At 40.1% G+C, this 71,182-nt stretch overlaps 4 protein-coding genes across 24 annotated transcripts; 2 read left to right on the plus strand and 2 right to left on the minus strand.

Annotated features, from left to right (window-relative positions):
• Positions 1–10,272: 10,272 nt before the first annotated feature.
• Positions 10,273–16,466, plus strand: LOC115681892 (vacuolar protein sorting 38). 3 transcript variants are annotated; one of them, XM_030605996.2, is made up of 6 exons: positions 10,273–10,693; positions 11,123–11,329; positions 12,339–12,516; positions 14,885–15,039; positions 15,303–15,530; positions 16,062–16,466. In XM_030605996.2, exons 1-6 carry the CDS (start codon positions 10,502–10,504, stop codon positions 16,176–16,178), a joined length of 1,077 nt encoding a protein of 358 aa, XP_030461856.1. In that variant the 5' UTR covers positions 10,273–10,501; the 3' UTR covers positions 16,179–16,466. The 3 variants fall into 3 exon arrangements, with proteins under 3 accessions (XP_030461856.1, XP_030461865.1, XP_030461872.1); XM_030606005.2 differs by having other exon boundaries at positions 14,891–15,039; XM_030606012.2 differs by having other exon boundaries at positions 10,554–10,693; positions 11,101–11,329.
• Positions 16,467–20,674: 4,208 nt separating this feature from the next.
• Positions 20,675–25,688, plus strand: LOC115678678 (purple acid phosphatase 15-like). Of its 2 annotated transcripts, none has more exons than XM_030602089.2 (7): positions 20,675–21,307; positions 21,938–22,129; positions 22,746–23,076; positions 23,510–23,727; positions 23,810–24,000; positions 24,343–24,627; positions 25,325–25,688. In XM_030602089.2, exons 1-7 carry the CDS (start codon positions 21,028–21,030, stop codon positions 25,451–25,453), a joined length of 1,626 nt encoding a protein of 541 aa, XP_030457949.1. In that variant the 5' UTR covers positions 20,675–21,027; the 3' UTR covers positions 25,454–25,688. The 2 variants fall into 2 exon arrangements, with proteins under 2 accessions (XP_030457949.1, XP_056171988.1); XM_056316013.1 differs by lacking the exon at positions 20,675–21,307 and adding an exon at positions 21,341–21,831.
• A 121-nt stretch (positions 25,689–25,809) lies between these two features.
• LOC115678689 (ubiquitin carboxyl-terminal hydrolase 2) lies at positions 25,810–58,014 on the minus strand. 5 transcript variants are annotated; one of them, XM_056315993.1, is made up of 4 exons: positions 57,854–58,014; positions 30,714–33,661; positions 26,442–26,539; positions 25,810–26,056 (listed from the first exon to the last, which is right to left on the minus strand). In XM_056315993.1, exons 2-4 carry the CDS (start codon positions 33,602–33,604, stop codon positions 25,995–25,997), a joined length of 3,051 nt encoding a protein of 1,016 aa, XP_056171968.1. In that variant the 5' UTR covers positions 33,605–33,661; positions 57,854–58,014; the 3' UTR covers positions 25,810–25,994. The 5 variants fall into 5 exon arrangements, with proteins under 5 accessions (XP_056171968.1, XP_056171951.1, XP_056171962.1 ...); XM_056315976.1 differs by having other exon boundaries at positions 26,349–26,539; positions 57,854–58,011; XM_056315987.1 differs by lacking the exon at positions 25,810–26,056 and adding an exon at positions 26,069–26,259 and having other exon boundaries at positions 26,349–26,539; positions 57,854–58,009.
• LOC130139302 (uncharacterized) lies at positions 47,089–52,647 on the minus strand. 14 transcript variants are annotated; one of them, XR_008817551.1, is made up of 6 exons: positions 52,275–52,469; positions 52,036–52,072; positions 51,853–51,950; positions 47,967–48,054; positions 47,652–47,873; positions 47,089–47,460 (listed from the first exon to the last, which is right to left on the minus strand). XR_008817551.1 is itself a non-coding variant. In XM_056316037.1 (4 exons), the coding sequence occupies exons 2-4, from the start codon at positions 52,058–52,060 to the stop codon at positions 47,293–47,295; spliced, it is 291 nt and encodes a 96-aa protein (XP_056172012.1). In that variant the 5' UTR covers positions 52,061–52,159; positions 52,275–52,638; the 3' UTR covers positions 47,089–47,292. The 14 variants fall into 14 exon arrangements, 7 of the variants coding, with proteins under 7 accessions (XP_056172012.1, XP_056172001.1, XP_056171999.1 ...); XR_008817549.1 differs by lacking the exon at positions 52,036–52,072 and having other exon boundaries at positions 52,279–52,456; XR_008817555.1 differs by lacking the exons at positions 47,652–47,873; positions 47,967–48,054 and having other exon boundaries at positions 51,853–51,945; positions 52,036–52,159; positions 52,279–52,647.
• Positions 58,015–71,182: the final 13,168 nt, after the last annotated feature.

Raw genomic sequence — 71,182 nt, forward strand, 5'->3', positions numbered from 1 at the left:
CTCATGGAGAGGAGAGCACACTCTTTCTTCTCGCACGCGGAGTGCCCATAGAGAACAACAACACCAAGCACACCGTGACTCCGGTAGGAGAACACCATAGAAGGAATTGGTGATTGAAGATCACAATAGTAGGTTAGCTCCAACTTGAACTCATTAAGAGTTACACCACTTGATTCAGATGTTGGCGCTTCATTCTTCTAGTCGTCATATTAAGAACGCAGACAGAACCTACAAAACAGAAGAATAGAGAGAACTTACTTGAGTGAAAAGTGCCTTCGGCAATAAAAGAGATTGGGACTAGGGGTGAGCAATTCCAGGTTCTATATAGGTTTCTCATTTTTTGGAACTTGGAACCTACCCGGAACTTACCCTGCATACTTTGAAACCTATAACCTATCCTGTCACAAGTTCTGGGGTCGGTTCCAGAGTCTATCCAGAATCTACCTGTATTATTAATTGAAAAATTGCAGTAAATCATCATCTTTAATGATCACCGTTTGTTACTACAATCCATTGACCACAACTTATATTTAGACACACGAAAAATATAAAACGTTAAGAAAGTAAAAGTATTGGTCACAAAATGAAAGATCAAACTAGTGGTTCCAGATTATATACTCATCATCGGATGCCTTGGAATACCACATGATCGTGCGAAGACATAGACCAAGAAAAATATAAAACTTATTTCAGGTTGTAGGTGTCAGGTTTCATCTACCTAAAACCTAAAACTTACTTGTTAAAACAGGTTCTCTAATTTTTAGAACCTAGAGCCTATCCTGCATACCTTGGAATCTGTAACCTGGAATCGACAGGTTCTCACCAGTTCGGTTCTCAAGTTTGAATTTCTACCTTGAAACCATGCTCATCCTAATTGGGACTATCTCCAAGCCTGCAAAGCTTGTTGATTGTGTATGCTTATGAACTTATCTCATTTCTTTATCTACACCTTATAGGTACCTAATAGAAGAATATTAGTATTATGATTATTTCATAAAAACCCTAATATAAGTATATCACTAGTATCTTTAAACAGATTGTCAAGTGAAACATATTGTCGAGTGAAGCAATATATACAAATAGAGAACAAATAGAAGCACCAGATGTACATAAATTGGCCTAGATCCAGTCCATATGCACTGGATGAACAGAAAAACATTAGTTACTTTACATTGCTTAGCAATGAGAACAAAAGAAGTATATGCCACATTACTTTTAAGACAAGTTAGGCATCGTTTATCAGCAACAAAACAACCCAATTCATCTCCGCAGAAGTTTGCAGAAGTTAATATTGTGAATGAAGAATACATTTCCAAGCTTTATAGGTTTATTTTTTCTGCGCGCATGAATAAGAACATGGAGATCAAACTGCTTAGATGTCACTAAAAACCATTAAACAGACAATGATAACCTCCTCGCTGGAGAAAAACAAGATGCTATTTAAGCTGCAAAATGGATATTTACTTGCGAAACTAAGATGTTACACGCATGAGCAACCAAGAGTAAGATCTGATCACGTTAATCTCCTAAACAGTTGGTTCAAAAATCAGCATGAAAAAACCGAGAGCTTTCCTCTCCTAGTTCTCATTGCTAGTCAAGGACAAAATAATGATGCACATACCACAATTGGAATAGCCATTAAACTTCGTAGTGGCATTCCTAGATCATGGAGACGCAAACAACTTTGTAAATCACGGACAGGTGATCAAAACCTTTACAACCAGAGTAGACTCCGCTTTTGACCCCCCAAAAAAAAGAATAGACTCCACTAAAGACCATCTAATTCGACCAAATGTTGCTTGCAAGTTACATGTGCCAGCATTTTGCACAGCTAACTTGATTTTAAATAGTTTTCTCGAGGAACATTATGCTTAAAAATGACATCCATTTGCAACCATTAATTGAGCAGTAACGCAGGGATCTTAGGGCTCTCCACCACCAGAAATGCCTCGTATGAAAGACCTAACCCACAAGTGGGAACAGAAAGTTTACCCTGTAATCCGGTTTGACAACTTTAGAGGACATTAAGATCTCCATAGACTCCAAATTAGGGCATGAGAACGCAATGCAAGCCAGCATCGTTGCATCTACATCACTGCAAAAACCAACCAACAAAACAAGAACCGAATCAGGGTCATCAACCAATATAAGTTTGATAAAGCTCAAGCACATGATCTCAAGCTGGAGTTAATTGTCAAATCCCATCAGGATGCTCACAACTGATGCAAAAGTTGTAGTTTATCCTTAAAGGGTCAATGCACGAATCCTGAAACTCCCCAATTCACGAAAGTTCGTCCCCGAATGCTGATCAAGCAGTATTTCCACCACTTGCAGCATACATTTCTTTTTGTTAATTTTTAACTTCAATTTGATTGACCAAACAGTTCACTTGCCGTTATTAGCTCGTCTATCAACTTTGGTCCTTATTGATAACGCCCAGATGAATCCTGTCTCTATCATTTTTAAGATCAGACACATAAGGAGGAAAAAAATGATGCTCTAGTTCTCAGGATAAGCATGAAACAAAAAGCAGGGAAAACTAAGCAAGACTCTCGAATAGTTCCATTACTTTGTCATCCTTGATTTTCATTCATTCAACTCTTCAGGCAGCCTATCAACATCGACACTGTGATCACTAGGTTCCCTCAGACTATAAGGTACGATGCCCACCGAAGCCATCTGATCCCCAGGCATTAACACCTAAGTTCACAGCTTCTCCAAGTTGACAAGGTCAATCATTTACCTGCGAAATCAAATCGCGCTCAAAGGTGGGACTTGATATACATGAACAGAATACTCATCTACAGCCAATTACAGCATGAGAATCGGAAGGCACACCAAAACAAACGTTTCAATCTCCTATCTCTTAGTAATCTCAACAAACATCTTCAACCAAACCCAGTAAGCAAAGGGGGAGAAAGTACATCGCACATCCACAAACAGCTAACAATGGCTCTAATCTTAATGCTATGCATCCTAAAGGCAAAACATATCTGACTTGACAGGTCAGCAGAGCTAAGCTACATACATCCCATCTTTGAAAAGACAGAACCCACTCTGTTGCCTTCTAGAAACCCACAAATCAAGTAAACATAAAAAAGATACTCATAATTCTCAGGGACAACAGCACAACAAGCGACACCAAATTGTGACTTTACTTCCTTTTCTCTGTGTAAGAAGCAGAAATATATTTTCTAAAAGCCATCCATGCCTCTAAATATCCACAACAAAATGTAATAGAAAGATATAAACGGGAAAGTCAAGGGATACGTGAACCTAAAGAATTTTTTGCACACAATTAGGAAAAAGAGTATTCCTCAACAATTGACTTCTGGAAAACAGCAGTGAACCCATAGAGAAAAATTGAGCAAAAAATTCATGCAGCAAAAAAATATAGCAGAAGAATGTAATCGAAACAAAAACATACTTGAGGGAGAAGGATGCGACTTCCGTTAAGTTAGACCATTTATAAGCCTTGTTTTCACGAGAGGCTTATGATCATAAAACCGACAATATACAGCATAACCCTATATTTTTTGCATTTCTTCCTTCTTTTTCGCATTTCCTCCTCTTTTCTTTCCCCTTTTCTTTCTCTGTTTTTCTCCATTTCTTCCTCTGGCATTTTACTCTTTTCGTCTGTTTTTTACCTTTCCTTTGTCTCTTTTTTCACTTTTCGTCCTTTTTCTTCCTTTTCTTCCTCCTGAACATTTCCGATGTACCAGCGTTTTTTTTTTCTCTGAGGAACGCTAACTCTCTTGGAACCATCAGCCAGACGTTTATAGGGCAAATGGCTTTCCATGGGATAAGAATCAGTGTTGAACAACAAGTAGATGCCGTACAAATGTTAATGATTTTCTCAAAGCATTGAGTGTTTGAGATTAAAAAATTCATCTGATAAGCAAATAAATCTGAAGTTACTCAAAGAAGGGCAAAGAAAAGGGGGGAAAAGTGCACAGTATAACGTATTATATATAGGATTCTCAAGACAAGGGTCTCAACAAGAAAGTGAGACATACAGACTTCATGCTAGATCAAATTTAGCGCCAATAGAATATCACATCAAGTTTCAGCAAGGTTAACATTGTCGGTGAGGTACGTTTCTTCAGCAAATTCAAGTTTTGAAGCGCTTGATGATGTAGTCAATATCCCAAGCTCATAAAGGTTAGAGAAGCATATTGACAAGTAGCACAAATTGATGTTAATGATATATCCTGATTAAATTCGGACATACCAGGTTCTGAATAACCTCTATTAACAATTCTTGACAACCAACTAAATACCACACCTAGTTTGACAATCTCCTCCAACTGGTCAACTCCATTCTCACCAGGAAAGAGAGGCTGAAATAAAATACTACGCATTTCAGATTGCAATACACCAAAACATTAGTACCATGCAGAGGATTCGCTACAGCAGGCCATGCATTTGTAGTTCATCAGGCCTTTGAACCAACTACAATTTAATTATTTAATATATTTTAGTTGCAAAAGAGTTATTTTAGTTTAGAAATTCATTAGTTATTTTACGTAAGGTGACAGGAGCAAAGCCATATAAGCTAGTTCCGTTTTTTCCAATATATTTTCTACACCTTATAGATATTAAATTTAATAGAAAATGAACATTTTACTCATACCTGTTTATAATTTGCAAAGTATATCTGAATCTTTGCATTTTATTATATTTATCATTCATTTACATTTAAATTAATGCTAAAAACAATTACATGCACAGTAACATTCTTCTCGAACGTTAAACTAAATTTAATTTATGCATTTGACGATTGGACATTGACCAAAATAAAAAGAAGAATCATAATAATATAACGTATATGTTGTATGAATAAAATGACTCCATCTGAAATTCACTCAAACGAAAATGACTCCATCTGAGCTGGACCACGAAATCAGGCATCTTGCAGGCCATTGATATCCCCTCAAAAAAATTCACTGCCATTAAAGCTCTGAATTCTCAGCAAGCTGTTGTCATTTATTCTAAAAATCAGACAAAATCTCGAGCAAAAAGCATTGTTGCTACAAATGAGAAAACTAGTTGACCATTTGGACAAAGATCCAGCATCATGCAAGCCATTGGCATCCAAACCTTGAGAATGATTCACCCCCTCTGTCTAAATAAAGCTCTCAACATCAGTAGGATTTTCTTCATTATTATCAGATAAATCATTAAATAGTATGAGCACACGCTTCAAAAAAGAGTTTTACTTCTAGGGGGGTATACAGATTCAAGGTTCGTATATTTTTATTTCCCTTTGCTGTGGCAAATCTTACTTCTTAACTTTCACCGCACCCATGAAACCATCATAACTCAAAGAAAATTTCCCAAACTTGGAAGGCTCATTCATGAAAGCAACTAGTCATTTACTTAATGCGTGGCCGCTTGATCCTGATTAACACCGCTCGTGATGAAAAAATCCATCTTCACAGACAATGCACAAAGTGACATCTCAGACTGGCATAACTTCACTCGCTAGTAACATCCGGCGTGTCAGCCTTCTGTCATGGTATAGTTCTCTCGATTAACCCGATTTAATCGATCTAATTCAGTTCCAAATAAATTCTTAATTCAAGATCAAGATGCAAGTGTTGGACTTGACGAGGTCCAACCATTTACGTGGCTTATCAGGTATATTATTTAACATTTGACACAAACCCAATTTAATTAAATATATTATAGGTCATACATTTGCGACATCCAATTAGGCATATCTTAAACCTTGATTGACGATTGAGATTTGGCAGCGTTAGGGTTGGTCCCATCACTCCCTCTATATAAGGTCTATTTTTGGTGGAGAATGAATGCATCTAATTATCACGCTTCCGCTATTTTCCACAAAAATTGTTGAGAGAAAAATACACACCCATCACAATCGTTATAGAGGAGAGTGGTAAAGATTCATACCCACGGAGACAGCTTCTTTCTCATTGGATCAATAATGGTTTCCTTTGATTCAGGTATGCTATATTTATCAATTTAATCTCATGTTTATGTGATTGAAAAATCCTATTAATCTAACATGAGGTATCAGAGCTATGATTTATTCAATGCATGAACATGGTTATAAGGTTTTTTGAGTTTGTATTAACAAAACGTCTGAGATCGATAAATACTATCGTAAATTCTGATTATCGTTCTGTGATCTGTTAATTGGATGACCTAATTCTGCGTTATCCCTTCTCTTTTATTCGGCACACATGCATTTGGAAAGCGAGTATTGTTAATGGCGTGAATGTGTTGGCATCGTATGTGATTATTTTCTCAAAAAAGTTGCTTATATTCATTTAACGATTGTATTATGTTAAACCTTCCAAGGACGACTCCATGATGTCGAATAAATTTCATTTCTTTATTTATTATTGCGGTTCTAAACTATTTATGTAGTAATCGGCCCAACCAAAGATTATTGTTTTAAATAGATTTAGATTATGATAAAAACCGTCTCATGTTATGCTCATGATTAAATTCGTAACTGGCCCAACGGAAAGTTAAGATATTTAATTTTGAGTATAATGGTAATCTGATAAGCAAATAAATTGTTGATACGTGAATAGAATTAATTCTGCCCAATGGTGATTTAATTTGATTTATTCTTGCCTTATGAAATTTGCTGGTAAATTATGAAAGAATCCTTTTAAAGTGTTTATAGTAAGCCAAACGGAAGGTTATAGACGATTCTTTGATTTCTTTTGGTAAGGTTTTGTGTATTTTACCTTTTCATGTAAATGAACTGTTTATTTTTCAGTTTATTGTGATGATGAATTAAATCATTTTATTTATTTTTGTGGATTTCCTAAATGTAGTAATGTGCATGAATTTAATTTTTCTGATCTAACATACAATCCTACTATTATTACGAGTTATCTTTACTCTATTGAACAACTGAGTGGTACAAATTTTAAGAAATGGAAAGAGTAAATAAGTCTCATTCTTGGGGTCATGCATTTGAACTATGCATTATGGGTCGACGCTCCCACTGAACTCACGGCTGAAAGCTCAAATGAGCAGAAAGGACCAATCAATCTTCAATAAACAGATCGACTCATCACACAATCCCAAACTCATCAAAGCCTTCTCCACCTCCTCCGGAATGCTCAAAGGCGAAAGAAAACAGAACAAAGAAAAATCGCATATGACGACAAGAGCCATCGAACTCAATCTAAACGCAGCCAATTAATTTAGATTTACCGAATTTCAGTCGAGGGAGTCGTCTCAAAGCCAATCCAAAATTCTCCAAGCAAAAACAAACGAACAAGCTTCAAGCAGACCGGATCTCAGAGATTCAATTCCCTAGTAAAAAAACGACCCGAAACTCTAAACCCGTCGAAGCTCACCTAAATGAAACCGATGACCACGTTGAAGCTTGGCCCACAACCGATCCCCATCGTCGCCCTTGACGACCTCGAGGCAAATGGAGCACGACCCGCCTCCGCCGTGGCCATCGTGGACAGTCACGGCATCTTCGCCCTTCAACCCCATAATCTTGAGGAAAAACCAATCAATCTCCCGGAACAATTCAAGCGAAAGTAGACCCTCCCCGGCCTGCGATTTCGCGCAAGCGATAGTCGGATCGAACGAGGGCGAGAGGAGGAGGAGGATGCCGATGATGAATCGATTCGAGTACAGAGAAGCGGAAGAACATGGAAGACTGAAGGAGGAAGCAGGTTGTCTGAATTCGAATATGTTACCGTTGTCCCGTCCGGGACAGGTGGACGGCTGCGATTGCTTGATTGTTGGCCCGGTCTCTCTCTTCTTCTTCTTCTTCTTCTTCTTCTTCTTCTTTTCTTTTTTTCCTATTTATAGTATTTGTGCTTATTTAAGCAATCCATTCCAAAATAATTTATGTATTTTGACGCCCCGAACATAATCGAAATTTAAGAAACTAAATTAATTGTCCGAAAAAAGTTATTAACGTAATTCAAGAACAGTGATAAGGGCAAATTTTCATGCCGCGCATGTAAGGCGAGATGAGGATGGATGTGATCAGCATCGTCGAACAACCCGACTCTGCCTCGCAATATTTTATTTTGTAGATTTCTAGTCCTAATTCTTTTATATGAAGTATGGTGTAAGTCATTGCTAGAATTCCTTTTTAGGATGAAGAGTCATATCTTTTCAAAAGTAATTGCTCCGTTCGTTTGACGGAAAATGTGGCATTTTTGGAAAATGTTTTCCGGGACTTCATTTTCCGATGTTCGGCTAAAATCTAAAAAAGTCTTGGAAAATATTTTCCGTTGTTCGATATAGAAATGATTTTCCTTCTTGCAATACTTTTAATATTTTTAATTTTTTCTTTTTTTTTTTCGTTTTCTTTTGCTTCTTCCCCGGCAGGTCGCCGGCGACGACTGCGGCCGGCGGCCGGCGACCGGCCGGAGGCGAGCTCGAGCATCGCCCCAGGCCGGCGAGGCTTGAGCTCGCCAAATTCCGGCAAGGTCGAGCCTCGCCGGCCTGTGGCGACGCTCCGCCTCCGACCTCGCCAGATCCGGCGAGGCCGGCGAGTCCGACCTCGCCAGATCCGGCTACCTGGGCGAGGCTCAAGCCTCGCCGATGTCTGGCGACCTCGGGCAAGGCTCGAGGTCGCCGGATCTAGCGAGGCCCAAGTCGCCGCTGGCGATCAAGCAGCCCGAGGAGCCTCGCCCACGAACAAGAAGAAGAAGAACCCACGAACAGCAACACCAGAATACGAAGAAGAAGAAGAACCCACGATTCCCCCCTCTCTCTCTCTCTCCCCCACGAACAGCAACACCAGAAAACAAAAGAATCAAAGCATCAGTGGATCCGGCGACCTCGAGCCTCGCCCAGGTCGCCGGATTTGGTGAGGTTGGAGCTCGCCGACCTCGGGCGAGGCTCGAGACTCGCTCGACGTCACCAGACGGCGGCGAGGCCTAGGTCGCCTGAGGCCGGCGAGCTCGGGCCTCGCCACTGGCCGGTCGCCGGCCACAGCGCTGAGGAAAGAGACGAACGAAAAAAAAGAAAAAAAAATAGTGAAGAAGAAGAAGAAGTTCCGGAAAATGACTTCCGCTTTTGAGAAGCGGAAGTCATTTTCCACAGACTTAGGCTATTTTGTGAGAGGGGGAAGAAAAATGTTTTCCCAAGGAAAACCGCCCCACGAACACCGGAAAATCCGGAAAATATTTTCCCGGGCACGAACAGAGCCTAAGAGTCACATTTTTTCATAACCAAGAGTTGCATATTCTCTTAACCAAAAGCCACTAACAAAATTCACGTCTGAAACTAAACGCTTCCATCCCTAGCCCCTTGAGTAGACGGGGAATTGAACTCCCCACCTCCTCCTTCGCCAAGTGCACTTTTAGTGGAAATGGTTAATTAACATCTTTCCTTTAACTTTACCATTTTATCCTTTTTCGTTGGTCATTTTACATTTATTTTCCTCTTTAAAGTTAAAATGTACTACAATATTAAAGTAATATGTATATGATGGCAAAATGGGTAATAAAAAAAAGTGAGATACAAAGGTGTTTTGGCATATATATATATATATACATACTTAAATGTCCTAGGCTTTACAAAAATCAACAGAAAACCCTAAATATTTTCCAAATGTTCCTCACCTCTGTCTTTGCCTCAACCGTGTATCATCAACCTCGTTCTCATTCTTGCATCTCGCTCATTCCCTGCCCACCGTCGGCCGACTACGTACTCCTTGGCAATCGGCGCAGCCATCCTCAGGTCACTGTCCATCTCTCATGGTCGCTCATCTCAAATGATATTCTATGTTGCATGAGGTTGATGACCTCGGATTCCAAGTGACGACCTCGAATTGGGAGGCTGTAGCCTTAAATGCACACCCGAGATTTAGGGGAAAGCATTGGCAGAGGGGAAGAAAAGTTCGATTTTGTTAACGAGTATTCGACGAGACAGTCCACTGAAATTTTCTTCATGGCTTTCAGCCTTTCCATAGAGTAATCTCTATTGCATTAAGGTTCTATTATTTCTCAAAAAAACGAATGATTTGAAAAGTAATTTTCTTTTAAAAATATTACTCATATCCCTTAATACAATTAATTAATAGAAAATATTTTAATTATCAATAACAATTTACATTAAAATACATTTTGTGAAATGAAAAAAAATATTATTTATTTATTTTTGTAAGCAATATAATTTCTCATCGTTTTTTTTAAGAAAAACTTATTCTGAATTATTAATTTTTGCGGAAATAAATAGATTGCGAAAAGTAAACCATTGAAAGTCAAACCTCCCCACCCGTCGTTCTTCCTTTCGCTTTTTGGCCCCCCAACGAACAGCAGCTCCGAGCGACGACCCCTCTCAACTTTTTCTTTTCCTGCGCGAGAAACCAAGCAGCAACTTTCCCGAGAAAATCACACACTCGTCCTAGAAAATGGACCGGACGTCCTGACGCTCGAGCCCTAATCCCCGCCGGCCGCCCGGAGGACGATGAGGTCGACCCATGACGTGTCCTCGAAACGCCGCATCCAATCTCGATCTCTAGCCGCCGCCGCCGCCGATGGAAACGAGACCGACCGCCGCTCGGGAGCCCAGGGAGACCGATCCGCCATCGCCGCCCACCGGGGCGGCGTTGATCGAGTGGGAAGATTTCGAGCCGGAGCTCGCCCGGCTCGTGAGCCTCTCCTGCGCCCTCGAAGAAGCTAAGGAGAAGAAGCGGGTGCTTCAGCGGAAGCTCGAGTCGCTGATTCAGGTATGGCTTTGACGGCGATGTCGAAGATTGAATGGCTTGCCGTCGAGCTTTTGAGTGATCGGATTTGCTTTCTTGACGATACGACCTCTGGTTATGGCGAATTTAGTTCAGTTTTGGTCTTTGCATCGGACGAGATTCGATCGTCTCAGCTTCGCTAGCGAAATTTCGATTCTTTGTGTCGCGTGAACGGGGATGCGATTATTATGTTGGCTAAGAGGTTAAGAATCTCCGAGAGAGCTTACCGCTCAGGTCCTTGGATGGGAAAGGATTGGTGGTTCCCTTGTGGAGAAATTTATGTGGCATGAAGTTTTTAATTTGATTGCATTGGCTGTTTCTGGAGATTGGTTTGTGTTCATGCATGCGGTTGATTTTTGCGTCAAGCTTTGATTGAATAGCCCGCGTGCTAGCGGGTGGAAACATATTTGGCAGGTTAAAAACGAGTCCTTGAGAAGAATGAATGAGCTTGAGGAAATGCGGGAAAAAGTGGAAGGTAGAAAGCTAGTGATGCAGAACTTGTCGTTGCGTACGAAGGTTGTTGTGGAAGACGCTAAAAGGAAAGAGGAAGATCTTGCAGCTGAAGTTAGGTCATTGTTAGTTGCAGGCACAGCTCTTTCGGTTGCCCGGAAACGACTGCAGGTGCCACTTTCTACTGCTGCTTTACTATATTGTCTCGTGCTTGAGTCTTTTGTTCAGAATTTGTAGGTTAAAAAAATTATAGGCTTTTTTGAGTCTTTATAAAAATGCTTTTTTAGTTGTCCTGATCCTGTACTTCAAAATACCAAGGAAGTGAATTTTACTATTCTTCAAAGCCTCTGCTGGAATACTTTGAAATGCCGGTGTTTCCTCCTGAAAGATTCTGTAAAGGGTTTACATATTTTCCATCATCTTGAGTTTAGAGGTTCCCACACTGCAGTTCTATGTTCTAGCTGACTTTGGTGTGTATTTAATACCTTTCTGGATATTTATCATATTAGGAGATGGTTCCTGGAATTTCTTCTTTGATTTTCTTTGTGGCTTCTAAGATCAATTGCAGCCTGCCTGCATACTCCCTGGACTATACAATGTGGCTTTTTTCTGATATCTCTCTTACTCCTGTGGTTTTTCTTTTCTTTGGAAACATCTATTGTTTGAACCTATGTATCCAATGTGGTCGAAGAGTGCTGCATAGTCTGGCCTCAGTTTTATCTATTCTATCCTGTCTATTTTGGGCTCATCCTTTGCTGCTTTGCAGATATATTCTGATAAACATGTAGATTCATTCTCTTCGTTCATCCGTTATACAGGCTTAGTCTGATTCAGCATGTCTATTGTAGTAAGTTTGACTTGTCAATATTTATTAAATGAGGAGGTGCATCATAAAAGAATTTCTGTGCTGGAATTTTCTTGACCATTACAAAGCCGATGTGTTCATTGACTAAACGAGAAAAACAGCTGCTGTGGGATTGTTATTAATAAATTGGTCTTCCTAGGATTACTGTTTCACGTTCAGTAGCTGGCATCAGGTTTTGTTCATCCTAGTTTAGACAAAGTACAGAATATCCTCATTTCTTCTTGTATTTTCTCCCTCGATTTTCTCTCTTTTTTTATGGCATACTGTCATTCTATTTCTTTCATCCTGCTAATGTGGTCGTCACTGTTGCTGCAGGAATCAAATAGGATACTTGGGCAAAGGGGTTATGGCAAGCTAAAAAATTTGCAAAAGATGCTAAGAATGAGGGAGCAGTACATGGTATCACAAGTTTCAGTGCTCTATCCTGTTAAAATATCTGTTGGACAAGCGCAAGAGCAAGAACTTGAATCATTTCCAAGCACTACTAGATCAGGTAATAGACAGGACAGTTACGATTTTCCTTCTAATAATTTGGATGTATTTGACCAGAGAAGACCATGCATTTGACATTGGTTGTCAATTGTGTGATTGCATTTCTTTGTGAGTTTGTCAATCTCAAGAGTGAAAAACTTTCTATTGAAAGCCAAAATTGTAGCCTTAGGATAGTAAGGGACTACAAATTTTCAGGTTACGATTTTGACTGCTCACGGATTAAGAAGATATGGACACGACCTTTCTCTTTTCGTGGGTAAAGGATAAGTTTGGAATTAGAGCTGCCAAATTTATTATACAAGTTCTTCGCGTTTCAAGGGTAACCTTCGTAAGTATGTTTTCTTTGAGTTCTGATACAATGAATTTACAGAGATTTTCATTTACGTACCATTAAAGGTTACTTTGTCTTCATTAGTTTATTTGTTCTTCTCCATGCTCACCTGGATGAGCATTCAATAACCAGGTAAAATTGTGCAATGGATAAGCTTTTCTGGACTTAGAGTTCCACTGTTGTGGTGGCCTTCTCTATTTTCATTTGATGTGCTATTTTGGCCTTACTGAGCAAGATATTTGTCTTTAAATTATAGCTTTGTCCTGTCATGGTTTGTTGGGTAGATGGTACTTATTTACACTTTTTTTTGTGGGGGGAAAATTAATCAATACTATCGGAATGAAAGCTTGCCACGTAATCTCTCCTGTCACAGGCCATTTAATTTTATAGGTAAACAATTTGACTGGTTTGCATAAAGGAACAAAAAATGGATACCATGTTTCCCAATTGCTACCTACAGAGCTTTGGTTTGCTTTGACAACATCACAGAATAAGTTCTTCACAGTTGGTATTTTACTTCTGACCTCTAGAACTATGGATTTAACTTAAAATTAATCCTTGAGTGGCCCTTGCCAATTTTCATTTAAGAATCTCAATTGCCTTCTTCCTCAAGTGACTATTATCCGTCACAGTTCTTCGGTCCAGCTCATTGCAGGTCTTTACACTTTATAGAGTTTAGTATCCTGGTCCAGATATCCTGGCTGTAAGGGCATTTAAGAAAGAGATGCTCTCTTGACCCCAGATAAAAGCGACACCATAAACATTGGAGTGGAGATTTTCTTCCCTGTTTTGCCTATAGGCTATTAGTAACAAGTCTATCACTATACTTAAAAGAGGTTATGAAGCTATCGGAACACCTAACCACCTTATGCCATAAAACCCTTCTGTTTTAGTTCACATCAGATTGCACATATTTGAAACAGAAAATTAACCATTTGCAGGTGGAATCCAAATGATTGAATCAGAGACATGCACATATTGCTGCAGACCCTTGATTGAATCTGGAGCAGGTCTTCAGATCTTTCTGGGGCAGGCCAAAACTAATCTGAATATTTAATTACAGCGGAAACTTTGGAATTGTATATCCAGTCAGAAACCACTTTTTGATAATAGCTCTCGAAAATTGCTCACTAGTATGCCTTTCATCAAGCCATAAACTAGTTTTAGTGTCGTTTCTTATATAGGCTATACTGTAATTGTGTAAAGGTCTTTTAATCTGCTCAAGTTACAATTCCTCCAATCATCAAGTACCTGTTTGAGCAAATAGACTTCATACGTATCCTGTAATCTGGCTTTATCAAATCTTTTAATCTTCAGCTTTCCATCGTTCTTTTTAAAGACAATATCTGTACACATGTGATTCTGCCACCATGACCATCTACCTTGACAGAGAAAAGGCTCTACGTTTCTGTTCAAGCAGTCAAAACACCTACCCTGGTAGGATAAAGATATTACTCCTGTAATTAGCCATATTTTACATTACTTAATTCACGAGTCGTAGTCTGCCCGCATATGAGCTATCCTGTCCGGTTGAAGATTCTGGCAATACTCTCTTCTAAGGGCTTCCATTCTTCTTCAGAGAGTTCTGCAGGAACTTTAAGGCACAATAATGTACTTCACACGAAGCTTTCCGAGAGAAAAGTAACTGGTGTGACCATTTGGCCAACAGAGTCAGGAAACCTACTAAAAACAACTTTCTTTTCTCTGGATTTATTTTAAGATATGACTTGTAATATGATTTATGAACTCTATCAAACAAATCCGTGATCATTCTTGGTGAAAATCATGGTCTCATCAGTGAATCAATGTAAAACAGGCCTGTTTTAGCACAATCATGATCACATATCTGTCCCATTTGTTTTCTACTTTAGTTTGGATTTAATTTTTCTTTGACTGTGTGATGTATCCACATCTTAGCAAATGTAGGACTCAATGTTCCATGATGTTCATGAGCTGGATGGCCTAACATATGATAACTTGTGCTGTTTCTTCATTTCTAGACTTGTGTCAGTGGTTTCTGATCTTTAGTTGAATATAGTTTCAGGTAGCTCTGCTGGTTCGAAGCCTGTAAATCTTGAATCCTTGACGATTATCGGCCTGCAATTGACCATGCTTCCATTTACAAGGATGAGTTTTTTTATGGATAAAAAGGAGGTCCAGAGGTCTGCGACTGCTTTGGCATATGTGGGGCATGTATGTTCTTTCTTCTGGATCAACCTTATATTGACACCTCTGTATGTGCATGCGCACGCCACATGTGAGTGGGTGGTGAAAGAGAGAGTTGGATCAGGAGAGTTTGTTCTGAGAAATATCTTTACAAAGGCACTTCAGTCACACTTTTCCATTGCGATTCAGTGTTGTTTGTTGAAAGTAGAATGTAACTTATACTGGAGATTTTTCGTTTGCTTTAAATGTTATTGACTTTGATTTTAACTGTTGCCTTGTTCAAATTGCAGGCCGTTTCTCTCATTGCTTCCTACTTAAGAGTTCCTTTGCGTTATCCTTTGCATTTAGGTGGATCTCATTCCTATATAATTGATCATGCCCCCTCCATAGAAACAACTGCAACTGATTCTTCATCAAGTGCTACCCTACCTTCAAATATTAAATCCATAGAGTTTCCACTATTTTTAGAAGGTCAGGATACGACAAGAGCAGCTTATGCTGTATTCCTCTTGAACAAGGTATACTTAATTTGCTTTACTACTGGACTGCTTATCAGATTTAATTACTGTAAGTGTAGCATATTTATCACACGGGATTTTCTGCCATTTACTTGCATCTGCAAAGCTTGTAGCTTGCATCCTAACTGAAGATACTGTGAAGCTTGATTTCATGCACTCCACATTTAAGTAATGATGGAGTGTGCTGCTGCATCTTTGTCGTTGATTTTGTGGGAAGATGCTTGCTCTAGGATGGACTGCTGTTTCATGTCGGCATTGGGACAACTATTTATCATAGCATGTTGTGTGCTATTAATCAAGTCCACATCTGACAAACTTTCTTCTATGTTATTATACAATCTAGGGGGCTCTCTACATCAATATTGCCTAGTTCTTTAATGTGCTTATGCACACATTTTGCATCGCACATTCATGTGATTTGTCATGGATCTTGTAGTGGCATGTTAAAGAATTTAGATCAGACTGTTCATTATACCTGCTTTTCTCTTTTTCCTTCTGCATATTTTCTTATGTAATTTTCTCTTGCTGTAGGATCTAGAGCAGCTATTGAATTTCATCGGTGTTAAGAGCTTAGGACCACGCTACGTATTAGCTAATCTGAAGGAACTCCTCAGGACTATTTTGTCTGCAGATTTCATAGATACATGATTAAATGTTGTCTAGGTTCTCTCTGTAAATGGATCATGTGTGATGGAGGTGCAAATTTTTGCTTGCGCACCCCACCTTAATGGTTTTTTCCTATTTTTCTCTTTGGCTTACAATTGATGAGCGACACCTTGCGGATTGAGGATGGTCTACTAATCATGGAGCTGTAAGAGGATTGTATAGATTTCTGACGGTTAATTCTTTCAACCTTGGAAGGTTGGTATACGGAATTGTAACTTCAGCAAAGAAAAAGAAGAGAAGTCGTTTAATCTAACGATACAGTTGTACCAACATAGATTCACTGTTATCTTATGTTTTCTCGAGCAATATTTTGTTCATTGCAACTATTACTCGTACCGTTTATCATTGTCATACCGAGATCTGAATGTAGATGACTTTGTGGGGTTATGAGAAATTGAGTTAGTTGTATCTGATCATTTTAGTCTTAACAATGAACTAGAACATAATATATAAATGACTACACTTCTCTTCTGATGGGTAAGTGGACTTTCATAAGCTCAAACTTGGAAGTGCAGGAGGTACCACTTCATGCTCTCCGGCTACAAGCTCATGTGGCACACTTACCACAAAACCAGGCATGCCAATTCCTGCACACAGAGAGCTATGAATGCCTCGAGTGACTCTTCCATCAGCATTAGGATCATCTTCAATCCTACTCTTGACAGCAGACTCATCACTGCATAATATGCAAGCCTGCCTCGAGGCGACGGATTTTTTCGCCTTCCGGATGTCCTTCCAACTCTTTTTCTAGCCCTAGCTAAATCATGAGGACAAGCCACTGCCATCACAAGATAGTAGATATGACAAGTTTCGAAGGGAGTATTTCCCAAGGAAATGGCCCTGAGGGTACCAATCATCCTGTGAGAAACCCCAAGGGATTCGGTAGAGTGATTCAATCGCTTGGTTCGGGTGCTACAAGGCTCAATCCCTAAGACATGAGCTTAGATAGCTTGAGCCATCACAATAGACGGCATCATGCAAGAAAAACTCCTTTCCCATCACCCACTTGCTTTCTTTTCAGATAAAAAAATTAGGACGATGAAGCTGTTCAACTTTCCTTAAAACGATACTCGTTCAGTCATAATGTACATATTACATAGGGCGATAGCAGGACGGTCAAAACGGAGCTGAAAACCGATAAGCCAAAACCAGAGCAAAGCAACCCGAATTGATAATTTCGATTGGTGTTAAGCTGAAAATTCGTATTTGCTAATTTATCGAGATATATATACGTATAAAAATTGAATTTTCACGGGCTAGGATATTATAGAAAGGATCGCGATCCTGATCAATTGACCTTAACTCGTGATGTCAAGAACTTGAATAGATTACCATATGTACCATGTTATTAGGTAACAGTTCAGTTTACCGTCCTTAAATTGAGGGGATTCAATTCTTGAATACGCACTTTCTACATCCTCGTAATCATTTTCGATCTCCCAACTTGTGATCTTAACTACGGTTTGGTTCGATTTGTCGGCAATTGTACAACATGCATATTCCTCTTGTTGTTTTGTACGATGTTTGCTTTGTAGATTTCATGGTTCTTTCTTTCCAATGGCTGTCGAAAACTCGTCTTTTGTTCGACGTTGACAAACACTATGCGGCGCTAAACTTATGTTTAAAACCCTTTTTTCTTTAGTGTAACCGCCAATGAACTCATCATTAACAGTTTCGAATGGAACGAAATAAGGCTGCGCATGACAACGATTCTGTGTCCGGAAACAGATTCTGCTCAGAAATGATTCTTTTTTATTCTGTGTCCGGAATTGATTCTGAGCATTTTAAGGCGTTTGTTAACGGCCCAAAATTCCATCCCCTGGAATAGAAAAAGAATGTAAATGCGTTTGGTAACGCCACAAAATTTCTTTTTATTAATAATATTTTTAAATATTTTAATATTTCTTTCTTTTTTTTCTTTTCTTTTTTTATTTTCCTCCTTCTTGGCCATAGCCTGCTCGCTGGCCATGACCAGTAAAATATTTTTTTATTAATAATATTTTTATTAAAAGTATTTTTTCTTTTTTTTTTTGCCATGGCCTGGTCGTCGACCATGACCAGTAAAATATTTTTTTTATTAATAATATTTTTTATTAAAAATATATATTTTTATTTTTTTTGGCCATGGCCTGGTTGCCGGCCATGGCCGGTAAAATAATTTTATTATTAATAATATTTTTTATTAAAATATTTTTATTTAAAATATACATTTTTATTTTTTTGGGCCATGGCCGGTAAAATATTTTTTTATTAATAATATTTTTATTAAAAATATACATTTTTATTTTTTTGGGCCATGACCTGGTCGCAGGCCACGGCCGGTAAAATATTTTTTATTAATAATATTTTTATTAAAAATATATATTTTTATTTTTTTTTCGCCATGGCCTGGTCGCCGGCCATGGATGGTAAAATATATTTTTTATTAAAATATTTTTATTAAAAATATATTTTTTTCTTTTTTTTGCCATGGCCTGATTGCCGGCCATGACCTGTAAAATATTTTTTTTATTAAAATATTTTTATTAAAAATATACATTTTTATTTTTTTGGGCCATGGCCTGGTCGCTGGCCATGGCCGGTAAAATATTTTTTTTATTAATAATATTTTTTATCAAAAATATATATTTTTTCTTTTTTTGCCATGTCCTGTTCACCGGCCATGGCAGGTAAAATATTTTTTTTATTAATAATATTTTTTATTAAAATATTTTTATTAAAAATATATATTTTTCTTTTTTACGGCCATGGCCTGGTCGCTGGCCATGGCCGGTAAAATATTTTTTATTAATAATATTTTTTATTAAAATATTTTATTCTCGTCAGATCCGGCGAGGGCGGTCCTCGGGCCGGACATTAGAAGCTAAATTAAAAACCAAGAAAAGGAAGAAGAAAAAAAAATTGATTCTCAAAATTGTTCCCAGAATCAAGAAGCTACTTTTTTTTTACTCTTGATTCTGCTCCAAAACTGATTCTGGGAACAATTTTTGACAAAATTGTGCCCAGAATCAAAAAATTAAACAAATGCATTTCTGTTCCCAAACTAATTCTGGGAACAAAAGAACAGAATCAAACACTATTTGGCAAGTTGTCATGCGCAGCCTAAGAATCATTATTAATTACGATTTGCATCGTATTGCGTGTGGGCCCAGCTTGAAGTGGGTCGAGCATTTCCATGTGGAACTCATCGATATGGGTGGAACCGCATCGTCCGTTGAATGTGTCACCCAAAAGGCGGCGTCAAAGAAGAGAGCAATGCACAAGTTGGACAATTCTTTTTTATTCTAAAACTTTCCAATGGCCGTGAAGAATGCGGGTAACATGTTGGCTAACCCAAATCGTCAACATCACTTGATTAGACCAATAGTAGCAAATCCAAAAGCATATTCGCTTTCTAATCATTTCCATATTACGGCCTGAGTTTTCTATTTTCAAGCCGGATTGAGGGGATTAAGATGTACTCATGAATTCATGGCGCCTAGACCCGAGTTATTGGGCTGATAGATAAGTCTCACGCGACCTTATATGCCAGCATGATGCGTTTAAAGCCGGTGTGAGTGCGGGCAAGTTGTGACCAAATGCGGGCGATATCATTGCCGCCGGTATGTCCGTGTGGGCCCGCTTTCAACGGTATCAAGGTCGGGGTGGAGACGTCGGGTCGGAACACATCCTCAACTCCGCGTTGCCCCGGACCTAGGCTTGTGCGTTGGTAGATTAGCCTCGTGCCATCTTAAACTAAGAACTGCCACCTTGTCATGTTATCATGCTTTTTGATGCGTCGAGCATTTCATGATTGCAACATAATTGGTTTCCTAACTTTTATATTCGAGAAAATCATCTCATACCATCTAATATCAATTTTCAAAAAATAGAGTGCACGTATCCCGTTATTCATAAAAAGAAGAAGAAGAAGAAACTTTACCCCAACCGCCTTAATTTTAAGGGATTAGTGCACTAAAAGTCCTAAAAATTATCACAAATTTAAATCTTTTAAAAAGTGCAATCAAGTCCTAAAACTTGTCAAGAAGGTACAATCGAGTCCTAAAACTTTCACAACTTTCAAAAAGTGCAATCAAGTTTTAAAACTTGTCACGAAAATGCAATCGAGTCCTAAAATTTTCAAATAGTGTAATTAAGTCATAAAACTTGTCACGAAAGCGTAATCGAGTCCTAAAACTTTCAAAAAGTGCAACCAACGGAAGGACTCGATTGTACTTTCGTAACAAGTTTTATGACTCAATTGCATTTCTTGACGAGTTTAAGGACTCGAGTACACTTTTCAAAAGTCTTAATATTCAATTATACTTTCGTGACAAGTTTTAAGATTTATAATGCACTTATCCTTAATTTTAATTTTAAAATGCTGAAAATATTTCGCACGTTGGAGCTGCATCAATCAGGGTCGCAACGTAATCCGACCAAGAAAGAAAGAAATCACAACGTGAAAGTCCAAAGTTAACAACAACCAGACAAACTTCCTCGTCCTCATCGTCCCCGACCCCCGACTCCGATCCCCCTCTCTGTCTCTCTCTCTCTCTCTGCAACAAGGAAAAGTCAAGCTCACGAGCTAAGTGGCAATGGCGAATGCGGCGCCCTTCTTCAACCTCTTGCATTTGGCGTTTTCCGGCGAAATACTAATCAGTAATCACGCCCCCTCCCTTGACTTTACTGCATGACGACGACGACGACGAACACGTGATGCGCTGTCACATGAGATAAACCACTGCCCTTCCTTCCTCTCTCTCTCTCCATGTCCAACCGCAGTATATAACTCATCGCCCATCATCATCGTCGTCGTCGTCGCCTGTCTGTCTCTCGCCGCGCGAGGAAGATGGGAGCAATGCCGCCGCCGGCGCTGTTGGGAGTCTCCCTCGCCCTGCTCTGCTCCGTGCTCTGCCCCCTGCCCCTGCTCGCCGGAGGAATCCCGACGACCCTTGACGGGCCGTTCCCGCCCGTGACGGTGCCCCTCGACAAGAGCTTCCGCGGGAACGCCGTCGACTTGCCGGACACCGACCGCCGGGTCCAGAGGACGGTCGCCGGTTTCGGGCCGGAGCAAGTCTCCGTCTCGCTTTCCTCGAACTGCGACTCCGTCTGGATTTCTTGGATCACAGGTCTGTTTGCCTTTGCGGGTTGCTCTTCCATTCTAGCCAAATTCGCTCTGAGTTCTGATAATATTTATCCTTTCATTTTTTATTTTTTTGGTTTTTGTTCATTGGATTGTGATCGAGATAAGTGTTGAGCAGGAGACTGATGTGCAAGAGATTGAAACGGGGCTTGACTTTTAGACATGGATGAGACAAATTTCACTTGGCCGTGAAATCAGATATTTTTGTGACATTTACTCATGTTTAGTTGTGGGGTAATGTGATTGGTGTTTTCTATTCATAGGTGAAGGTGATGTTGGTGGGTGGGTCGGAGTTGGATTTATCTAGTGGCAATTGTGTATATGTCGATTGGATTGGATTTTATAATCAGAAGCTCATGAAATAGACTGCTCTCTGTTCTTGAGGCAAAGATTGCACTTATATTGTGGAGCATGGAATTGATGCCGACAATAATTTGTTGAATGGTTCAATAGAGATTGTGAGACAGTACTTTGGTTGTTTGTCTGGCTCAAGCAGTATGGAAAACCCGGGTATTTGTTATTTCTGATGACTTTTGTGCTGAGCAGCAGTACAGTGGTTGTAATTGTTACTTACTAGGTTGTGTCTGCGATCGATGTTTCTCGGAAATGTTTGCAGGAGAGTTCCAGATAGGTGACAATATCACCCCATTGGATCCGAACAGTGTGGAGAGTGTTGTTTATTATGGGGTCTTAAGATCTGGACGGAGTCATCAGGCGACCGGTTATTCGCTAATTTACAACCAACTTTATCCCTTTGAAGGCCTCAAAAACTACACTTCTGGAATCATACACCATGTTCGTCTGAAAGGTATCGTATGCATTGTTGTTCTTGCATCAATAATGTTTTAAAACTCTAGCGTCGATGCATTAATAGCATTTGTGAGAAATATCCTGCTCTCCCTTTTCTTTCCGTTTTCTTTATTTGCTGAAAGTTGATGGAAGGCTACTGAAAAAAATCAATCTGAAGAAAATGCTAAATAAAATTTTCTCACTCATCCATTATTTACATCCGTGACCAATGCTTTCCCAGTCATCCCAAGATTTTGGCTCCTTTTTCAATTAGTCATATGTGAAGCTCCACTTGATTTTGCAGTTCGTTATCTTTTGTCAAATTCTTAATTTTTTCAAGCTTGGAGGTACCTCTAGAAACGCAAATGTGGGGAAATTCTCTGAAGAAATTACCTGAATGTCTGATGTTCTTGCAGTTAGTAATCTTGAAGTTAATTTCTGAAACTTGTCTTGTCATCAGAGACATTCTGTTTTATGTGGAAGAGGGGAAAAAAAGAAAAAAGGGGGGAAAAGCATAGAAATCATATCTCTTATGTGCTAGCAGTTTATCTTTGGTACTGTACAGTCACCGATTTTTGTAATTCTAAGTTTTACTGGTTTTTGGTTATCGATATCTGACTTTGGTTTTTCTTCAGGGTTGAAGCCCAACACATTATACTATTACCAATGTGGAGATCCTTCAATAGCAATGAGTGATGTGTGTTATTTTAGAACTATGCCCGTCACTGGCCCGAGGAGTTACCCCAGCAGAGTGGCAGTGGTTGGTGACTTGGGTCTTACATACAATACCACTTCTACGGCCGACCACATGCTGAGTAATCATCCTGATCTTGTTCTTTTGGTTGGGGATGTGACTTATGCTAACTTGTATCTCACAAATGGAACTGGGGCCGATTGCTACTCCTGTTCGTTTCCACAAACTCCTATTTACGAAACCTACCAGCCACGATGGGATTATTGGGGAAGGTTGGCATACTACTTTGCTCTTTCTTGATGGAAACTAATGAGTCGCTTTTCTTCAGTCTTGACTAGCACAGCTAAGTCACTAACTAATTGGCTGAGATGATTTCTGTTCATTTCGAATCTCACGAAAAGTAGAAATAGTATTGTATCAGCAATTAGGGTGCCTCATTCTCACTAATCTGAAATGGAAATAGAGCCAACATATCTTGATGGTGTTTCAAATGTATTCATCTGAGAGTGCAGTGAAGGGAATCTCCTACATTCTTACTAATATTGCTCTTGGGGTTCTCTCAAGAGCTCATGTGGATTCTTTTGAAAAATTGTGAATATGGCCTCAAGCATTGTGTTCCTGATGAAGCATTTAATTTTCTTTGTATGCTGGCTTTCACTAACTCATTGGAGTCTAATATAACATGATTTTTTTTTGTCATTTCAGGTTTATGCAGCCTCTAGTGTCTAAAGTTCCCATCATGGTCATAGAAGGAAATCATGAGATTGAAGAACAGGCTGAAAATCGGACTTTTGTTGCTTATAGTTCTCGATTTGCATTTCCATCTAAAGAAAGTGGATCATCGTCTACGTTTTACTATTCCTTCAATGCAGGCGGGATACACTTTTTAATGCTTGGTGCCTATATTTCTTATAATAAATCATGTGAGCGTCTTCCTTTTGTTTTTCTCTTAAACAGTAGATTCTTCAGAAGCATGTCTCTGACACTTTTATGCTTTTGTCTCAGCGGATCAGTACAGATGGTTAGAGAAAGACTTATCTAAGGTTGACAGAGAAGTCACACCATGGTTGGTGGCTACATGGCACCCTCCTTGGTACAGCACTTACACTGCACATTACAGAGAGGAGGAGTGCATGAGGGTTGCAATGGAGGATTTGTTGTACAGTTATGGGGTTGATGTTGTCTTTAATGGACATGTAAGTCACCATTCCCTATCATTTATCTTTTATTAGCTGCCCCAGCGAAAGGTTTACTGTTTCTTTTTCCAACTCGGAGTGGAGGCTGCAAATGTTCTTAGTCCTTTTTGTCTCATGTATCTATCTTAGGCATTACATGAGGCAGATTGATACATTATCTGGTTCTGCGCATTAGCTGCATCTCGGCAATATGGCATGCTCAAACATTTATAACATGGATTTTATGATGTTCTTTTATGAGACTTTTGCAGTGTGTCTTTATCTTTGTGATCGAGAAGGCCCTCTTCTTTTGTTTAACATGATCAACAGTTGACACGAATCTCTATCGGAAAAAACCAACAGGTTCATGCCTATGAGAGGTCAAATAGAGTATACAACTACACTCTGGATCCCTGTGGTCCTGTTCACATCACTGTTGGAGATGGTGGTAACAGAGAGAAGATGGCGATTACACATGCAGATGAACCTGGAAACTGTCCAGACCCAAGTACCACCCCCGATACGTACATGGGTGGTTTCTGTGCATTTAATTTCACATCGGGCCCTGCTACAGGCAAATTCTGTTGGGACAGGCAACCGGAATATAGTGCTTACAGAGAAAGCAGCTTCGGGCATGGCATTTTTGAGGTACCTAACAATCCCTTAATTACTCTACATGACTGTATCGACATGTATGCACCAAATGCACTATTTACTCTTGTTAAGATTTATGGAAAGCCATGGCGCATTTTGGTTGTAGATAAACAGTAGAGTAAGAAAGCACCGCAAAAATTTAACATGTGAAACTCTCAAGTAGAAACTTATGACTGCCATGTTTACTCCACATCCTAAGACGCTCAGTGCGTGATCTTTATAATCTGCCGCTGCTTGTGGAGTAACCACGCAACTTCAATGTTCATTTGCGGTGATCCGCAAATGGTCCATGCGTCTTGCAAGGATGATTAAATTTTGCTTCTCCTTGTGAAACCTGTGTTTGGGATCAAGTCAGCTGGTGCTTGTTTTCCTAATAACTGCTGGCTGGATTAACCAGAGCTTATGCTACACCATTGTTTAGGAAGATTTGGTCATGTGACCTTAATATAATGCATGGAATGCATGGAGGTGTCAAATGGATGAAAACATTGAATTCCCCTCCCGTATTCGCAAAAAAATTCAAAATTTTTGCATCATTTTCCACGACAGTCCCTCTTTCCTCAAACAAAGCATAAGAGTTGAGCATTCCATCTCACTTATTAACCGACAGAGTGCAAGAAGAGTTTATACACTGGGAAAGAAACGATATTTGGGGAGATCATGACAGTCACTGTCTTCTATGCTCGTGCAGGTGAAGAATGAGACTCATGCTTTGTGGACATGGCATCGTAATCAAGACTTGTACAATAAAGCAGGAGACGTCATCTACATTGTTAGGCAACCTGATAAGTGCCCAATCAAGGCAAAGAGAAACGTCTGACCAAGTCCACAAGACCAGCTAATTCACAAAACAGATCAAGATTAACTTTTTGAAAAGAAAATTAGCAGTTGTCACTTTTCTACAATTGATACAGAGAACCGTTACTGTTTTCTACAGGAAGCTGATTATGCGATTGTTGGCAAGATAGTGTATGTCTTCTTAAGGCGTAAACGCAATCGTGTGAAGAAACCATTGTTCTTGATTATAAGTCGTACGAGGGAATGTTCGTACCAAATTTACATCTTTTTCTGAATGTTTGTTGTGCTTATGCATACGGTCTCGACATTCTGATGAACAGAAATTACAAAATTGAAGGAGGGCGCTACATGCATTTACCGGCTATTAACATATATTCATTAGAAAATACAAAATTGGTTTTTTTTCTTTCCTCTTGTCCTGCCGAAATGCGCCCTGGCCTTTTCTTGTTTTGCTTAAACAAAAACAGACATGACCGAATTCGACTTAGCAGAGTTCATGACGTTAATCATCCAAAACATGACCTTAACTTTAGTTCATAAGTGAACATAATGAGACAGAATCGTCATTTCCTCGTTACCATTTGACAAAGTACATCTTCAGGCATCATCAGGCTGCAATATAAGCCTGAAAGATATGATAGAAAAATTCAGTGAAAACTTTCCCAAAAATAATCTCACGAGTACGCATTTTGCAGCTCATTACATCTCAAAGAAAAAAAAACAGTAGCTATATAATTCAGGGTAAATGACAACCCTGTTGTTCACTCAGCCTATGTATTCTCTCTCTGCCTTCTCTCGTGTATCTCCCTCCAGAAAGGCCCACATGCTCTTGAGGGACAAAGAATCAAGAATGATATATCAAAACAAAAATGTAGGTTGGATTCAAATTATCTCATAAAATAAGATGTATGCCTCACAGCGAAGAACTTCTTCTAACGTGACTTCACGCACATACACATCACTGGCATGATACCAGACGGAAGCCCCGACTCCGTTTTTGCTCTTCTCACCTCCGCGTATGTAGGCGACATAGTGGCCCCCACGCATGGTCCCCATGTGCTCCACAACACCAGTGAGACGATAGACACACTTTTCTTTGTCCTCCCCCCTGCGAAAGAGCAAAAAGGAACACCCGGACACTGTTGTGTTATACAGGAAGATTCAGGTACACATGGTCAATGCCAGCGGCTGAACAGAAAAAGAGAGACAAGCTACAAGGGAAAAACAACCAAGCCTCATAAAACTTAGAGGAGACTACCGGCGCAGCTATACCATAAAAGAAACCAGAAATAAGCACCCTTTGATGCTCTTTGTTCCGGCAATGCCTCAAATAAGACGATGATTAGCAATGGGATATTAGCAAGACAAGGATCTCAAACATCAAATGATATGCTCAAGACATATGTATCACGAGACCCACAGTATATACTATACTTATGCAGCAAATCTTCCCTTGGAACCAGTCTACTATCCTCGACCTATTAGACAAACTACACACTGGTTGGTAACAACATGACAGGAACATTTTTGCATTTTTGCCGCATGGAACAGAAGAAATCTAGAAAGAAAGTGAGGTATGGAAGAAGTTTTCAGCTGAAGCATTGAATTAAATACTGAAAATGTTGCCATGTAACCTAATTTTCTGATTAAAACAGCCAACGTCATCCCAATATACTTCATCTGAACAACTAAGGACTGGCTTCGTTATACCCTTACTACTCTGGTTTTTTATACTTACAGTTCTTTTGTTCAAGATTGGTTTAGTAAAAGTAACTTTGCATTTCCTACAAACATTGTCATAGTAGGAAAAAATGCGTCCAATGTTACAGGTTTCAAAAGTCTTGTTGCGTAACTATTGTGTAATTAAGTTCTTTCTGGCAAATTGCCCTGTGGTGGGAGGGCAGAGGCTTCTTCCAAACATCTGCTTCAGACTCCTCTCGAGTCATGGCTTCTAATTCATTTTGCTATTAGGTTTAAAAGACCCATTAAAACTCAGCCAGTAACAACCAACAGCTGAACTGCATCATTCTCTCCAAACTTTCAACCTATGCTTTTGGCTTTTCAGTAAAGATAACTGCAAAAAATGTCTAAGTTACACTTGATAGTGCCAAAGACAACTTTTCCAACAATATAGAGTTACTATTAAGTAAAAATAACAAAGTAGTTTCAAAAGTGATAATCTCCAAAACCATAACTAATTCTTTAAAGTAGAAGTACATGGAGTCCCACTCTCATCAATCACCTGCTCATCTTGTAGTTTAACAAGCACTAAACAATAGTCTCTAAAGTTCAAATTAGGCATTTCAGCTTGTCCTTCATTTTTTGAGTAAAACTGAGTCATATTTTTGACAACCTCTCAAATACGTATTACACAACAAAGAACTAATGTCTACACAAAATGAGATGGAAGAACCAACTAACAAAGGAATATTATCAAAAAACAAAATGTCAAACATCCATTTATATGAGTCCAGGAATAATAGGGACATTAACATTTTAACAAGAATATAACTATCTCAATAATTTGTGGCTTCTGATGGATTGCCATGGCACCTAGTAACTGGAGCATCTCACATACCAAAGTCTACCTGTCCTAATTAGATATAGTTCCACAAAAATTAGGTTGTTTGTACTTCTCTTTTCAATCCTGGATCATATTTAGTATACTTTTTCTGCCACAACACTTAATTGGTATGAATGGATTTTGCTGAATGACACTATGTGTGAAGAACCAATGACCTTACAGTCAGAGAAACACAAGCACAAGATAAAGCCTTCATGCGGAAGGCCAGTTCCAAGTGCAGATTCTGGATCTCCTAATTTATTTCCAGTTCAAACTTCAAATAACGTAACATTGGTGCCTCAGTTTGCAAACTTCTGGTTCCTGTAGAATCCTCTCTTTCCCATCTGTCTAGTATAGTTCTCGCTTTTAGGATGCAAAAACCCTTTGAGATCCATGTCGCGTTGCTTTTGTGTCAAATTTTCGATTCACACTTATGCTTCCCTATAATATATAGGTAGCCAATGTGGCAAGACAATCATGCAGAAGGGAATTCAGGAAATCCAAAATGGAAGCGCTCTTTACCTTCTCCTTCAAGAGGAATGAAATCCTCCTTCAATGTATAGAAAGAAATCAAGAATGCTGAAGGTTTCCTCAGATGCGGTTCCGTGGCTCTAGAGAAGGCACAAAAGGCAACCTAGGGCTACATTTCTGACTCAGTCAATTACAGAGGGAAGGTCAGTCGCCTTTCATGATTTGAATGGCTAGTTTTGATACAATGTAAGGCATTAATATACCGATTTTCCTCACTAAACCAACAGTAGACTATTTCCTTAATGAACTGAATATTTCAACTGACACAAAGAAACCAACTCATAAGCTATAGAAACAAGCTAGAGAATGTTCATTCAGAACACCTTCCTAAGTTTGCAATATTATGAAGAACACAAGCCATATTTTTATTTTTGAAAAATGTAGCGTTCCCCTTCTGTATAAGTCAAATGACACTTTCCTCTCGTGACAAAACAACTTACACCTCAACCTTGTAGATTATTTTCCATACAATGGTTTAACTGTCATATATAGTTAAGACAATATAGTTAAGTCCCTTGAGATGCCAGCAGATTAAAACTGAAGCTGTATTCAGTCTTTATGCAATGTTTCGAACTTTGGGACAAGCTATTAACAATCTACACCTCCTTATCTGAAAAGATAGGAGTGACCTCAGCTCCGATCTTGGAAAATCTAGTCTAACTTACATCCTAGGTGGTGCTAAACTAAAGATGAGAGATGACTTCAGATATTCCGTAGATCTGCGGCCTCCAAACTTGATCAATATGCAAGTGGAGGAAATTTCCTGTAATTTTTTTATATAGAAGGAGACATTCAAATTTTGCCATCCGAAGTCTTAGAATCAATTTACAAATAGGAGGGCTTACTGAAGGTGTCACTGGAAGCTCTAAGTTGGTGCAGTACTCAAGCTTGTTAGCTGAAGGTGTCACTGGAAGGCGATATGCTTTTGCCAGTAGCTTCAAGTTTGATATAATTTACAAATAGGACAGCTTTCTGAAGGTGTCACTGGAAGCTCTATGTTGTCCCATTACTAGAGACTGTTAAAGGCAATGTACTTTTGGGTTTAACTTTATCATCTTGGTCGTGCTATGTGGCTTACTGAAAGCAGAAAATTGCAAATTTTTGTTTTCTTGATAATTGGCAGGAGGAAAAATGGAAACTGCCAACAAAAATAGGTACTCATCCTCAATCTTGCATTTTGGCAACACTGACAATTTCTATGTGTACTCCGCTAACAGCCTATTTAAAAAGAAGCCATGAGCCATTCCAACAGCCCCGTCCCTATGTACTCTCATTTGACTTTTACCTTACTTATATTTATTGCTAACAACGTCCTTAAAATTTCGTGCAGACATTACTAACCATTACCAGAAAAAAGGGGGAAAAAAGCTACAACAATTTATTAGGCATATCTTTGTAGAGGTTGAAATATTGTTAGCACAAACAAAAGAATAAACAATCGGGCATGAATATAACTTGACAAATATGAAAGAAATTGGACTTGTGATTTCACTAAAATAAAGTGGATGTTTTTGACTAATACATGTAGGCATGGGTGTGCATTTTTCCTTTTGAGACTTTAAAGGGCTATAAATGTTTGAGAATTCATATAATGAAAAAATACAGAAGCTTCAATTTTAGGATTCAATCTACTTTTTTCTGTTTATGGTAAGTTGACTTAGCCTGTCGATTTACATCCATTGTATCCTATAATTAACACAATAGAGCATCCCAAAATGTAGTTCTTATCAGATTCTCCTGTCTGAGTTGAATCATTCACCGCAGAACTGTTAGATGTTAATAAAGAATCAATCACTGATTACGACCGTCAACGACGGTCTTAACCATCTAAATCTGATTTTTCTCTTTCTTCATATCGTATGAATCCTCCTGTTGAAAAGACTGTCCATTAGAAAGATAAATACTGAAGGACCTAGTTTTCATTTCAGGAGGTGGGTAAGTGCACTCGCTGAAGACCATCAATAAATTTAGTGAGGCATCAACACCACACCAAAATAATATGGGGGAGAGCAGTGTTTCTACTCATGTACTAATTATAGATATTTCAAAAACCGAAAGACAACGAACCACTTCAATATTTTTTCCCCCTGTTTTCCTCTCTCCTTTCTTTCAGCAGATGTTAATTGTCTAAAGTCATTGCAATAAATAAATATAAAGCACTCTAACTAGAGCAGGAAAGTGATGGTACCTTGTATCCATAAATGGTCTCAGATCAATTGTTTCTCTGAAAATGACATGACCACTCAATTTACTTAGACGACCACGAGCATCTTGGCTGAATCTTTTTAAGTGAATGGTAAGGATTGGTGGAGCTTTGTGTACGAGGACCCTTTTAGTTGCATCTCTCTTCACTTCCACAGCTCCTGAATCTGCCTCATCGTCAACTATCTCCGTTTCGCATTTTGTAGCCAACACGTGATTGACCTGTTGAAGTTTTGCCATAATCGGTCCAGTACAACTAGGTTCATCACCTGCACAAGACCCAGTAGCTTGATCACTTGAGCTCACATGAGACGGTGTATCTAGCTTCCCATTTTGAACGACAACTTCTTTGTGATTAATGTCGATGGAGTGATCATCATTTTCGCTAATTCCATTGCTAAGCTTTTGGGCCTCAGCTGGACAGCAGGATTCTGAACTTGAATCAGCTGAAATGATTTGGCTTCCTCTCTCACATCCATTAGCGCATAAGCTTGCTACACATTTTGCCTGCTTCTTCTTGGATTCAAGCTGCTGTTGTCGCAGAGTTCTTGAACATTTCTCACAGTGCCAAGCATTATCGTTAGAAAGAAGTTCATCTTTAGTGAAGTGAGTCAAACAACTCTCAATAGATACAGGGGAATCTGAATGATCAACTTCACCAGGATCAGACTCGCTGCTGTTTCCGGCCATCAAGCCAGAGTCTGCTACTTCATTTGTCTGAAAATTATCATCACCTAAAGAGGGACCGGCAACAGGCCCATAAACAATGTCAGGCTCATTGAACATGTCACCAAAGCCATCAAATTCTGATTCGTCCTGTGTGAAGCCCATCGAAGATGTCACACCATCTCTGGTGTTGTCGCCCGTAGTTGACGTGTTTACTTCATACGGAAGCAACAGGACTTCAGATTCTTGGACCTGCAATGGTGTCTCATCTTCCCAAGAATTTTTGGAAGATATTTCCTCTTTTAAATCAGTTGCTTCATTAATACTATCACTAAAAAAGTGATTTTGTTGTGAGCCATGATCAGCCACATCTGCAATACCATCTCCCTGGACCTGTCTACACCCATTATCTTGTGAAGAAAAATTAATTTCACTTGATACTGGTTGTGAATCAAGATAGTCCAACCTTGTTGAATCATCCGCTGAAACAGCATGCTGTTCCAACTCTTTCTCAAAGACCTGCTCACTCTTGGACTCTTTAACAGTGTCCACTTTAGCCGTAGACATATCCTGTGAACCTGCAGCCCATTCATCAAGAACAGTGTCTCTATTTCCGGATGCTTCCACAGGCCCGAAATTAGTATCTTGCAAATCAAAATCAGTAACACCAAGATCAAGGTAATCTAACCATGTAAAATCTTCTGTAGAAGCAGCTATCGTGTCTGTCTCTTTTCCAGAGAGAGGTGTGTTATCATGCTCTTTGATAGCTAAGTGATCTGGTGAAGAACTAACTTTGCCATTAACTACAGCACCTGAGCCAGTAGAAGTTTCAATCCTAGAATCACTCGACGAAGCAACAGTGTCTATAGGAGGTGTGGTAGATTGTGCACTCGCTGATGCACTGGAAACACTATGAGCTGTAATGGATTCCGAATCTTTGTTAACCTTTGGTCGTGTCCGTGCACCTTTCTTGGGCAGTACTTTTGCTTTCTTTGCTCGAGAAATAGGCTGGTTCTTTTTAGGTGGAGGTTTCTTGGTGGGAACAGGCAATGAGAGATCTAGAAATGGCTCATACACAGTAGATGAGTGCCCACACTCAACACAGCAAACGGTGCTTGATATCTGGCCCCCAAAGACAGCGTCGACAAAAGTCACATTCTGATTATGAGGAACTCCACCCTCTTGGTGAAGTCTTGACTGTTTTTTCATGTCAAACTCCTCAGTTGACAACACATCCAGTAAGCAACGAAGCAATTCATGACTGTCGTGCTGCTGATATCCTCTAAACTGAGGAGCCTTGGAACAGATACATCCAAATAAGGATCGGGGGTTAATCACATTCTTCACTCCATTTTCCATCGTTACTTCTGAAAAAAGTTTTTTTAACGAAATAGTGAGAGGTCCAATAGATGTGTCCCACTTCCCAAGATAATCTTTTAGCCTATCTAAGGCTAAAAGATTTTGCACGACTGAATTAAAAAAGCAAGAATTCCCAAGATTAACCATTCCTCTTATTACATAACCACCTCTTCCGTCTGACCAGCCGGAGACACTACTTGTCAAATTCACTTCGCTGGTAACACTGCCACTGCCACTTCCAAACCAAACATCTTCAACATCTACAGATGGCGCTTGCGTAAACCGCCCTTTAATTAGCTTCACAATTTCCGCAAGCGGATCATCCTTCTGTTCGACATTTTCTTGAATTTTCTCAATCGGTATTGGTGCACGGCATCGAAAGCACCACCGAAGGCTAGGCTTTTCAAGTTGGATTGCCAAGGGGTGTTGTGTTTGCCGGGCATGCCGAACAGCATGACTTTGAGCAGTCGTCGGAAAACCGACCCCTCCACAGGCATAATGCCCACACTCCAAGCAAATCCATATGGCTTTGGACTTCGAGTCCGTAGAAGCGCCAGCTTTCTTCTTCCCCTGTTTACCCTTTCCCTTATTCCCTCTCCTATCAGCTACACTTTCTCTACAATCCTCGCACTTTACCGATTCAGAAGATCCGATCTTTTCAGACAAAGCATTCAAATCAAAACCCTTTTCCAGGTGGGCACAGGTTTTACTCTCATTCTGAACCGGATGGCCTTTGGCAACCTCGTTCTCAGCAACGTCCGGTGGGGGCACAGTTTTCTGGATATGGTTAGGAACCCGCTTTTCCCTGACACTGACAGGAGTCCTGGCCTTCTTCTTCGCTTTCTTCCCCATTTATTGAATCGAACCGATCGAAAACTAACCGCCAACTCTCCGTATGCACATTGAAATCTGAAACTCAAAGGGGAAAAAAAAAATCGCCACTTTCGACAGGAAAAGTAAAGAGCAAACACCTAAAAACAAAACCCAACTCGACATCCATAGCTAAAAGGCCAATACCATCAAGACACAATCAGATTAAAACGAAAAAAAAAACACCCACTTCGTCGAAACTGTAAAGCATCATGATTTGGATCCAAAGCAGATAGTAGACCTCGAAATCAACACCCAAAGGGGCGAAACGAACAAGGAATTTAAACCTACTGAGCAGACGATGCAAACCGACTGATAGACACATAGATGAAAGATCGAAACGGGGGCTTACGAGAAGCTGAGGAGCAGGACGAAGCCGCCCGAGGATGGTGGGGCACGATCGGTGGCGATTCAAGACGAGGGGCACAACGGAAGATTCAAGATTCCGACTGCCAAGAGGGGTGAACAAGAAGCAGAAGAAGAAGACCAAGAAGGAGAAGAAGGGTGTGCAGGGCAAGCGTGCAGAGCTCGTTGGGGGGAAGGTGGGTTTGGAGCACCGGCCAGTCGTTTCACTCTCGCTACAAGCGAGGAGCAGCAGGGTAGACGAAGGAAGGGAAGGGGAGGAAGGGAGGAGGAGAGCATGAGTCTGTGAGAGGCGTTTATCTTTGGCCCTCCTTTTGGAGGTAAAACATAAGATTGCACATGGGATAATGACATCAACTTTTGTTAGATGTACAAAGTCCACCCTAGATTTTTACTTTGTTCAACATAAGTTTCAGATATTATACGAAAATGTTCAATTTCATCTCCCTATGAATTCAAGTTCAGGGGTAACATTGAACATTTTTCATATAATATAGGGACTAGATTGAACATCAGGGACCACGTCGAACAAGTTGAACATTCATGAACAACTTTGAACAAATAAAAAAATTCAGGGACCATATAACACATTTTGCTAAAATTCAATAATTATTTGTGTCATTTTCTCATTGCACCGTTACATTCACATTCCAACCCAATCCAAGACATACAAGGTAAAAAAGCAAAAAGAATTTATTTTTCAACTTGTTGAAAAAAGAAAAGATTTTATTAATAAGCTTTCGAAAGATTTGTTAATTAATCGAATTCTTATGATATACACTATTGATATTACGAAGGTCGAATACTTTTTGGCTGATAGTCTAAAGGTGGTCGTTAACAAAATCGGAAAAAAAAGGTCAATTTTCACGTACAATACTGGAATCAATCGACAAAAGAAAATAAAGTGAAGGTTTAATTGCGTTGATTCCAACTTTAGCACTTGCTCATATCATTGTACGACAAATGGACTCTACTATTACAATGGTCGGAGTCGGATTTTTTCCCTTTTTGAGTAAACATTTTTTTATCATTCTAGAAGGCTAAATAGCACTTTTCAAAACTCTGTGTTTTAAGAATTCGACCTCAAGTCGGACCACAAATCCGAACTTAACTCAGATGTTGGACTAACATTTTACTTCCTAATCGAGTGCATTGGAGCTCGAGCTGCTTGTTGAAAGTTTAATCAAGTTGACTTCAAGTTTAGAGAAGTCAAACTCGATCCAACTCGAACTCTGATCGAGCTATTATCGAGTTAGGTCAAGCTCGAGAGTATCTCAAATCGTATCAACTAAATTTGACTGGGTTATATACGTCATTGCATCCATCCATAGCAATCGTTGCATGACCTTCGCACAATCCTTGCCATCAACATATGAGGGGTACATGACCCCCTCCACACAAACTAGATCGACCCTCGCTTGTCTTCTATTTTCTTGTTAAAAGTGTTGACAAACATATCCTTTGTTCTTTTTCTTGGTGAACATCCGTCTTGCAGTGAAGATTACAATGCATCAATTGCAAATAAATCAAATTTCATATGTTGAGCGAAAGTAACTTAGATACGGAGTAATCTCGAGCATTATGTCCATAGACGGGGATAAATCTAGAGATTAGACATTGGGGCTGTGTTTGGTTGTCTGGATTTTTAGCCAGAATATGATTGGATATAATATGATATAATCTTTAGGTTTTTGCTATATCATATCCATTATTTTGTGAATCACAATAATAAAGTTGGATATTTTCACATCTTATCACGTCTATTATTTGATATGAATAACATATCAGTATAAATGAACTTAAAAATTGCCCAAACGGATATGGCAAGGTTCTCTCACAACAATCTTGCCTACTTCATTTTTATTTTTATTTTTATTATTTTCCCTCTCTTTTTTTATTTCTTTTCCTTCTTTGTCTCTTTTTCCCGTTCCCTCATTCTCTAATAAAATTTTATTAAATAGCAAACTATACTAATATATCTAAGGATTAATAGCATGAAAAATCCCAAACTGATACACTTGTGACAAATTTACCCAAAACTATTATTTTGACAACAAAAAATCCTAAACAGGTACACCTGTGACAAATTTACCCCAAACTAATTTTTTAACCACTAAAAACCCCAAACTGGTACACTTGTGACAAATTTACCTCCGTTAAATTGGATTAATATAAAAAAAAAAGACACAAACTCGTACACCTTTGACATACGGATGTTAAAACTCCAAACTGGTACATTCGTAAATTATCATTTGTTATTTAACTTATTAATTAGAAAGTAAAATTTAACGGAAACTAACGGAGGGTAAATTTATCATAGATGTACCAGTTTGGGATTTTTTAGTGGTAAAAAAAATTAGTTTGGAGTAAATTTGTCATATCAGTTTGAGATTTTTTGTGGTATTAACCCCACATCTAAAATACTAAAATACCTTAGATATGTAATAAATATAAAGACTAAATATATATTTATATATATTGAATTTATATTATAAGATGGAAAGAAATTCCAATATATAAATAAAAAATAAATAAAAACGAAATTGTTGTTATTTTTTTATTTTGAATTTTTATATTAGAATTCTAATATTATTAATATTCAAACACTATTTTAATTTTATTAATTTAATAAGTTTGTTATTTAAAAATAATAATTTTAATATTATGGATATTAGAAATTTTATCCATATTTATCCAACTTCTCCCATGGAAAAATATTACCCAAGCTATATCCTTCTTATATCCGACTTTATCTTATCTTGGACAAGGAATCAAACACAGATCCTGAATTTTATCCTAACTACCAATCTAATATAGCATTAATTCATTTTATTCTTCAAAATTACATACATAGGTGCTATAAAAGATGATGATAAATATAAAGCACAATTTATTTTTTCTATCATATGAAAGGTGACCAATGATAAATAAAATAATTTCTTGATTTTTTGTAGCTTATTTTGGGTCATGTAAAAGATAACCGAAAACAAATGAAATAATTTGCCCATTTTAAGCAATTTATGTCATGCAAGGAAATCGAATATAATGTTCTAATTATTTCAATAAGTTTTTTTTTGAAATTATGTTTCATATGTATTTTTTGAACGAGTAACAAATCAAAGACGAAGTTGAAGACATGATTATGAGCTAGAAAACAGTATCCTGGACACATCCAATACATGAAATGAGCAAACCGAATGCCAATTCGGTCAAATGACTCTGCTTATTCGATCCTAAATGATAATGTAATTATTTAAAAGAGATAAGTGTACTATAAGTCCTAAACTTTTTGCAAAAAATTATCATAGCAGTGCAATTGAGTTCTAAAACTTTCAAAAAGTGCAATCGAATCCTAAAATTTGTTATATTGATGTAATCAAATTCTTAAGTCAGCTCTGTCCTAATTGATGGTCGGAAAATGATTAATTGGCTTTTTTTATTCGTCTCTCTCTTCCCCTTTAATTATGCAAAAAAGGCACTATCTCGTGCAATGCCTCCAATTGAATTGGGAGTTGTTTGTGTTTGCCCCAAATTGAACCAAATAGCCCCAAATTGCTCTTCTTCGTCTAATTGCATGGATAGAGAGAAAGAGAATCGAAAGGAAAATCTTTCAAAATCAAGGACATTGCAATCGAAGAAATTCATTCCATTGGAGGTCGTTGGAATCTCCATCACATAGCGCTCGTTAAGTGCTCCTTTTGGCTTGGGAGGTATAAACAGTTGGCTTTGGAGAAAACCAACATCCATATCACGTTATATGTGACTATTGCCTTGCCATGTCATTTCCCCGTCGTGTTTGGATTTTAACCGCGATGTCATGCCGAATGTGAATATTATTGAGAAAGCGCCCCGATAAGTAGTCATGGCCACGGTTCGGAACCGACCGGTTCCGGTTCGTGGCCAAGTATGAACCGGATGGTTCCGGGCCGGTTCCGGTTCCGGTTCAGGTTCGGAACCGGTCGGTTCGGAACCGGTTCCGGGCCGGTTCATAATTTTTCTTTTCTGTTTTTTTCTTTTTCTTTTCCTTTTCTTTTTTTTTTCTTTTCTTCCTCCGCCAGCCATAGCCGGGGCCGGCGGAGGTCGCCGGCCTCAGGCGAGGCCGCCCTCGCCGGCGTCGGGCGAGGGCCGCCCTCGCCTGGGCTGGGCGAGGCCGGCCTCGCCTAGATCGGGGCGAGGGCTCGACCTTGCCGGCATCGGCGAGGCCGGCGAGGTCGAACCCTCGCCGGATCCGGCGAGGCTCAACCTCGCCGGCAACTGGCGAGGTCGAACCCTCGCCAGATCTGGCGAGGCTCAACCTCGCCGGCAACTGGCGAGGCTGGCCTCCCCTGAGGCCGGCGAGTTCGAACCCTCGCCAGATCTGGCGAGGCTCGACCTCGCCGGCGTCGGGCGAGGCCGACCTCGCCTGCAACCTGGCGAGGCCGGCCTCGCCCGACGCCGGCGAGGCTCGACCTCGCCTGCAACTGGCAAGGCCGGCCGCCCGACGCCGGCGAGGTCGAACCCTCGCTAGATCTGCAACTTCTTCTTCTTCTTTTTTTTTTTTGAACCGGGCCCGTAGGGCACGGGCCGGTTCCGGTTCCAAACCGCGGGCCCGGGTTTGACCGGGCCGGTTCCGGGCCGAAACCGGCCCGTGGCCATGACTACCGATAAGTTTCTCAATGCTAATGAAGTAGAAGTTGCGCCTGTAATGTTCTCCATGCCTAGATTGAAAACCCAATCTCTTAACGAAGTCAAATGAAAATTGTGTTTCACACATCTGCCAAAAGACGAAGAGTATAGTAAGGCTTACTTGTCCTAGCTAGAGGAGTGACAAAGTATAGAAACGCCTGCTTGTATATGTAGGAGTAAATAGTTACAAGTACAAGAAAGCATCCCGAAGCATTCTAACTTCTCGAAGAGTGCAGGTGGATTCTAGTCTGATTGAGGCTACTATAACAAGTGGAGTTGGCTAAGTGGATGGGTCGAACCACTATACATCAGATTCTTGATTCTTCTATCTCTATATCTCTTATTTTTACTTGGTACAAGAATCGGTTTCTATTCAATCATGCAACTTCTGCCGCGCATAATTACAAAGTCCAACACTTACGAAAAACTTTCAAAGTTTCAATTAATAATCAATTTAATGCCCCTCTTGCCTGTTATGCTTAATTAGTGCATATGAAATATTGCCACGGCATGTCATGTTCTACCTTATGTTTGAATTTCACCTTGCCTATTGCCTTTGCATTACACAATATTGCATGTTGGTTAAAATAACATTTCATTCGCATACACATTTTCCCACACAAATGAAGTCATGCCACTATACACGACAAATGGTTTTGTTAATTGATAATATCACCAAATCAATTTTTTGGCGACATCTCAAATGTTATAACAAAATCATGCATACTTAGAAAATTAATTGGTGAGTGATTTAGGACTAATCCAAAAATAGGGTTATGGTACAGAAAGTAAGTTGTGGGATGCTAATATGTCTCACGTGCAATCGAACCCCTAATCCTAAGATCTCTAGGTTTCAGTTGACCAGTCCTTCACACGTGCACTTTGGTAGTTTAACTTCCCCAACACTACCTAAGGCTTTTTAGGTATGCAATCGTGCTAGGTATTCCTCGAATCTTGTTTATAGGTTTTCAATCATTTGCATATTGTAGATTTCCCGAACGTAGAATTTGGAAAGATCTTAAGAATCGAGATTTTATTAGTTACCGATCCTCAATTTTCAAATTCGAAGTGCAACAACGTATATGCATAATGAGTGGTCCGACATTAAAAAAAAGTTTGCTATTGATTTTTCTGACACATGCACATGCAAGAGAAAGCACAAAACAAAAATATTTTCACGCATCAGCACCATGAAAGATATGCATAAACATCTTTATTTCGTCCAAAAGGGGGGCTCACAACATAATATTAACATATCCAGATGGCACAAATTTCACAATAGTTTTAGATTTTGAGATTTCCAGTTTTCACAATCTTTGTTATATAAACATGGTCCGCCGAGTAATATAGTCCACATGCTCGTACTATCACATCGCATAAGATTAATTTCGTCATATATATTAAAACAGTGAGATTGACCAGGTCACTACATATTACCAAATAAAAAAATAGTGCCATAAATAAATCCGGGTCGAAACACAAATTCCCATTTGCCATTCGAAGAAACCTGATGAACGCCCAAATCATAGTCTTTAGATTGGCAATGTACTGTAAGTGTCACTCATCCTGGCTAACTGTTGATGATGTGGATATGAGTTTTACTACACATGAAAGAGGGGTCGGAGCTGCTTGTAGGAGAGCAAAAGTGACCATGAATACCACAAAATGTCTAATTGACAAGTATATGTTTGTAACGTTTGTTTTTGATCTCAAATGTGAACATGATATGAGGAATCTACTTAAGGAGGAATAAGATGCTTCATTTGGTAAGATGGGAAAACTATGTCTATCCTCATCAATAATGAAGATATTCAGTTGGCATCCTCTTTAGAGAATCTTGATGTCATGTCGTACTTATTGTTTACTATGGCAAGTTCGTTTGTAGCTTCAATAATGCATTGCTCTCCATGAATTTGAATGTGGGTTTAATGAAAATATCGAAGAAGGAAGTTACAAGTTTATTGCTTTGTTAACACCAAACAAGCATTCATCTGGGCGTGAGATTAATGACCGATTGTTGAAATGGGGAATTACAATTTGATTCAAATTACGTGGATTATTCAGAGATTGGAAATGGTTTGATTGGCTGTAATATTTTGTATTGTATATAGCTTACAACATTTCCATAATAATGTGGCAATCCCTATTGGAAAAAAATATGGAGAGATGGAAGTCGAGAATTGCTCGAGATAAATTGACTTTTAAATATCTCGGTTAAACATTTTTTTTCATTTGTTTCTAAAGATAAATTTAACTCTGCGACATTACGAACAAAATTCAAAATGATTTGTTCAAGATCAATGTAAGATTGACGTTATATGTATAATGTTGCGTATGGTTCTACAGAATGGAGTGGAAGTAGGAATTGGAACGGAAAGAGAATGGAATGAAATGAAAACTTTGTGTTTTATTTATACGAAATTTTTTTGACAGTGGAATAAAATGAGAGTTTTGCAATAAATATAATGTTCACTATATTACCATCATTAAAGTTTTATAAATGGTTTAAAAGTAAGATACTATACCCAAAACTAATCTATAATTTGAAAAGTACTTTTACTTATTTTACATGATGTTCCAATTATATCTCACAATATATTGTGAAAATAAATTACTTCTTATAAATGAAACAACACAAAATATCCATTACAATAGTATATAATTTCTGATAAGATAACTTATTTTATTTAATATTAAAAAATTGTTTAGTCAAGTATGCGTGCTAGTTATTTTTGAATGTTTAAATAAAATGCATAGTTTATGATTATTAGTAGCTGTAATTAATATAATTGACTATGTTATTTCATCATTTCATTACCAATAATAATTTATTAATTTATAAGGGAAAATTCCAATTAAGGACCCCAAATGGGGCCTTTTTTTCAAAAGAGGACCCCAAGTGGACTTAGTGTCAAATAACGACCCGAAATGCCCAAAAAATCTCAAATAAGGGCCTGGGTCGCCGGCCGGCCAAAATGCCTGCCGGCCGGCGAGAATGTTATTATTCCGGCACCAGAACAGTAACTTTTTAATTTTTTTTTCCTTTGCTGTTTTTTTTCTTTTCCTTTTCCTTTCCTTTTTTTTTCTTCTCTTCCTCCGCCGGCCATAGCCGGGGCCGGCGGAGGTCGTCGGCCTCAGGCGAGGCCGCCCTCGCCAGTTGCCGGCGAGGTTGAGCCTCGCCAGATCTGGCGAGGGCTCAGCCACGCCGGCCGCTGGCGAGGCAGCGAGGTCGAGCCTCGCCGGGCTGGCGGGCCGAGCCCTCGCCGGATCTAGCGAGGCTCGACCTCGTCGGCAACCGGGCGAGGCTCGACCTCCCCAAAGAACGGCGAGGTCGAGCTCGGCCGGTTCGCGAGGCTCGACCTCGCCGCCGCCGGGCGAGGCTCGACCTCGCCGGCGTTGGCGAGCCGGCCTTGCTGTTGCGGGCGAGACCGGCCTCGCCGACGCCGGCGAGGTCGAACCTCGCATGGCGGCGGCCGGCGGGCCGAGCCCTTGCCGGATCCGGCAAGGCTCGACCTCGCCGTTGCTCGGGCGAGATCGAGCCTCGCCAATTGCCGGCGAGGTCGAGCCTCGCCGGATCCAGTGAGGGCTCGGCCTCGCCGGCCTCGCTCGGCGACGCCGGCGAGGTCGAGCCTCGCCCGGTGGCCGGCGGGGCCGAGCCTTCGCTAGATCTCGGCGAGTCTCGACCTCGCCAAGAACGGCGAGGTCGAGCCTCGCCACTCTCCGGGCGAGGCTTGACCTCGCCGGCCGCCGGGCGAGGCTCGACCTCGCGGCGTCGAGCGAGGCCGGTCTCGCCTTTGCGTGCAAGGCCGGCCTCGCCCGACGCCGGCGAGGTCGAGCCTCGCGCCGGCCGGCAAGGTCGAGCCCTCGTCGGCAACTGGCGAGGCCGGCAATGTCGAGCCCTCGCCGGCAACTGGCGAGGCCGACCTCGCCCAGCCCAGGCGAGGGCGGCCTCGCCTGAGGCCGGCGACCTCCGCCGGCCCCTGCTATGGCCGGCGAAGGAAGAGAAGAAAAAAAAAAGAAAAGGAAAAGAAAAAAAACAGAAAAGGAAAAACATAAAGGAAAAAATAATAAAAAAATTAAAAAGTTACTGTTCCGTTGCCGGAATAGTAACATTCTTGCCGGCCAGCAGGCATTTTGGCCGGCCGGCGACCCAGGCCCTTATTTGAGACTTTTTGGGCACTTCGGGTCCTTATTTGAGACTGATTGAGCACTTTAGGCCCTTATTTGACACTAAGTCCACTTGGGGTCCTCTTTTGAGAAAAAGGCCCCACTTGAGGTCCTTAATTGGAATTTTCCCAATTTATAATAATCAATTCATTCCTGAATTAATAATATTTGATTATGATAATAAAATATTAACTAATAATTATTTATGTAATTAATGTGTAAAATTTAATAACTATTGTCATAATTATCTTTGGTGAAAAGTGGTATGGAATCATGTTTCCACCTTTAAGGTGAATGAATCACGATTCCTTCTATAGGTGGAAGAAGCGTTCCAATGGGCATTGGAATTGGAACGCCCATGCCATGATATTTTGCCAAACCAAATAAATATGAGAGCCTCTAAGGCTCTAACCAAACATGCAATAAGATTTTACTAAGAAATTTTTACTTATGATATGGTAATCAATATGGAATTATGGAGTATGCTATGTTGTGGAGGCAACAAAGATAATATTATATGATAAACGTAAGCAAATACAAATTGGGCAAGATCAAAAGAAGGAAAGTGACTTTTTCTTCCTATTTTATTTTCCATTTCCAACGATTTAGGGAGCCTAATGCCTAACTACAGATAAATTATTTATTAGGGGAATGTAGATACATTGGGATTTTCTGGCAAACCTACCTAAAATCTAGGGAAAATTTCAAATAAGGGTTTGAGCTAGAGCTATTTTCTAAAAAATGACTCACAATTGACCTTTTCCGACAAAAAAAAAGTTTATTTCAAATGAGAATATGAAGTAATCAAGTTGGCCAAATCTTCGCTGGCTGGTTTGCATATAGAGTAAAAAATTGAATAAAATGCTAAAAACCAAAACTCTTGAATTGAATTATGATTGAAGGGCTCAATGCTATTGCTCTCACGCTAGATTTTTCTCCCAATCACATCAGAGGATATCCTCTTAGCTCTGGTTCTCACACACATTTTCTTCTCAAGTGATAGTTTGTGATTGTGAGGTGCTCTTCACTGACAATGGGGTCGCACGAGTGAATTTGCAGATTAAGAGAACTTTAAGCTGACATTTCGGTTCGATGATACTTGCAGCTCGACCCACTAATGTTGCTAGTTCGCAATGTAAGATCTGCCCGAGAGGAATATGAAGTTTCTTTTCTCATCTTTTTGCTCACAAGTGTCTGCAACTTGTTAGTTTTTTTTGGCTTACAATTTTGTCATTCACTTTTAGCTGAAGTTAACGACTTTGTCCTTTATCACTTGGGCTGAGATTGCTCTTAAATTACTTAGGCACTTTTGAAATAGATCGGCGGTGTGGTTGGATCGAATTTTGTTGCATTGCGCGATTTTTGTGCCCTCAGTTAGGTTTTAGTTCGATTAAGTCGCTTCATGAGTAAGTACTGTATCAGGTATGTTCAGGAATTAGTCCCCGGCTTTCGCTGATGATAGATCTCCGTTATAGCCTTACCTTAAAATTTACAACATACAGTGACAAGAATAAGTGGGAAAATTACAAAACCCGACCTAAACCTATTGTAATTGTGCCAATTTAGTCATAAACTTTTTTTTGTGCCAATTCAGTCCTAAACCTTTTGCATTTGTGACAATTCAATCCATTCAGCCAATTTTGGCTAGCCAGCATTGACGTGGACGCTGGCCGGCCGGCCGACGCTGACGTGGCAATTTTTAAATATTTTATTTTATTTTTTTGAATTTTTTTATTAATTTTTTTATTTTTTATTTTATTTTCTTTTTCCTTTCCTTTTTTTTTTCCTTCATCTTCACCTTCAACCTTTGGCCGGTCGCTGGACCAGAGGTGGGGGCCGGCGAGGTTGACCCTACTGGTGTTCGGCGACCTGCCAGAGGCGGGGGCCAGTGAGGTCGACCTCGCCGGTCGCTAGTGAGGCTCAACCTCGCCAACGTTGGGCGAGGCCGACCTCGCCGTTGCTGGGCGAGGCCGACCTCGCCAGATCTAGTGAGGGGTCGTCCTCGTCGTCGGACGAGGCTCGACCTCGCCATTGTTGGACGAGGCTCGACCTCGCCATTGTTGGACGAGGCCGACCTCGCCAGAGCCAGCGAGTTCGAGCCCTTGCCAAAGCGATGGCGAGGACGACCCCTCGCCAGATCTGGCGAGGCATGAACTCGCCGGCAACTGGCGAGGTCGACCTCGCCCAGTAACGGTGAGGTTGAGCCTTGGGCGATCTTGCCAATGCCAGCGGGGCCAAGCCTCGCCGGCTAGAGGTTGAAGATGAAGATGAATATGAAGGAAAAAAAAATGAAAAGGAAAGGAAAAAGAAAAGAAAAGAAATAATAAAAATAATATTTAAAAATTATCACGTCAGCGTCGGCCGGCGTCCATGTCAGCGCTGGCCTACCAAAATTGGCTAGATGGACCGAATTGGCATAAATGCAAAAGGTTTAGGATTGAATTGGCACAAAAAAAAGGTTTATGATTGAATTAGTACAATTGCAATAGATTTAGGACTATTTTGGTAATTTTTCCAAAATAAGTTGCTTTTGGGCAGTACTAGTTGATTTTCTAACTGGTTGGATTATGATTGAGTTTTGATGTAGCTATTTGTTTCCAGGAGTGATCCGACGTAGGGATGAACATGGTCTGGGTGGGCAATTCCCACTATGGAATCGGGAACTGTCCACTAAGGATCGGTTTCCAAAAATTGGAACTGGGAATCGCCCGTTGGTTACCGGGTGGGTCCATGGAACCAGTTCCACCAAGCGTTATGCAAATGGAGGTGATCGAATGCGGGAGAAGGAGGCAATAAATGGCCGGAGGTACGGCCATGAGTTGATAGGAGTTGAGAGTCGATGCTGTAAGTCGATAGGCGTTGAGCTTAAGAGTCGAGACCACGAGTAAGGATAGAGAGACGACTCAGACAAAGTGAGTGAGATGAGACAAGACGAACACCTAGTTGATGGGCGTTAAGTTTCAGATTAGCGTTTTCATTTTTCTTAAAATGTTTTCTTTCTTTTTTTGGTTGGAAATTTTTCTTAAAAATTATATATATATATATATATATTACTGGTCCAATTCGGGTGGGCAATTCTACACTTAGAACCGGGAATCGAACCGGTACTCACTGATTCTAGTAAATTGGAATCGGGAACCAAACCGGTCCCCACAGGAACCGTCGGTTCAGGGTCGGTCCGGTCTAGTTCCGGGCGGTCCCCGGCTCCTTTGCACACCTCTAATTTGATGTGCAAGTCTTAGGAGAATTTAGTGTATAATGGAATATTTTTGGCGCCTTTGAAATTTTGCGTTAGAAGGATTTACTTACTCTTAAAAAAGGGGAAAATCGTCCAAAAAGTTTTAAACTTATTGCACTTTTACTTATTAAGTCCTAAGCTTTTTTCATATTTTGCCAATTGAGTTCATCCGGCCAATTTTAATCGGAAGTCAATGACGTGGACACCGGTAGTGCCACGTAGGATAGCTGGCATTGACGTGGACATTTTTAATAATATTTTAATATTTGTTTAATTTTTTTCTTTCTTTTCCTTTTTCTTCTTTCAAGTTTGCTAAGGGTCATTGGCCCTCGGCTGCCCTCGCTTGTGGTCGGCAAGGGTTGGCTAGTCCTCGCTTGTGGTCAACTAGGGTCAACCGGTGACCCTTGCCGGACTTGGAAGAAGAAAAAGAAAACGAAAGAAACAAAAAGAAAAAAACACAATTAAAAAACTAAAAATATTATTAAAAATTATCCACGTCATCGCCGGTCATGCTATATAGGATGGTGGGCATTCCATGTTAGTGATTTCCAGCTAAAATTGGCCGAATGGACTCAATTGGCAAAACGTGAAAGGTTTAAGACTCAATTGGCAAAATTGAAAAGTTTAGGACTAAATAGGCAAAAGTGCAATAGATGTAGGACTGAATAGGCAAAAATGCAATAGGTTTAGGGCTTTAGGACAAATTTCCCCTAAAAAATGGTAAAACTAAAAGTTCTGTCCTTTTTAAATTCTAGATATCAAGGGCTATCCTAGTATGAGTAAGACTGGCCGTAACTAATGCTCTTGATGTAGATATGTTTTAGCAGAAACCTCCCCAGAATGTCGTACATAAAGGGCTATAATTGGAGTCATAGTTAGAGATGGACTGATCCTTCCATTGGTTATCTTGTCAGGGCTATAATTTACATACTTTAAATTGAGTTACCGGCCATTCAATCACATTCATGATATCGGTTTTCTCTCTTCTCTCGGAAGAGCTTTCTTCTGCCCATCGGGGTAGCTTAGCAAAAGGTAACCCTAACCTCATAACCTCCAGCTCAACTCGCTTGTGAATGCTTCCCTCTACCCTTGAAGCAAGTTCAGTTGAGGTAATCCCTAAATGTTGCTCTCTCTCTCTCCCCTCTTCTGGCTCTTTCACTTTGAGTCAATATCTGATTCTCGGCAACCCAATGAGTCGTAATCTAAATACCCACCCAAAACCCATCATCTTGTTTCCTCATAAAGATCCGAACTCGCAAATCCAACCCTTAGAACTCTCGCTGTAGAACCCCTTGGTGAAGGCGAGAGATCCTAGTCTCGTCCAGTTCGGGGCTTCATAGCTATGGTGGGTTGTGTACACTCCAATGGAGTCGGATGATGACGCAAACCAGAGGCTTGCCCTGCTCTGCAAACGATTAGGAAGATTGTGGTCAGACAAAGTTACTAAGAACGTGGAAGGCATTCTGGCATCAGCAAAAGGTAAGGATGGTAGACTAACGCTGATAGGGCAACTTCTAAAAAATCCAAAAATCAACTTTCAAGCTCTCCAAAACACTATGAGGAGAGCGTGGAGAGTGGAAAGTGCAGTATTAACACCTTTAGAGCAGGGTATTTTTCCTATAACCTTTGATTCCCTAGCTATGAGGAATAAAGTGATGGACCTTGGTCCTTGGTCTTTCATGAATAATCTCTTGATCTTGAAACCATGGGAACCAAACACCTCTGCGTTGAGTTATAGATTCGATTCAAGTGACTTCTGGGTTCATATTCTGGGGCTCCCTTTCGAGTGGCTTTCTGTGGAAGTTGTTCGCGAGGTAGCTGGAAATATAGGCCAAGTACAAGAAGTTAAAATTGAAACAAGAGAAATGGTGTCTTACGGAAGGGCGCAAGTGACGTTGGATCTCAACTTACCCCTACAGTCAGGCATGCTTGCTGATAATGAATGAAAGAAAATTTGGCTGGATTTTAAATATGAGAGGCTCCCTTATTTTTGTTTCTCCTATGGAAAAATAGGACATTATGCTTCAGACTGTGAGGAGTTGCCATTTAGTGTCGAAGATGTGAACACAGAGGAGGACAGACTTTTCGGCCCTTGGCTGAAGGCTGAAGTAAGCAACAATAGTCCGTTTCGGAAGCTATTTCACGGCAAAGACTTAGCTCAACCAATGGAAGAGGAGAGAATCCCGGACACACCAATACACTCTGGACAAATAGTAATCTATGGAGAGAGCAGCTCGACCCACATCCAGCAAATTCCTCAATCAGAAGAGGAAAACGCAAAAACTAAACTCACTGGAAGGAGCAGTTCAGAAGATCAAAGTGAGCAACATGTTAAAATTCCCGTATTCTTGGTTCATGACCAAGGACTTCCCAAGGAACTAAATTCCATCATGGTTCAAGCTGGCTCAAACAAAAAGAAGTTAAGTGGCAAGAAAACTCTTGTGCGGAAGAAGACCAGAAGGTTCAGCCCATATGACTCTCACGGGGACAAACCGTTACTATTAGATGAAGATCAACCGCTGTGGTGGCTAGCCCTAATAAGCCACCGGAGCCATTATGAAAATCATAAGCTGGAACTGTCAGGGGTTGGGCACACCTCTGACGGTCCAGTATTTGAGAGCCTTAGTGGCTCAGGAAAGGCCCGAACTACTCTTTCTTATGGAAACAAAGAACCGAGAAGAAAGGATCCAAGGGGTACGGAGGACGTTGAAGTTTGATGAATGCTTTGTTGTCAATCCAAGGGGAACAAGGGGTGGCTTAGCAATTTTGTGGAATGCTCAAGCGGCACTATCAATCTTACATGCTTCAGATGAAGTAATAGTTATCGAATGTGAAGAGGAGATCTATAAAACGAAGATGAGAGTTACGTTTGTACATGCACCATCAACTTTCCAAGAAAGATCCAAGACGTGGGATGAAATCTATACAATTAGCCAGAGAAACCAGCTGCCTAGGGTAAGCTTGGGGGACTTTAATGAAATAATGTACCATTGGGAGAAGGTGGGCAAACGTTTGGCCGAGCACTACAGACTTCATACATTTAGGGAGTTTTTACATAGCTGTGAACTAATGGACCTAGAAAGCAAGGGTTGTGCATATACCTGGTCTATCAATCGTGAAGGAGATGAGCTTGTGAAGGAAAGACTGGATAGAGCAGTTAGCACCATGAGATGGAGATTACAGTTCCCTGAGGCAGAAGTGCACGCATTACGGGCTGTTGGTTCTTATCACTGCCCGATCCTAGTAACTATACATCTAGCCCAAAAGAGAAAAAAGAAGAGTTTCAGCTTTGAAGCGTACTGGTTAGAGGACGAGGAATGCAGAGAGGTAATTAATAGGGCATGGTATTCTACAGCGACAAAAAACGAGGGCCTCGGGACAAGGATGAGAAAGGCTGTTGTTGCCCTACAAAGCTGAAGCAAGGGGAAGTTTACCAATGGGCAGGGGAGAATAAAGATCCTAATGGAACAAATACAGTCCATCACAAACCAGCCAACCGCAGGGAAGGACAAAGTACAACTGCAAAAGTTGAGGAATGAGGTTCAAAGGCTATGGAGTCAGGAGGAAATGTATTGGGCTATGCGCTCGAGGATCAATTGGCTAAAGTGGAGGGATCAAAACACCAAGTTCTTTCACGCCTCAACTATACAAAGGAGACAGAGAAACAAAATCTCAATGCTGAAGGATAATATAGGGAATTGGACCCGTGAACAAGAGCAAATAAAGATGATGTCCTATGACTTCTTTAGGGACCTGTATACCTCAGTTGGTCAAAGACAATTCACCCCACTACTTCAATATTGCTCTTGTAGAGTCAAGCAGGAAACAAACATCAGGCTGCTCGAGGAAGTTACAATAGAGGAAGTCAAGCAAGCCACCTTCCAGCTTGGTTCTTCGAGTGCCCCAGGTCCGGATGGTTTGAATGGACAATTCTTTCAACATTACTGGAAAGATATCAAGCAGGAAGTAGTATCAGAGGTCAGGAATTTCTTTCTTAATGGTGTGCTTGACCCTCAGTTGAATAGAACACTTATCTCCTTGGTGCCAAAAGTAAAAAACCTAGAGAAGCTGGAAGAGTTTAGACCCATAAGCCTGTGCAATTTCGCATATAAGATCATTTCGAAAGTACTAGCAAATAGGCTGAAACCATGGCTCCCAGAGTTGATAGAAGCTGAACAGAGTGCCTTTGTAGGAGGACGGCAAATTCAAGATAATATTCTTGTTGTACAGGAAGTCTTACACCAAATAAGGGTTCGGAAGCGTAAACGAAAATTTCAGGCGGTTCTAAAGCTAGACATGCAAAAGGCTTATGATCGGATTGAATGGGATTTCTTAAAGGCTTGTATGATCACAATGGGGTTCGATGAAAAATGGGTAAATTTGATAATGCAATGCGTTACAACAATCTCTCTGAGTGTTAAAATTAATGGGGAACCCCTGCCCTACTTCCAACCTACAAGAGGAATAAGGCAAGGTGACCCCTTATCCCCATACCTTTTCATCCTGGTTGCAAACTTCCTGTCCATGATGATGAAAAAAGCCGTGCAAGACGGCACATTAAAAGGGATACGGCTGAATAGAAACTGCCATGTACTTTCTCACCTACTCTTTGCAGATGATTCAATCTTCTTTCTAGATGGGAAGATACAAGAATGCCAGAATCTAGCGAGCATCATAAACCAGTACTGCTTTGCTTCGGGACAAGCAGTCAATTTGAACAAGTCGGGCATATTCTTCAGCAAGGATTGCCCTAGTGATCTAAGAAGGAACATGGCTAGAGAACTAAGGGTCCCGGAGATTGAAAAAACAGGTAAGTACTTGGGAATCCCCTCTGATTGGGGAGCTTCCAAAAAGCAAATGTTTGCTTGGATCTTGGCAAGGGTAAATATGAAGCTCGAAGGGTGGAAAGAAAATACTATGTCTAAAGCGGGGAAAGAAATCCTGATAAAAACTGTTGTCCAAGCATTACTACAATATGCCATGTCAATCTTCAAGATCCCAGTTTCAGTATGTCGGGCAATTGAACAAAAAATAATCACCTTCTGGTAGAAGAATCAAACCGCAACAAAGGGAGTTCACTGGAGGAAAGCCGAAATCCTAAAACAGAGAAAAGACAGGGGAGGCCTCGGGTTTAGGGATTTAATATCCTTTAACAAGGCAATGTTGGGAAAACAGGCTTGGAATCTAGCACATAACCATAAAACTCTGTGTAGTCAGGTGTTAAAAGGTATCTACTACCCAACTAAATGTTTCTGGAAGGCAGAGAAGGGATCCAGACCATCGTGGGGATTGCAGAGCATACTTATGGGAAGAACATCAATTGAAGACTCGGTAATGTGGTCAGTAGGGAATGGACAGAACATCAACATCAGGGAGGATAAGTGCCTAAGCTGGGGAAGGATAGGGGGACCGGCGAATGCAGGGGATCCAAGATTAGTCGCTGAACTGATAAACCAGGAAGAACGCACATGGAAGGAACCAGTCCTGTGAAGGGTATTTGATGAAAAGGTAGTGCGAGAGATCCTCACGATACAAATTAGATAGCAGATGAACGAAGATAAGCTGATCTGAACTGGCACGAGGGAAGGGGAGTACTCTGTTAAAAGCTGCTACCACAACATTCGCAAGAACGAAAACATGGAAACTCAGAGCGCATCCTCCTCCTATCAACCCCCAACTAAGCTCTGGAACAGAATATGGAAAATGAAGACTCCACACAAAATCAGAAATTTCATCTGGAGTGTGTGTCAGAATGCTCTCCCGACGAAGGAAAACCTGTATAGAAGGAAGATGGTACCTGATCCGAACTGCCCATACTGCGGAACACATGCAGAGACGCCGGAACATCTGTTTCTTCTCTGCAGATGGACAAGGGAAGTCTGGGAAGCGCCTGCTCTGAACATACAGAATTCCAAATATCAGATTTCCAGAATAGACGATTGGATGCTAAAATTTTTACCCGGAAAGAACAAAGACTCACCTGGTTTCGAGCTAGTCTCGACCATTCTCTGGGAAATCTGGAAAGCAAGGAATAGCCTAGTATTCAGAAATCATCTCCCGGACCCAGAAGAGTTGATAGAGAGAGGACAACATATGCTCAGGAACTTCAGCAAATGGAACAACACTAACAGGAAAATTGAAGCCGAGACCTGGGATGACAACGAAGCCTGGACCCCTCCAGAAAGAGGAGAAATCAAAGTCAATATAGATGCTGCTTACCAACCTGGTTCATTCGAAGGATCGATCGCCTGCGTGTGCCGTAACTCGTCTGGAATCTTGACAGATGGATTCGTGAAGGATGTCCTCGTCTCCTCCGCCGAGCAAGCTGAGTGTTTAGCTTTGACAGAAACCCTTAATTTCCTCGTCTCGGGCAGGTGACAAATTGACTCTGGAGTCAGACTGCTTTTCCTTAGTCAACAACGTGGAAGCTTCACAGAAACTGCCGTGGGAACAGAGGGCCCTCATTTGTGAAGCACGTGAGCTGCTTCTTTCTTTCTCTAATATTAAACTCCAATATTGTAATAGAAATAGAAATAGGGTAGCGGACTGGGTAGCGAAGGCTTACAGGAAAAAAAAGCTCTCTCAACATTGGTTGACTAGTCCTCCGCAGGCCCTCTCTGAACTGCTTTGTTTTGATACCCCGTTACTGGGTTCCTCTGTCTCTGGTTATTAATGAAAAGCGTTTAGTTCTGACAAAAAAAAAAAATTTGAGTTACCTAGTTGCATTTCTCTTGGCATCACTCTTCATGAGCAAAAACTGAGTGTATTGATAGTGTTGCTTACTCTAGCCTTGTAGCGCGGAAATTGCGGTTTTTTCATCCCGATTGATCACCCCATTGGTGATGAGAACTCCCGCCAAGTCATCTATGGCTCTTGCGAAGAACAAGATTGATTGAAGTCGACCTTCAACAGTGGAAAGAGAGAGATTCCTAATGGGTGGACTGATAATTTTATGGGCGATATGCACTACTATTAGAAAGACGTGGAAACTGATAGAGCTATGATTGCTTGTTGTTGTAATGTTTTGGAGCCGTGATTGGTTGTTGTAGGTGTCTTGTGGAGCTTTAGATTGGTTGTTGTAGGATGAGCTGTGATTAGTGAATGTGATAAGTGGAATGTTTAATTGTTTTGTAGTTTGTTGTCTTCTCTTTTTGTAAATGCAAAAATATAAGTTTAATGAATTCAAGTGTTTAATAATGACTAGATGACTGTGGTTGCTTGGCCAAATGCTTGCTATTAAATGATGACTCGAGGATGATGGTTGGATGACGAGTCGGTGATGACGGTTGCTTGGCCAAATGCTTGCTGTGATGAATGGATGCTTCATATGCTGTTATTGGCCAAGTGCTTGTTCAAGAAAATGAAATGGCCAGGCATTTATGCAAAGGATGAAATAAACTAATGCCAGTGAGCCTGCTTAGCTAATCTAAACAAGAAGCAAATGAATACCATCCACTCCCATAATTCAAATGGACGTGCCACCCGCAAGCAAGGATGTTTTCTCAAGGAAATAGTTCTGGGCAAGTCATGAACATGCAGCTCCTGATCTTACTCTTTAGTTTCTCAGAGAACAGTAATGGAAAATAATCAAGCACAGGTTTCTTGTATGTTTGTCTAAGTGCCAAGACAATGTCTGACGAGCAAGAGGAAGTATGAATGTTCAAGAGCAGGGATGCACCATAACTGATGGCCCTTCATAAATCATTAGTTCCCAAGTAAGAAGAATGCGATCGAATCGATGTTATGGACCCTGGTTTGTTAGAACAAGAGTAAAACTGCAGATTGAGAGTACCAAGAAGAGAGAATTTTGGCAACCACATTGAAATGTCAATATTCATTTAGAGTCGGATAACCGAAGGTATAAAGAAACTTGTTAGGGATGATCCTGCAGGAGGGAAGTGAATATGATCTCCAAAGTACTCATCTCTCAGAGACTAAGACAACATAGAATGTGCGAAAGGTTGAAATCACTAGCTAAATCACTAGCTGATAGATTAGGTGTTGCTAAAACAGATTAAAAGGTTTCCATTAAGATCCACCAGACACATTTAAGATCAGGTTTAGAAGTATGCTTTTGTACAATCCAATCATCCCTGCGCATATGAGCGCCTGGCTAACCAAATTGATATCAGCTTCTACTGTGTCTTCTGTAAGCAAACTGCATCATATCTCATCAACTACGACTATGACAAAATAATCGAGATTGCTCCAGCATCACCTATCCAGACGTCATACACATGTTCTAAGAGTAGTTTTGCTTGAGAAGCTACTTGGAGGTACTAAAAACATGAAGAGAATCAATCAATTTTTAGCAGTCTACAAAAATGACCTGATCAAGAGGTAAACCTAAAAGAGGAGCTCCAGCAACAACAGTTTTCATCTATGATGCACCAAAGAAGGGGAAAAAATTAGCAGCAGCCATTATCTGCTCAACAGACCAAGGGAGCTAAGTATTAGCCATGGACTTCTTCTTCTCTTCCTCAAGTTGCTGCAGCTCAGCTAACCTCTGGGCCCATGCTCTGTCTCTTGCCACTGCAGCCATCTTTCTCTCTACCCGTGCATTTATTTTCTTTCTATTAGCCTCTTGCATTTGAGCTTTTCTTTTCTTCCGTTCGGCCTGTGCATGACTCCAAACAGGTCATTTAGGATAAACACGATCATAAAAGTCAAGCAAGGGGAGAAAAAGCACATCCAGAAGAGCAATGTTACAGGTGAAAAGTATCCCAAGAGAAACATCAATTTTCTGTGAATTTTTCCCTAACCGATGCAAACAATGCTAAATCCATCTTTCTATTAGGCAATGGTCGAAGAGCAGGTGGACTTGATATCCACATTTATTACTCTTGGTAGAAAGGCAGAAAATCCCAACTCAAGTAGCTTCAATTTTTTCCAGTAAATTGAGTATTTTTGCTCTAGCTTGGACCTTAAAGGAACAAAGTTTGATTATTCGACAATGCAATGATCCACACTACCCATTATAACTGTTTTCTAAAAGTCTATGGCGATTGGATTAGATAAATTTCCTCCAATCGTGTCTGTTTATTCGTTGACGTAGGACCATTGTAAGACATAGAACAAAAGGTACTAATGATCCTAGCAAGAAAAGAACTGCTAACTATTCAGACGTTATGAAGACCTTGAAGCTTATTAGATGAATAATACAACCATAACCACAAACTTCTCCAAGGTTCTCTTGTCCGTTTAAGATTCTGATTCCAGAAGCATAATTAGGATGGTACAAGGACTAGAAGAGATATGGAGACATGATTGCATATGCGGTGCCAAGTGCATGAGCAAGCACAGCAAGGCCACTTTTGAGCAACTCAACAGTTGATTAAATTGAGTACAACTATTTAGCGTGTTAGTTCTTTTTATTTCTAAATGCACCAAGATCATGCACAGTATTTGCTCAAAATGCAACTTGTGTTCTGCAACAGCAACTGCCCCGGTGACCTCTTCCCTTACCTTTCTTTCTTAATTGGATTATGTCGAATAAGCATATATATATCAAGGCAGTTAAGTTTTCACTTCATTGGAAAAGGAAAATAAAACCGAGGTTCATTTGTATCATAGATATGACGTTTCTCTGGTTTTAGCTCTTGCTATGTAATACAACGCTTCAGCGACTTCTTAGGAATTATTTCTTCCTTACCCTACCTTGAGGTCAAGGACTGAATCCATGACCTCCTCCCTTCGAAGAAATGAAAACCACTGGCACACTCCTCAAATATACTTCTTGGTTACAAACTTATACAATGAGCTCGAGTGACTTTATTAGGGATGTTCATCTGAAGGAGGTTCTCTGATAGTGGAGGTTGATGGCTGGATAATTTTATACCTCCTTTTTGTATGTTATTACTGTGGAAGTATTAAAACTTATCAATTAGACAGGAAATGCACGTCAAATAAAATTTTTATGCAGACAGATTAAGCTTTAACACATAAAGATAATTGTTTGTTCTAGGGTATCCAGCATTTTACACCCTTAAGAGAATCTTTCAGAAAATACACCCAATTTGACTGAAGGAAAAGTCAAGAAATTTCGTGATTCAAAAGCTCAGAATAGTGGAATGGTATCCTGTTTAAAAAGCGCATGGTGGACTATATTACTCATAAATCTCTCTCTATTGCATGGGTGGAGAATTCTCCTCATAAGTGATGGCAAGATTTAATACTTAATGCACATCAGAGCTTTAGGTCAGTCAATATTTATATAAACTGCATGACGGAGGAACCCACTGAAATATCAGACGAAACTAGTACGAATCCTACACATTGCACAACAGCAGAATTTATGGGTAATCAATAGTAATCAGACCAAAAACTCAACATCCAACCAGAACTCAAAACCCGTAAATCTTAGTAAAAGATGATACTATCCAGCAAATTTATATATGTGCAGGATTCAACTTTCTAAAACAACCAAAATGTTAGAGCCATGGTCTTCAATGTCATTTAGTTTCAAAAGTCGTTATGCACCGGCCAATCAAAGGATTTAGATTCAAACACATATGACGCTTTACAAGGAATGAGGGATAATCAACAGAACCATCAATTACAACCAAGCAAAACTTTCTAACCTTCTAGAGAAGAGTATAAGTATCATCCGTTAGCATACACAAAAGGGCAAAGCCAAATCTCAGAGATTTCAGAAACACAATTGAAGGAATCTCAGATAGACAGCATTGGATCATCAATCATACAACAACAAAGTTAAATATCCAGGGAAGTTCAAGTAGCAGCCATAAAATTTGAACGAGCACGCACCGCTATAAAAGCATGGCGCTGCTTGATGCGCTTTTTTTCGTTCCTCCTCTTGACGCTTCCTTCATTGGGATTATTTGGAAGTATGGGTTCACCTGGAACATACTGAACCCACGCATACGGACCTACAATACTGGAAACATCAAATGCACTTTTCTAACTCCACCTTGAAACTACGAGGCACACTGGCAAGTAGCTTCTAACTCCGCTTCAACTCCACCCAATGCAATCACACACATCTAATGAAATTTACAGGAAAACCACATTGTTCAATTCGACATAAACACAACCAGTTAGCTTCAAAAGTATCCGAGGCAGAACCGGTCTTCTTCAACCAATTACAGAACATAAGAACGAATACCATTGAATAGGGGAGAGACAAAAGAGAGTAGACAAACCCGGGGGTCTTAAGCTGGCCCTTTTGCGACGGGGCTTGTCGACGGGCCTTCTCTTGGGATATCGCGTGTCAGTCAAGCTGTGGAAGTGAGAGCACGCTTGACTCCATGGAGTCAGTAGCTTCGACAGCGAGCTCCTGCCATAGAGGTGCTGGGAATCAGGCTTGAGAGGTGCAATTCGCAACTGGTTCGTCGCAGAAGAGATGAATGCGCGGGATTGCAGGGTTCTGGAGAGCGGTTGAATTATGTTTCTTAGGATTCCAAACCCCATTTCGCTCACTGCGCAGAGGAATCAGGTTTCTCCTTTACCTACGGCTCGATACACAAATGAAAAAAAAAAACGCCACTTACGATCACCAACAGGTAAAAGAAAAGAGCAAACACCTCAAAAAACAAGAAACCCAACTCAACATCCACCCTTACAAAGCCGATACCATCAAGACGCGATTAGATAAAGAAAAAGGGAGAAACCCACTTCGTCGAAACTGAAATGCATCACGAATTGGATCCAAAGTAGATAGTGGACCTCGAAATCCAACCCCACAAGGAACGAAACGAACAAGAAACCAAACCTACTGAGCAAACGGTCCTGACTGACCAACACGTGTTTAGATTGAAAGATCGAAACGGGGGGCTTACGAGAAGCTGGGGGGAGCAGGACGAAGCCGCCCGAGGATGGTGGGACACGATCGTCGGCGGCGGATTCAATGGGAAGGGCACAACGGGAAGATTCAAGATTCCGGCTGCCAAGAGAGGTGCAGAAGAAGAAGAAGAGGGTGTGTAGGGAAAGTGAGAGAAGAGCTCGCAGTGGGGGAGGTGGGTTTTGGAGCGGCAGCCCGTCGTTTCGCTCCGGCTACGGGCAAGAAGAAGCAGAGGGGGAGAAACGAAGAGGAAGCGAGAGCGAGAATGTGAGTGGGGTTTATAGTTTGCCCTTTTTTTTTTTTTTTCTAATTTCACAAAAAAAAGCACCAATTTTATTTTGAGTCATAAACTATTTTTATCTCCATATAAAATATTAACTTTTATTCGCGTCTCAAATTTGACCCCTTGTGATGTGAAATTTTTAAATTATTTGAATAAGATTTGAGACTTAAGTGAAAGTTGATGATTTTTTATGAGACAAAAAAATTCGGACCAGAATTGACATTCAAGGTAAAATTAGTGCTTTATTTTTTTTTTAATTAGGCCCTTCTTGTGTAGGGTAAAAGATAAAATTGTGTTACTACTATATTCACATTTCAACCCAACCCATGATTTTTCGACCAAAACACAAAACCCAACCCATGATTTCGAAAAAAAAAAAAACCCAACCCAGCATAAAAGGGGAAAAATATAGTGTAGGAGAAAATTTTGTTATCATTTAATATTTGATAAAAGGATCTCGTTAAAAAGTGTTCGAGACACAAGTAATCGAACTATCTGATATAAAGTATTCAAATATGCTACAATCATTTTTTATTAATACTCGATCTCTCTTCACCTCTCTCTATCCATAGGTTTAAGCTTATAACTTATGGATTAGACTTCTTAACATGCTCTTTATATTTTTTTAAAATGCTCATTCTATATGTGTGTGGTCTCACTAAATATAAAAACTCAAGGATTGGGCCTTCTATGAAAATCAGACATTTTCTTAATATGGTGTGTTTGTTTCGGATAAAATTTCATGATAAAGAAAAATATTTTTGTGAAAATTATTTTTGAGAAAAATGATTGATTTTTATTTATTTGGTTGTATATCAAAAAGTGTGACAAAAGATGTTTTCACGTGGGTAGATTTTATTTGAACAATGATTTCGATCTCACGGATTACTCTAAAATCTGTTTAATCGATTAATATATTACAATAGTCCTCTCGCCTTTCTAGCAATGGCTTCCAACTCAAACAACAAACGGACGAGAAAATTAGATCAGCTTCATTACTTCTTTCCCTCACAATAATCCAAGTAGTACCTGAACTCAACACTCCATTGTTGGTTCTAGTACAGATAACTGTCTTCATATTATACATCAGGCTAAATTGAGTCACAAGGAGCTACTTGCGTAGCAGCAAGTGCTCAAAGAACAACGAGTCAATCGTTCATGTAGAATCAAGAATTAACATGCAAACTCTAATATTTGACGTAAAGATTGTGAGTTTCTTCATTTTCCAACTCTAGGTCAATATCCACTTTACTTTCTCTTGTACGAGAGAAGTTTTCGAGCCATAATTTTATGGGTTAATACCATGAAAAATCTAAAATTGGTACACTTGTCACAAATTTATCCAAAATTAATTTTTTGACTACCAAAAATCACAAACTGGTAGATCTGTGACAAATTTACCCAAAACTAATTTTTTGACCTCCAAAAACCTCAAATCGATACACTTGTGACAAATATAGCCCCCGTTAGTTTACGTTAAATTGGATTAATACCACGAAAAATCACAAATTTTTAATACACCTGTGACAAACGGAGGGTAAAATCCCAAATTGGTTACCCGTTAACTCTCATGTGTCATCCAACTCAGCAATTGACAGTAAAATTTAACGAAAACTAATGAGAGTAAATTTGTCATAAGGATACTAGTTTGAGATTTTTTGTGGTAAAAAAATTAGTTTGGAGTAAATTTGTCATAGATGTATCAGTTTGGAATTTTTTCGTGGTAATGACCATAAGTTTATTTCTAATATACTAATCTTTTTAATCCTAAATTAAACTAGAGATTACCATTTTATTTTCTAAACTATGTTTGTACTAACTAAATGAAACTAAGCTAAATCTAATACTAAGATCTAACTATCAAAACCTATTTTCCTAATCTTTTTCCAATTTTTATTATTTTAGATTTATTATTATTATTATTATTATTATTTTTATACTTATAATCGTGGGCACATTCTCAGCAAAGGTTCTCGGACATGCCATTAAACTTCAAGCAACAGTACGAGCGTGGAAGGCTCTCACCGATCATTTTAAGCATGATTCGGTGACTCGTGAACTTGACCTCCTTTGACAACTTCAACACATCAAGAAAGAAAATAATCCTTTATCTATTTATCTTTGTGACTTTAAATCTATTTGCGATCAATTGCATTCCATTGGTCCTAATGCTAATAAAGTCTTTAGATTACTTGAAGGACTTGATGATAGCTATGAGTCATTCAAAACGACTATGTTTAGGCATCCTCTTCTATCTCATACTGAAGTGGTTGCACAACGTCAAAATTATGAGTTATGAAACAATCGCACTTCAACCATGCTCCCAAATAGTTCAAATGGCGTTTATCTCGTAGCGACGCAATGTTGGCTACAAAAACAACCCCATAGGAAGGAGTAGAGGACCCACATTTAATTCTAGGGGTCACAAATTTTCTCAGAAAAACTAGAATGGTCAGCACTTTTTCAGGAAATTGCTATACTACTCAGCAAATCAAAATCGTTGGTGCACTGCCAAATTCAAACTTAGGGTTGCCGTCTCTTATCCGTAAGATCCGTAAGAAGAAGGGGCATGATGCATTGAATTACTAGTATGTTTTGACAATAGTTATCAGAGTATTAATATACCTAGCGGACTAGCTGCTCTTCATATCTCAAACTCATAAGATGAAGAATGGCATTCGAACACCGGTGCTATACTCATATGACTGATAATCTAGGCAATCTTGTGAACGTAGTTCCTTACAATGACCATGATAATGTGGTAGTTAGAAATGGTACATCATTGCCGATTACTCATGTTGGGATTGGTCAACTTGGCAGTGAGATTGGTAAGTTTTCACTTAATAATGTTATGGTCATTCCATAAATTAAAAAAATCTATTATCTGTTTCTCAATTGACAAGAGATTATCCTTGCTATTTTGAGTTTGATGCCTCTTGTTTTTCTATCAAGGACTCCAGGATACATCGGGTATTGCTGACAGGAACTAATCATCAATGATTATATGCTAATAAGGACCTGCATCCCATGGCATTCTTTTCCCAGAGAAACAAGGTTGTTGATGAACTTACGTGGCATCGCCGATTAGGCCATCCAAATAGTCATATTTTACAGCTTTTCCAGTCTGATGATTTGATTTTAGTAAATAAATCAACTGGCACTTTATGTACAAGTTGTTAGATTAGTAAAAGTTCAAGATTACCATTTTCTTTATCTGAATCTTGATGTTCCCATCCACTGGAGCAAATACATTGTGATCTTTAGGGATCGAGCCCAAATCCTTATGTGCAAAAATTTCGATATTATGTTGTATTTATTAATGATTTCTCTTGATAATGTTGGTTGTATCCATTGAAACGAAAGTCAGATTTCTTTGAGATATTTTTATGGGTTAATACCATGAAAAATCCTAAACTGGTACATTTGTGACAAATTTACCAAAAACTATTTTTTTGACCACAAAAAACCCCAAACTGGTACACCTGTGACAATTTTACCCCGAACTATTTTTTTGACCATCAAAAACCCTAAACTGGTACACCTGCAACAATTTTACCCTGACCTAAATTTTTAATATTATTTTTTATTTTTTTGAATTTTTTTATTTTTTCTTTTCTTTTCTTTTTCCTATCCTTTTTTTTTTTCCCTTCATCTTCTTTATCTTCAACCTATGGCCGGTCGCCAGTTCGGCGATCGGCCAGAGACGGGAGCCGACGAGGTCGGCCCCACCGGTCGCTAGCGAGGCCAACCTCGCCGTTGTTGGGCGAGGCTGACCTCGCCGGCAAATGGCGAGGTTGGCCTTGCCCACCCCTGGCGAGGTTTGACCTCGCCAGTTGCCGACGAGGGGTCGTCCTTGCCGTCGCTAGCGAGGCTCGGCTTCACCGGTCGCTGGCGAGGCCAACCTCGCCATCGCTCAAAAACCAAATCGATGGCCAGCGCAACATATCAGAACGCCACAAAAGGTGGGGATTCGGCGTACCGTCTTGGATTGGTAGGGCTTCTCGCAGGAGCTGCAGACAAGATTGAGGACGGCCTCGGTGGACTCGGAGAAGTTGGAGTGAGAGGTGAGCTCGGCGTGCCCTTGAGCTTCCTCCACAGACTTCAAGAGGGCGCCGCAGTTGCCGCACTTGAGAGAGAACGCCGGCCATGGCTCTGGTCCTCTTATCGGGGAAGGGAAAATCGAGAGAGAAACGCTTCGCGCTTGGAGCGATGCAACTTCGAGATCGCCGGACGGAACAGTTGGGATTTCGCCGTCGCTAACGAGGACGACCCCTCGCCGGCAACTGGCGAGGTCGAACCTCGCCAGGGGTGGGCAAGGCCGACCTCGCTAATTGTCGGCGAGGTCGGCCTCGCCTAGCAACGGCGAGGTCCGCCTTGCCAACGGCCGGTAGGGTTGACCTCGCCGGCCCTCGCCTTTGACCGGTCGCCGGACCAGCGACCGGCCATAGGTTGAAGATAAAGAAGATGAAGAAAAAAAAAAGGAAAGGAAAAAGAAAAGAAAAGAAAAAATAATAATAAAATAATAAAAATTCGAAAAAAAAATAATATTAAAAAATTAGGTCTGGGTAAAATTGTCACAGGTGTACCAGTTTGGGGTTTTTGGTGGTCAAAAAAATAGTTCGGGGTAAAATTATCACAGGTATACCAGTTTGAGATTTTTTATAGTAAAAAAAATAGTTTGGGGTAAATTTGTCACAAGTGTATCAGTTTAGGGTTTTTCGTGATATTAACCCTATTTTTATCTTTTAGAAATTAGTTGAAAATCGGCTTAATATGAAAATTAAAGTTTTTTAATCTGACGGAGGAGGTGAATTCATGAGCAATAATTTTCTCACACATCTTCGTGAATGCGGCATACGACAACAACTCTCTTGTCCAGGTACACTATAGCAAAACAATGTTGCCGAGAGGAAACATTGACATATTGTTGAACTTGGGCTTGCTATATTATTTGAGGCATCTATGCCACTCAACTATTGGGTGGAAGCGGCTTCCTTCAACTGCTTTTGGCAATTGAAGTCCATACTCGCTCTTATTCAAGAAGGACCCTGATTACTCATTACTCTGAGTGTTTGGCTCTCGTCATTATTTATATTTATGCAACTACATGATGAACAAATTTAACCAACGCTCTTTGCCGTGCGTATTTTTGGGATACAGTGAAAAGCACAAAGGATATCATTGTCTTTATCAATCTACCAGTCGTGTTTATATATATCAACATGTTTTTTATGGGCATTATTTTCCTTTCGCCTCTTCTTCTCAAGTTACTGCTGTGACTAAGGGGGAGCTATTGCATTAGAATTCAACTTTAAGTTCATCACAAACAAAAGCTTCTGGTGATCATTTGACTATGACTCGACTTCGTCCAGAAGTTGGTCAAAATGGTTATTCACCAACAGATTTTGATTCTACAAGCGAATGTGCACGTCTGTTTGCTAAGATAGAACGTGACTCAAATTCTTCATCTACTACTCTCTCTAATTATGTGGCACAACTAGCATAGAGTGAATCTTTAATTCAGCCTCAATCTGAAGCTTCTACATTCTCAATGCATCCCACAGTTACACGTTCAAAGGTAGGGATCTTGGAGCCAAACACCATGTATGTCAATATAGTAGTATCATTTATCCCACTTGAACCATGCACTGTCCATTTAGCCCTTAAAACACCCTGGTTGGATAGCCGCTGTGCTTGAGGAGTTGGATGCTCTTGCAATTAACGAAACATGGGTACTAGTTCTCCTTCATCCCTCGATGAATGTGGTTGGATGTAAATTGATGTGCAAGACAAAGCTACATGCCGATGGTTCACTTGATTGATTGAAAGCCCAACTTGTTGCAAAAGGCTTTCATCAATAAAAGGGCGTTGACTTCCTAGAAACTTTTAGTCCGGTAGTCAAACAAGCCACATTCTCTCCATTTATTTAGCTTTGCCGATGCAGACTGGGCTAGGTGCAAACTCACCCAATGTTCTACCATTGGTTATTGTACTTTTCTTGGCTCAAATTATATTTCATGGTGTGTCAAGAAACAACTTACTGTGGCCCACTCCACGGTTGAAGTTGGATATCGGGCTCTTGGTTCAGTAGCTACTGAACTCACTTGGATTATATACATACTGACTGCGTGACATTGGGATCTACCAACATCAATCTTTGTTATTTTTCTCGAATTATATGTCAGCATTACATCTCACAACTAATCCAGTTTTTCATGCTCGTACAAAGCACATTGAGATTGATTATCATTTTGTTTGGGAAAAGGTTGCTCTTGGTTCTATTGTAACTCGCTATATTTTGTCTTCCTCACAAATTATTGATATTTTCACGAAACCATTGACTTGAGATAGCTTTGTCGGTTTACGAATCAAACTCAGTCTTTGGTCTTTCCCAGTGACCAGTTTGAAGGGGAGTATTGAAGTAACAAATCAAAAAGTAAAAAATCAGAATGGTTACAATGCAGAATATTTTGCAAATCAGCATGAAGATAACATATCAAGTAGTGTATCCATGAGTTGATCATTTGGAGATCTTTTTTTATTAGTCTTTTATTCAATTTACTTGTAAGTCAAATTGTATATTTTATCTTCAACTTCTACCATAATTATAGGTGATGATATCTCTATTTATACTGTACAACATATTAATGGAAAGTAACGCTTCATTGGCCCAATTCTTTATTTTCTTTACACTCATTAGCGAGCATTATGGAATACCACATGATCGCACAAAAAAACATAGAACAAAAACACAAAGACTTGATAATGAAGCCGATTGAAGCACAAAGACTTGATAATGAAGTTGGTCGAAGCTACAGTTAGCAATTGAATGAGAGAAGGCAGCTTCTGAATGTTCCATTGATGGAAATCGGAGCTTGCAAAGGAATCTTAAGTGAGAAAGCAGCTCTTCAAGTTTCTCAGCCATGAAATAGGGCCAAACAAAGCTTCTTAGGAACGACAGAGATAGACGACAACGATGGTTCTTTAGCCACCAAAGGCGACAGAGAGAAGTCGAAAATGAGATATGCCTTCCCAAGACGGATGGTCAATGACAACAAGAGGAGGCGGGCGACATTTCGACGGTTGGAGAAGAAAGATCTAGAAACTTCTCGAACCCAGCTTCTCTTCTAAAGCAGTCTTTCGAATTCGAGGAGAGGAGAGAGAAAGGGCGGAAGGAGAGCGAGGCGAGTGTGGGCCGAGCTAACTGCTGGATATTGGGCCGAGATAAGTCAATCAATATGAATATCTTGAGTAATGGGCTTGGTCTGGGGCCCAATTGAATTGTCACACAAATATGCTCTTCGAATACAATTTTGATTTTCGTAATTTTGTCACACAAATATGCTCTTCCAATCCCCTTTAGAGTGCGTACCAAGAAAATTGTATCATTGGGACCAGTTAAAAATAGATATGTTCATGAATAATTTTTACGCATGGTCATAATTGGTGACGAAATATAAAATAAGCAAGATGAAAGATTGAATATTTATCTAAAAATAGGAAAGTTTAATAATGTAGGATTTTTCTTATCTTGAATATGCTATACATGGAAAATTTAATTGACCAATCGCAGAACGAGACGTGGATCGACGTCATTGGTGTCACGGCCCTATAAATTGCGGCTAATTCACACTCAATCATGTGCGAGTGCGAGAGTAATACAAGACAATCTCACATATATTACGGCTATGGACAAAACTGAGAAGAAGGCTGCTCCGAAAAATCACTCTCGTGATTTTAAGGCTATTGGCTGGGTCAAAGATCCAGACGCATCGGCTTCTCGTGCTCTTAGGCAATCCCAAGACGAATCTGGGGCCAGGCTGCGCGAGCTATCCAAGCAGAACTTGGAATTGGAGAAGAAGATAAGAGCCGCGAGGAAGCGCGGGGCCGAACTCCGGCGGGAGATAGAGAAATGTCCGACCAAAGGCTGGTGGGAGGTACCGGTCGAGCAGCTCTCCCTGGAGGAGCTAAAACTTCACCAGGGAAGGTTCGAAGAACTAAGCGAGATGCTGATCCAATCCATTGGAGACCGGGCGACTGATTCTCAGGGCAACAATTCTGACCATCCTCCTAGGACTGATTCCTAGGAAAGTTCAATGTCTTTATAATAAGGTGGTTTGATATTGTAATAAGTGAGCTCGTGCAGCTTATGATCTTGAAATAGAAAAGTGTGTTGCTTGATTATACATTCTTCTTGCACATCCACTTTTGAGCAACCTGATTGATAATACACCAATATATGGAAATACATACATTTGGTGGGTCAAATGACTCATATATGGTAGCTTTTGTTGTCCAGCTGCTTACCATTTTATTTACTAGAAATGGCTGGGGTCCTATGTAACTTTTGGCTGGCAATATGATTAATTATTTGCCTCTAAAGAAAAATGTCCTTTTAAGGATGTCAAGTTACCATGTTAAACTACCTGCAATTAAAGTAAATTTGAATGTGCATGTTCAGAGAGGTAAAATCATGTCCATCATGTCCTTATGGCAAAGCATTAGAAATACTTATCAAGGACACATTAAAGTAGACTTTATGGTAGGCCTGGCAATGAATTAAAGCTGATCGAGCTAACAAGGTCCCAAGCACAAATCAGGCCACCTTCGGAAATCAATTTCCTTCTCAAGCCCGAGCCCGCCTATGTAGCCCTCTTGGGCTTGCTTAGTACTAATTATGAATAAAAATTTAACATTTTTACAATCATTGCGGATTATGGACGAGGACTTTTAGCACGTCGGCATTTTCTGTCTACGATTTTAACAGAGGCCTCAATTGACGTACATTGGAAAAGTCGATGTACTTGATTTAACAAAAAAAAAATTATGAAATGGACAAAAGTTCGAGTGCTTTTGTTTGATCTTCCAAACTATATGTTGTTTGGTGGTCAAGATAAAATGTTGTCTCTCTTTGAGAATATGTAACTTAAAAGATGCAATTAAAGAAAATATATGAGATAATCAACCTTCTAACTAGTTCATCTGATATGTACGTACGTACGTATGTACGTATATGGATATGTGAAGAACATAAATGTGGCAAGTCAAATTAGTCAAGTAGTGGTAGGTTTGGTTGGCTATATGCTTGTCATTTATTTACTAGAAATGACTCTGGTCTTATGCAACTTTTAGTTGGAAGTATGATTAATTCATCTTGTAGTTATGCGCCTTTAAAGAAAAATTTGGTCTTTTTAAGGATGGCAAGTTACCATTGGTAAGCATCTCCCATTGAGGTAATATGAGTGTGCATGATACAAATAAATTACCCCTTATGCCCACAATTGCAAAATAATGTTCAAAGACTACCTCTTACGGCAAAGGATTCCATCATGTTGAATATATTCTAAAGTGGCTCGATTCTCTTCCTTACGGCAAAGGATTCCAGCTACTTAGTAGAGCACACACTAAAGTAGGCATGATCGCGAGTCTGGCAATGCATTAAAGCTCACTCGAGCCAACTAAGCACAAATTTGACAGGCCTAGTTAAAATAATTTCCTTCTTAAGCTTAGGTCACTTACATAGCTCCGTCGGGCCTAATTATTTATGAGTAGAAAGTTAATATTTTTTAAATCATGGGCGGTTTGGATAAGGACTTTTAGCCTGCTATAGTTCCAAACCGAACATTTTGGTTAGGTCGACACTAAAGTAGAGCAGCCAAAAGGAAACACTCTCTCAATGTGAACAGCTCTTTAAAAAAATGAGCATTAAATAAAATGTGTGCATAATTGGCCTTTAGGAGTCGTAAACAAATCAAGTGATAAGCAACGCTCACACCTCTGCATCTAACAAAATCACAAGCTGCAGACAGATTTAAAGCTCCATTCGATTTGAGGAACTAGTGGAAATTAGGGGTGATCAGTTTCCGGTCCGGTCCGATCCGATCTAATGGAACCGGTAATTTAGGGTTTAGTTTACATTTTACTAATTTTTTTGAAGAAAAAGAGTATATGTAATCAATCCGGTTTGATCGGTCCGGTTCCCCCTTGAATCAGGAATCGGACTGCCCGGACACTGGTTCCACTTGTAGAAATTGGGAACCAGATCGACACTCCCGGGTTTGATCAGGTCCGGGCGGTTTCTGGTTTGGGCGGTGTGTTTTGCACACCCCCTAGTGGAAATATCCCTAACATCAGAGTTGGATATCGTCACAATGAATATTCTCTTCCCTCTTCAGTGCATACAAAGAAAAATGGTTGGAAATTGGACCATTTTTGGACCTATTAAAGATTAAATAAGTTCGTCGATCAAGTTTAAAAAAGACAAACAAATCAATTCGATAACTGAAATTAGTATTGTCAAATTCAAGGAACAAAATCTAATTTAATTCTCCGGCTAATTTTCAGGCATGATCATAATTGGTGAAGAAATATAAAACAAGCAAGATGAAAGATTGAATGTTTATCTAAAGATAGGAAAGTTTAATACTTTAGGATTTCATATTTTGAATATGCTATACATGGAAGCCAATTGATCAATTGTAGAACGAAACGTGGGTCGGTTCAATTGGTGTCGCGGCCCTATAAACCACAACTAATCCCCACTCAATCATGTGCAAGTGCGAGAGTAATACAAGACAATCTCACTTATATTACGACTATGGACAAAACTCTGAAGAAATCTGCTCCGAAAAATCGCTCTCGTGATTTTAAGACTATCGGCCGGGTCGAAGATACTAGCACATCAGCTTCTTTTTCTCTTAGGCAATCTCAAGACGAACCTAGGGCCAACCTATGCAAGCTATGTGAACAGAACTCGGAATTGGAGAAGAAAATAAGAGCTACAAGAAAGCGCGGGGTCGAACTCCTGTGAGAGGTAGAGAAATGTCCGATCAAAGTTTGGTGGGAGGTACCGGTCGAGCAACTCTCCTTGGAGGATCTGAAACTTCATAAGAGAAGGTTCGAAGAATTAAGCAAGATGTCGATCCAATCCATTGGAGACCGGGCAACTGATTCTCAGGGCAACAATTTTCCTCCTAGGACCGATTCTTAGGAAAGTTCAATGCCTTTGAAATAAGGTGGTTTGACATTGTAATAAGTGAGCTCATGCAGCTTATACTCTTGAAATAAAATGTGTTGTTTTGATTATACATTCTTCTTGCACATCCACTTTTTGAGGAATCCTGATTGGTAAAATACGAATATATGGAAATGCCCCCCAGAATTGGACGTATACTGCTGGGATTGAACTTCTTTTGAGGTCGTTACTAAGTAGACGGTTTTACTGAGCCTTGGCATGGAAAATACTTCGAGAATTTCTGGTCTTCTTGTGATTTATTGGGTGTCTAAAGAGGCTTTGATATGCTAATGTTATCATCTGAATTGAATCTGCGCTAAATGTTTTTTTTTTTTTTTTGGTAAGGTAAGAATATGTATAACTTTCCAAATCACCAAGTACAACCTAAGCCCAAACCAGCTCATGACCATATTAGGACATAGTAATGTCCATACAAGGTCAAGAGGGTCCAGCAGGAACTATATAACAAGCCGAAGGACGGCTAAGAACATGGAAAAAAGAAATAAGAAGACAAAGACACCCAATCCAGCCGCAGATTGGATGGGCGACGCCAAAAACTCCGGCAATCTGTCGAAGAGGGCCCCGAACAGCCGGGAGCAAGACTACCCAAGCAAGACAAAAGGCGCCGGGAAACCAAAACCACCACAATAAGCCGGGCCAAACCGAACCACGGAGGTGAAGCCCACAACTCCGGAATCCGCTCCAAAAGGCACCAGATCAGCCATAATCGTCATTAATCAAAGATAGAAGGAGGAAGGTCCCACTTTCTCTGGACAATGCGGTTCCTATAAGTATCCTCAACTGTCCCCATGGAAATAGCTTTGTCCTTCACGACTTTGAAGAGATGCTTACGCATACCAGGGATGAAAACGCTTTTGTTCCTGAAGATAGCGTTGTTCCTTTCGGTCCAAATAATGTGACATAGAGCACCAAAGGAAAATCTAGAAATGCGGTGGGCAAACGAAGATCCTCCGCAAACTTTCATAGCCCAGAGGATATGTTCTTGCCAGGGACGATTGCGCCAAGGTAGCCTGCAATTTGTCGCCCAAAGAGAAGCCAATCTACTGGTAGAAGTGCATTCAAAGAAGAGATGGTTGATTGAGTCTGGTGTAGATCCACAAAAGGCACAGAGAGCATCGGCAATCCTGCGATTTTGTAACAAGAATACCTGGGTAGGTAGCCGGTTAAGGGATATTAACCAAAGGAGAAAAGCATGACGAGGAGCTATGTGCCGATCCCAAATGAAGGAATGCCAGGGGGTTGGATGCCATTTCCTTCGGATATGATTCCAAGCAAGAGTAACAGAAAAGGAATTAGAAGGATGAGGTGTCCAACCGAAGCTGTCCAACGAGCTATCCACAATAGACGGAAGGGGATCCATCCAACCCATAATAGTGTCTGGGCCAAACTCTGAACTTTAGTTGTAAAGGTAAATCTAGAAAAAATGCAGCATCATGGTGTTCAATCTTTTTCAGGGGAGGAAAAAAGAAGCTGTCAAATATTGCAGTATTTGGAAACGTGACGTGCATTATGCATCATGGCAAAACCCTTGAGAGTCCACCAATGCCAGTGTATGGTATGAAAGTCATTGTGATCTGCATTGGCTTGCGCCGGATTTGCTCTTAAAATCTGAGTCTATAACGCTCGACTAGTATCAATTTTGATCTCTGTGTAATACAATGCCATGCTTTAAGAAATTCATGCACGTGACCTCCAAATAGTCATATTCATGGTCAAAAGACAGTTTGTTGAAGTCCCTGCCTTTCTTTCCGGTGATTTCTCAGGAAAGGCATATCGAACTTCTACAGTGGTAAGTCAAAGTCCTTCCCGAGCCTTGCAGAGGCCTTGTCCTCGTCCTCTTCCTCCATTAAAGGCCTTGCAAAACCCGATAATTCCTACAACAGGAAACCCAAAATCTTACTAGCTCACAGTAATTTCGGCTTCAAGAATCATGGCGATACTTTCAGAAACGGTGGCAGGAGCGGGGTAAAGAATAGACTAGATAACTTCAGTTAGAGTGCATCGCCTAG

Source organism: Syzygium oleosum, unplaced genomic scaffold (assembly GCF_021117445.2).
Source record: "Syzygium oleosum isolate NSW1041296 unplaced genomic scaffold, Sole_v2.1 Sole_v2.01, whole genome shotgun sequence".
Taxonomy (NCBI): domain Eukaryota; kingdom Viridiplantae; phylum Streptophyta; class Magnoliopsida; order Myrtales; family Myrtaceae; genus Syzygium; species Syzygium oleosum.

Excerpts from the sequence above, each read along its gene's own strand:
- LOC115681892 (XM_030605996.2), top strand. The coding sequence starts at position 10,502 with ATGGAAACGAGACCGACCGCCGCTCGGGAGCCCAGGGAGACCGATCCG. Across the intron at positions 10,694-11,122 it reads AGCTCGAGTCGCTGATTCAG|GTTAAAAACGAGTCCTTGAG; the intron begins GTATGGCTTTGA and ends CATATTTGGCAG. Across the intron at positions 11,330-12,338 it reads TTGCCCGGAAACGACTGCAG|GAATCAAATAGGATACTTGG; the intron begins GTGCCACTTTCT and ends CTGTTGCTGCAG.
- LOC115678678 (XM_030602089.2), top strand. The coding sequence starts at position 21,028 with ATGGGAGCAATGCCGCCGCCGGCGCTGTTGGGAGTCTCCCTCGCCCTG. Across the intron at positions 21,308-21,937 it reads CTGGATTTCTTGGATCACAG|GAGAGTTCCAGATAGGTGAC; the intron begins GTCTGTTTGCCT and ends AAATGTTTGCAG. Across the intron at positions 22,130-22,745 it reads ACACCATGTTCGTCTGAAAG|GGTTGAAGCCCAACACATTA; the intron begins GTATCGTATGCA and ends GTTTTTCTTCAG.
- LOC115678689 (XM_056315976.1), bottom strand. The coding sequence starts at position 33,604 with ATGGGGAAGAAAGCGAAGAAGAAGGCCAGGACTCCTGTCAGTGTCAGG. Across the intron at positions 26,540-30,713 it reads AGACCATTTATGGATACAAG|GGGGGAGGACAAAGAAAAGT; the intron begins GTACCATCACTT and ends GCTCTTTCGCAG. Across the intron at positions 26,057-26,348 it reads GTTAGAAGAAGTTCTTCGCT|GCTTATATTGCAGCCTGATG; the intron begins GTGAGGCATACA and ends CATATCTTTCAG.